Source organism: Ruditapes philippinarum, unplaced genomic scaffold (assembly GCF_026571515.1).
Source record: "Ruditapes philippinarum isolate M1 unplaced genomic scaffold, ASM2657151v2 ctg662_1_1_1_1, whole genome shotgun sequence".
Lineage (NCBI taxonomy): Eukaryota > Metazoa > Mollusca > Bivalvia > Venerida > Veneridae > Ruditapes > Ruditapes philippinarum.
This window is the reverse complement of record NW_026865029.1, coordinates 156,900-228,988: the sequence shown is the minus strand read 5'-3', so window position 1 is coordinate 228,988 and position 72,089 is coordinate 156,900. Positions and strand designations below refer to the sequence as shown.

Genomic DNA, 72,089 nt, shown 5'->3' with positions numbered 1-72,089 from the left:
GTCTTCATATTTTCTTTTGATTCAGTGGATTTTTCTTGTTCCAACCTTGGCGGAGCGGAAATACGCCCCGTTATACTAAACCGCCGTCTGCTGTCACCGGAAGCTCTACGAATGATGATATCATTGCGGCGTTTGGAGTATCTCTCTTTTTTACGTTCCAAAAGTCTACGTTCTGTTTTAAATGATTTCATGAACGATTCCTTTTCCCTATCTAGATAATAACTTTCCTGCTCAAATTTTGTTTTCAGACCTTTATGTTTATTATAAAGGAGCTGTGATTTTGCTGGCGCGACCATAAACTCTATGTTAATAGTGCGATCCTGCCATGACAGATCTTCAGTCCGTAGACAAAACACTGCCGTTGACATGTTTTTTTCTCCTTGATTTTTGACTCCCCAATTATTCAGATATAACCAACCTGAAAGGAGAAAAGAATCATCTTCCTGCATTAAAATCGTTTTAAGTTTTAAACCAAGCAAAAGACATTGTGCATTTACAATATCGGTCAAGAGCATAGAGACACATTTTGTTTCTGGAATAAATGCATATAATATTCTTTAGAAAATGTAAATATATATTTTAAAATGTTGTATTAATGGATTTAAGAGTATGTAAGATGCTGATTACTTGGAAAGAGTAACGCTGGAAGTGAAGTAATTTGTCATAAGGGTAGCAAAATGTAAACAAATGATATTTAGACTTCTTTACAAAACAAAACACATAACTATACGTATTGCCAAATTGCTATAGTATCAAAATATGACTCAATAACATGGCAAAAGAGTACTCTTTTTGAAAATGTAAAAGGACGCAATTTTTCTTTTAAAAATGCCTGATTAATAGTTGTTTCCTATTTTTTATTGGCTTAGTGGGCCAATCAATACGTCTTTAATCGCGTGAATGAATTTAAATACATCGATACTTTCATGTTTCTTTTGAAACATAAAAAAGAGAATAAGTAATTGGTTACTGAACTTATTTTACGATTATGTTAAAGTTATAACGTATAATGCTGTTTTGTCATCAGTACTAAATGACCTTTTATGTTTGTGAAATACAGAAATATATGTTTGTTTCAATAATTTCAAAAATAGGAGACACATCGGACACTAATATAATTTAAAACGTTCGAATTTCAGCCTGCATTTGGTTTACATACAATAGGCAGTGAAACATCTCTCATAACCCCACTCCGTCCCGCGTGCCACCCTGCCACCCACACACACACACACAGAGAAATACTAACAAACTAGGAAGCATGAACGTTCCTGATATTATGATATTCAAAATGATTTGAATTTTAACCATTTTTACGTGGATATTCAACTGTTGTGCTACAAAGCTTGATAAATAAGATAAATAACAACTGCAAACACCATCTTTTTATTTCGAATGAAACACCATTATACAATCTGCAATGAGATATTTAAACATTGAATTATATGTATTTCTTTTTTGTAAGTTGTCTTGATTATGAAATTTAATAAAATCTTACCTTAAATAAAAATGTTATTCGAAATTGGAGGTCGAAAAGGAAGCCTTTCACAGTATTTTAAACTCCATCTCGTTAGCTTTGTTTTTGGTGTAAATGAAAATAATAATCAACGCGTAGAACCGGGTTAACATTAAAATTATTGAACCGGATGATGTTAATCTTGTAGACTTAAATAAAAGATAATCTGCATTATATCTAAAGATTTTTCTTTTGTGTTTTTATAACCTGTACACTTTGTACCAACCAATTGTTTAATGCTATTAATATATTTTCACTAATTTTTAAGTCCGTAGTGACATTTTGTATACACCTATTCATAGTACATTACTATTATACTTATATTGTTCTTTATTAAGTCAAAGAAAGCAAATTGAAAGCATATTTGATCGGCTATTACCACACTTTATACGAAGCAGTTTAAAGTTAATGCGTTTAGATTAAATAATTCCTTTGCTTTCCTTCTTCTGAACAGTAAACCGATTTTTAAATGTTTTTGTATATATTATTATTAAATTTGGTATAATTTTTCATCACTATAAAAGTTGATGATTAAGCCTTTTGTTAGGATTTCTGGCTTAATTCTAAATATAGAAATGCACGTATAATATATGTATTTTAGAGATTAATGACTTGTAAGATCCACGACTTTTTAATTCTAAATATAGAAGTCTACAAAAATTGACTATTCTCTTTAGTAAAATTAACATTTTTTGATTATCTGTTTTAAGTATATTTAAAATACTTTTGTCTGTAACATCACGGCTGTCGGTACGCCTTACTGGTTTTCAAGGATAGCTAAGCAGAAATTGCCTGCTGATTAGCAAGAGACAGGACCGACCACATATCCCACATGATTTGAGCTGCTGCAGAGAAATGATGATTAATTTTATGTTTTATCTTCAAAATGACTTGGATTAAAATATTTATCACATTACACATTGGGCCAGATTAGGTAATAACGTACGTGTCAATAAATATCAAAGAGATGCCATGCTCAAATTTGATCTTTGGAATTTGATTGCTTTATAGCCTCTTTTGGCAAAATAATTTGTCATCTTGATCCATGCTGGTCGCAAACCCATTATGTTGGTTTTGTCGTGACGCGGCTCAAATAGATAACTGCATTTTTATTATTATCAATGATACTCACCCGAAAAAGCCTAACTCAATCCAAACAGCTTTAATTTATCAAGTACAAGATCAGAATATGTATTTTGTTAAGATATACCGTTTTGAAATGAGATATATGATTAAGATGTCCTTCGTAATTGAGTAAACAGTGTATAGCTTAAAACAAAGCATTAGAAAAAAGGTATTCCGATTCCATCGGCTCATGAATTAATTATTCATCAATTGTAACTATAACTGTCTTCCATTCAAGGACATCATGTTTGTATTTACTATTCATGACAACGGTATGTTGTGTTGCCGATTACAATAAAAAAACGCTGATTTTGTTATAATGTTTTATAAGAGGTGAAAAAAGAATTTCGATTTGAAAGAGAAAAATCTTGGGAAAAGGTATGGTTTTCGATATTGTTAAATAACACGCATGCAGTGTTATTGCTTTAGAGCGGTAAAACATAAGATAGTATAAAACTGGTATACTCATTATAAAAGATTCTATTAAATTCTATGCTCAATTTTGATATTAGAAAATATTGATAATTGCTACACAGGCTATTTGTAAATATAGAATAAAACAGTTTTGACTTCATACAAAATTTAAAACTATACACAAGTAGGTGGTCACAATAGGAATATATAGTGTCATTAAAAAAACTGCTTTTATTTTTTTAATTTTTTTATTTTTTTTTTTGAAAAAACAAAACAAAACAACAACAACTTAAATTGACCTGTAATAGGGAAGGCAGCTTACCATGCATAGTTTATTCATTCTTTTATTTATTAAAAAAAACGTTTAAAGTTTTACTATCTTGTTAAGTTTTAACCAAACAGTAAAACTTTAAACGTTTTTTATATAATTATATCAAGTAATAAAGCCAGGCTTTTGTGCGCTACATTATTTTTTGATATTATAACGATTTATTAGAATAAGAAAATATCTTAGTGTTTACAAAAAAAACAGTGCGAATGGGAGCATTTTGCAGGTGTGCGATGAAGAAATATCCTACCATTGTTACTAATATAAATATGAGTTTCACATAGCTCGAGCACAGAGTTAGGGGCGGAGAAGTATCGTATTCAGACGAACATCAAAAAACAACCTATTCATATGTTTATAATCTTAAAGCTTGTTAAATTGTATTATGTACAAACGTAATTAAATATTGAATTAATCTAATAAGTTCAAGTGGAATTAAGACATCAAAATTTAAACATGAAATTATTTTGACTAAATCGTAATACCTCCTTTTTTAATTATATCAAATTCCTTGACTACAAGCTATCACTGTGCAATATCTGTCTGCCTTTATGTTTGCTTTTAAAGGAACTCCAATAAGGTCTAAAGCCCCAGTCACATGAGGGCTTACGACCAGTGAAGACCAGTTCACGATCACCAGTGATCTGGTCGCAGACAATTTTTAAAACGTCTTATGACGGTCATTGGTGATCTTTGACAGTCGCAGGTTATCTTATTTAGGTCCCACGACCAATTTCAGTCGTAGAGAGGTCGCTAGTGATCTTATAGGGTCTTAGGCTGTCGCACGATCGTCGTTCGGAAGTGCGACAATCTAAAGAACAGTCTTTACAAATTGCCACTAGTCACTGATAATCTTGAGTAACCTTGAATTATCGTGCGATGGTCGTAGGACAAGTTGTAGGTGATCGCATGACAGGTGACGGGTAGTCTTAAGCAAAATCCCACACAATCTTGAGACCATCGTAAGTTTGCTTATGACCTGTCGTGCTATTGTCAATGATGACTGGTCTTACGATAGTCGCAGAAGTAAATTTATCTGTGCAAAAATGGTTTTGGTCGCAGACAATCGCTGATGATCGTCAGTTTTACAAGTCGACGGTGGTCGCAATTAATCGTAAGCTCTAGTGTGACTGGGGTTTTAATGCCTAAAACATAAATTGAATTTCTGACTTAGAACAGCTTGGGCACTTAAAACAGAAACATATTCTAAAGATAATCTAATGATAATTTAGAAATATACTCAGAAATAAATAAAGAATTGTATTTTTGTGCTACACTAAGTCTTATCCCCAATTGGTTGAAATGCGTTGTAACGTTTTTCAATTTTGGGTCATTTTTTAACAAGTTGAATACTTATCCTGGAAAACGGTGTGAGCAAATGATCTGAAATTTTGCACACAAGTTATTGGTATAGGTAGACCCTCATCAAATGAAACATAAATCTTGAACAATTACTTCAAGACGCGTCTAATCAAAAAACCTCAGTGGCGTCCCTTTAAGGTCTTTGATATTTTATTAAAAGTAAATAGATCCTTACTTCAGTGAAACACTTCATAACGATACAATACAATTTAATTTAACGAACATAAAACGTGCATGAATTCGTTATGAATGTATGACCTATAAATATTTCGGTGATGATTTGTAAAATGAAACATTTAGTTTGAAAAAAGAAGGGCATGAGAAACATACATTGAAAGGTCAGTAAAGAAAATTAACTGGGGGAAATTCTATGTAAAACTCAAAAGGCTGTAAAAAGGAAATTAAAGAACACCACTTCTTTTTGTTTTTGAAAACAAATATTTTTATCGATTTCTAGCAAAATCCTAAATAGATTTAATTTTACTCTACTAAAATTGTTTATAAGGCTCTATATAAGGAAAGCAAACCGATGAAACTTTTAGACGGGCAATTCTTAAAAAAGTCCAGATCATTTACCTTAATCGTTCAAATCGCTAAAACAGTTGTAAAAAGATTATGAATAAAGTAGGTAACAACTGACTCCATTTTGTCTATGTATGGGTGCTTGCACTTTAAAAGGTGTAAGGGTTTATCACTTTGTAAGGTGTAGGGGCTTATGCACTTAATAAGGTGTTGGGGTTTATGCAGATTATAAGATGTACGGATTTATGCAATTGGTTCATGCACTTTATAAGATAATGAGGTTTATGTACTTTAGTGTAGGGGTTTATGTACTTTATAATGTGTAGGGGTTTATGCACTTTATAAGATGTTGGGGTTTATGTACTTTATAAGGCGTAGGGGTTTATGTACTTTATAAGGTGTAGGGGTTTATATACTTTATAAGGTGTTGGGGTTTATGTACTTTATAAGGTGTTGGGGTTTATGTACGTTATAAGGTGTAGGGGTTTATGTACTTTATAAGGTGTAGGGGTTTATGTACTTTATAAGGTGTTGGGGTTTATGTACTTTATAAGGTGTAGGGGTTTATGTACTTTATAAGGTGTAGGGGTTTATGTACTTTATAAGGTGTAGGGGTTTATGTACTTTATAAGGTGTAGGGGTTTATGTACTTTATAAGGTGTAGGGGTTTATGTACTTTATAAGGTGTTGGGGTTTATGTACTTAATAAGGTGTTGGGGTTTATGCAGATTATAAGATGTACGGGTTTATGCAATTGGTTCATGCACTTTATAAGATAATGAGGTTTATGTACTTTATAACATGTAGGGGTTTATGTACTGTATTAGGTGTAGGGGTTTATGCACTTTATAATGTGCTGGGGTTTATGTACTTTATAAGGTGTAGGGATCAATGTACTTAATAAGGTGTTGGGGTTTATGTACTTTATAAGACGTAGAGGTTAATGCACTTGGTTTGTGCACTTTATAAGGTGATGATATTTATGCACTTAATTATGTGTAGGGGTTTATGCACTTTATAAGATGTTTGGGTTTATGTACTTTATAAGATGTAGGGGTTTATGTACTTTATAAGGTGTAGGGGTTTATGTACTTTATAATGTGTTGGGGTTTATGTACTTTATAAGGTGTAGGGGTTTATGTACTTTATAATGTGTAGGGGTTTATGTACTTTATAAGGTGTTGGGGTTTTTGTACTTTAATAAGGTGTTGGGGTTTATGTACTTTATAAGGTGAAGGGATCAATGTACTTAATAAGGGTTTATGTACTTTAATAGATGTAGAGGTTAATGCACTTGGTTAGTGCACTTTATAAGGTGATGAGATTTATGCACTTAATTATGTATAGAGGTTTATGTACTTTATAAGATGTAAGGGTCAATGCACTTTATAAGGTGAAGGGATTTATGTACTCTATAAGATGAAGGTGTTTATGCACTCGGTTTGTGCACTTTATAATATGTAGGGAATTATGTACTTTATAAGGCGTATGTGTATATGTACTTCATGGGAAGAAGGGTTTTATGCACTTGGTTGATGCACTTTATATGTTGTAGGGGTTTATTTACTTTATAAGATGTACGGGTAAAACACTTAGTTTATGCACTTTATAAGAAGCACGGCTTTATGCATTTTAAAAGAAAATCAATTCAGAATTTAAAATAAAATAGATTAGCTAAGTCGGGGCTTTTTAAAACATAAAAAATAAAAGTTCGCTATTTACTTTTCCCAAGTCACGATGGTTCACCATCCTGTAAGTTCAAGATTGTTAATTATATAAGCGATTTAGCTTCCTATCTTCTTTGGTTAACCTCAAATTGTATCACAAAACATGATTCAGCAAAAACCTGTTTACTTAGGTAAAGCTATTTCGTAGATAATAAACGTTAAAGTACGTAAATCTGTACAGCCAATTGAAAGCGAAAACAGCCCGTCTTGTTCGTTTTATTGCGTACTGCTAGCCACCAAAAATGATGATTAACCTGTCATATTATGGCGGGATACAATTTTAAACTGTTAAAGTTAAAACAGCTTTAAGAATAACTGAACTTTATATTGAAATCATATAAACAAGTTAATACGTGAATGCATTTTGCTTTATGAAATTATTTACATCATTTTACTTTAAAATGACAACATCATTATAGCAGCTTATTTTACGAATGAATAATTTACACGGACTTTTGTGACCTCTTACAAATACATCTTACATAAGTCATATATACATTATGATATAAAATGTATAAATGAAACCAAAAGCCCACCCCCTTCCCGCCCCCCCCCCCCCAAAAAAAAAAGAAACACTCGAATACACTTATAAGGATGGAAAATAAAATGGGGAGGAGGGTATGTATAAAAACAAAACAAACAATAAATGACTGTCACTATTAACATTTATTTCAGGTATATATAAAAAATAACTCCTTCATCATAGTTTATATTTACATACATACGTTAACTGACTTATAATGAGATGAATTGTGGTAATAAATATTCATGAGTGAGGAGATGAATGTAACGATAATTGATAATGAGGCGTAATGAGGCATAATGAAGCGCAATGAGGCGTTTAGAAGCACTCTATCACAGTCAAAATGAAGCAAAAATAACGTTAACATATTTATTGACATGAAGTGAAAATCATACATGTATTTGCTTATTACATCACACTTCTTTAATTGAAATATGTTTTCCCTTGCTTTGTGTCATAACTCCCTGATAATTATTGAAGCCTTTCATTTGACCGTGTGAAAAAATATTGAAAAGAAATTAAACTATTTATTATGTTGATATTCTAAACTAAAGTCGAAAAACAAGTCAAAGTGACATTATGCTCATTTTTTTTTCAATGTCAAGCTGATCAAATAGTTGTATATTCTAAAAGATTGACTATTTTGTTTGTTTGTTTGGATTTTTACGACACGTCAACATATAAGTGACCATATCGTGCCGAATGCTATGATAGGCTTAAAATTACATTGGCTGAACAATAACTGATAATGTCAAATGTTCACGATGAAATATAACACGGACTTGAAATATAAAGAAGTGACCCCTCTCTTTTTTATAAATGCAGTACTGCCAATAATTTCCGAAATATATTAATATTTATTTATCTATAAAAACATACTTTCAATTGTACCTGAACACTCACAATTTACTCTTAGATGGGCATAATGTCACCTTAAGCACCATTTCGGTGATGACTTTTTGATGATGTGAGAATATGACAGAAAGCTCTAGTTACTTTTGTGTTCGTCTATATAATATAGCCATTTACAATAATAGTTATAAAATGGTAGTAATTGAAAAATAAAGATGCTTTGTTATTCATTTTTATGCCATCATTAGGTCTCTCACCGGACAAAAACTATGTAAAAATGTAAAAATAAAGGTCACATCATATCTATGAGCCTAGTGCTTTTCACAATAAGTGTTTAAAGAAGGATATAAATTTGAAATTCTATGACCTGGTGGTTATTTTGAAATCAAAGGCAGTATCATTAAGGACATTGAAACAAAAAAATCAATTCTAGTCAGCGGAACTTTCCGAGCGTTATCTTACGGAAAGTCTGGTTTAAACATTCCTCTTTGTCATTTCTTTTTACACACCCTGACAAGTCGACGATTGTGGTTCTTTATAGATTTTTGTTATTCTCGGTTGTCGGAAAAAATCTATTGCATACTGAAAAATAAAAACATAACATTTTAAAGCAAAGTAAATATTTATAAATGCCATCAATCTTTGTAAGAAAAAAACAGCAGGAGACATGGTATGAGCAATTAACTTTTCATAGTTTTTTCCGTGATATTTTATTTCGTTGAAAAAAAAACAACAATTTAATAATAACATGATATTGTTTGTAAACAACGTTTGTGATGTACGAGGAATTTACTATGGACCTTTAAGTGAGAGAACGGGTATTCAGTGGTTAACGTGTCTGATAGTTAGCACATGGCTGTAAATACTTTATGATAACAAGTACTGCTTAGTCCAGCATGCAGATTCAATTTGAATAATGTAATTTGAAATAGATATATTTCACAACCGAAAATTACAAGTTATTTCGATAGTTCCCTCTTTTTTCACCTTATGTATATACTAAATTAGCTCTATCTTTTTTCACCTTATGTATATACTAAATTAGCTCTATCTTTTTTCACCTTATGTATATACTAAATTAGCTCTATCTTTTTTCACCTTATGTATATACTAAATTAGCTCTATCTTTTTTCACCTTATGTATATACTAAATTAGCTCTATCTTTTTTCACCTTATGTATATACTAAATTAGCTCTATCTTTTTTCACCTTATGTATGTACTTAATTAGCTCTATCTTTTTCACTTTATGGTTATAAAAAGTATTAAATAAATACTTACGGAAATTTCTCTTTTCGGGGATGATGTCCAGCATTGGGCATTTTCCCAGGATTTATCTAAAGTCTGTCTTAGAATGTTTCTCATCTTTCGGTCATCTTTCCAGTTTGTATTTACAAGCGTCCTAAAAACGTCAGTGCCGTTAATCTTGTGTCCGTCAGTACTCGTGAGTTTATCATAATTATTCCAGCTCATACATCCTTCAATTGGTTTTCTTGGGTAATACAGCATATATCCACGGCACAGTTCGTCATACTCCGTCCAACCACCCTGTGAATAAAAGGAGGACAAATGTCAGTTGTGTAGATTTGTTGATACATTGAATGATAAGCATTTGGGCCACGTCACGACAAAACCAACATAATATGTTTGCGACCAGCATGGATTCAGACCAGCCTAGCTGTGCATCCGCGCAGTCTGATCAGGATCCATGCTGTTCGCTATCAGTTTCTCTACTTGTAATAGAGTTGGTAAGCGAACAGCATGGATCCTGATCAGACTGCGCGGAAGCACAGGCTGGTCTGGATCCATGCTGGTCGCAAACCCATTATGTTGGTTTTGTCATTGCGCGGCTCATTTTTTCTTTGTGCGATTTTTACTTCAAATGTAAGATGTGCAAAATGTATTAAACAAATGTATACCTTAAACTAACAAAGAATAAATTAATCATTTTCCGTTTTTAAATTAAAAAATTTGATGTTATACGCGAAAAGAAACACTAGCAGTCTTGATATATATTTGAATGTATTGCACTCTACCTTTAACCCAGGTGAAAATTGTTTTGTTTAAAATGGCCACTAAAGTCTTCTCTTTTTATCGTTTATTTATTTATAGTCTAAGAATTGTTATTTTATCAAAATAACCAGTTAAATCCACAATTAAAAATGATGAATATGAACTAGACATTTAATATAAATGTGTTCATCTCTAAAAAAAAAAACATGTGTATACGAACACTCAAAGGAGATACATTTGTTTTAACGACGCGGTTTGAATGATAATCACTTGCTACATTACCGACACATGCACGATGTTAAATGTTTAAAGTTTAAGACAAAATATCGCATTTATAAAACTAAAAAAAAATAGCGCATTTATAAAACAAAAAAAATAGCACATTTGAGCCGTGTCACGACAAAACCAACATAATGGGTTTGCGACCAGCATGGATCCAGACCAGCCTGCGCATCCGCGCAGTCTGATCAGGATCCATGCTGTTCGCTTACAAACCCTATAACAAGTAGAGAACCTGATAGCGAACAGCATGGATCCTGATCAGACTGCGCGGACGCGCAGGCTGGTCTTGATCCATGCTGGTCGCAAACCCATTATGTTGGTTTTGTCGTGACGCGGCTCATTTATAAAACCACGAAATTAGCATATTTATTAAACCAGGAAAACAGCGCATTAGTAAAACCAGGAAAAAGGGTGTTTATGAAACGAAGGAAATGGCGCATTTGTAAAACCAGAAAAAGGCGCATTTAAAATATAAAACTCAAAGAAATGGCATGTTTATAAAACCAGGAAAATAGCGCATTTATAAAACCTGGAAAATAGCGTATTTATAAAACCAGGAAAATAGCGTATTTATAAAATCAGGAATATAGCGCATTTAAATTTTAAAACCAGAAACAAACGGCATATTTATAAAACCAGGAGAGTACCGCACTTATAAAACAAGGGATTTTGCCCACTAAATCTTATAAAATCAGAAACAATTGCACTTATTAAACCAGGAAAATAGCGCATCTAAAAAACAGGAAAAAGGCGCATCTAAAAAAGCAACAGGAAAGTAGCGTATCTAAAAAATGGTAAATAGTTTATCTTAAAAAACAAATAGGAAAATAGCGCATTTATAAAAGCAGGAATGTAGCGCATTTATAAAAGCAGGAAAGTAGCGCATTTATGAAACAAGGGAAATAGCGCATTAAATCTTATAAAATCTTGAACGAATATAATTTTATTTTCCTTCTTTAGAAAGGGCAAATGTGAGTTTTATAGTGTTTAGATAATGGTTTCAGAGCTTATAAGATGTTTATCAGCTGAAGAAAGTGTAGATGAATGAGATGTCTTTTGTTATGAAAGTAGCAAATGAAAACAAACTAGCAATTATATTATTTGACTTCCATACAAAATACTAAAACATTATACCTATAATAATGCCAAAAAAAAGAGCAAAAGATGGTTCAGTTATTTCGCCAATAAGTAACTTTTCTGAAACTATAACAGGACATAATAAATGATGTTTTAGAAAATAAAGATAAAAAAACATTTCTGAAGCATAATGGGCCTTTAATGTTTACGCCGACTATTGTTTTGATCTATGTTATCCCGCATTATAATTGGTCTAGATAAAACAACCAAACCGATTTATGATTAAAAAATCATGTAAAACGTGAAATGGAAAGAAAAAAAACGCAAACAAACAAACAAAAACTCGAACCATACCGATAATGATCATTAGTATATAAATGTGAAAACCCTGTTACACAAAAAGAAAAAGAAAACGTACGATCATTCCGACGACAAATAGACGTAGTATATGTTCGACAAACATGTATCATGTTATTTTCAGTAATGTGGCTATTCATAAACCAGATTTCAATTTTAAATATGGAAACTAGCACATTTTCTTTTCACAAGACTAACTGCAGCTGTATATAGATATTGAACGATTACTAGAATAAGGTTTAAGTATTTTATGAAGTGTTTTCTTGTTTGTTTGTTTTTTGATAATAAAAATGTCTTACCACTGTTGGTCGTTGCCTCTGTGATGAATCATAGGTACACTCTAACAATAATTCGTCTCTCTAAAATAAAATAAAGCAAGAACATGAATACATTTTGTCATTGCTAGCTTTATAGAACATTTTCTGACATTCCGGTACAAGTGGCATTGGTAATATTCTTTTGACATTCTAGTAAAAGGTTTTACATATTTTCCGACATTCCGGTAAACATTCCAAATGGCATGGTCTATCCGAAAAATGTCCTTCATTACAAAAATATTCGTCTAATATATAAACTGTCTTTTCTATATTATTTCATATCGGTTTTGTCTAATTTAAAAACACGGGAGCTCAAGGTATAGAGCCTTATACCATTTGGAACCATTCGTCGATCATCGGAAAAGGCCGAAATGTTGCGAGTATCATTAGCAGCAAAAGAACAAAGCGTTTAATGTAAAGCTCGATTCAAACTAAAAGTATATTATTTTAATTTTTTGTATTAAACTGCAAATGAATATACTCAACACGTACGCAATTAACTTTTCGTCGTGTACTCAGAAGGCGGAAGCTTTGTTGTTCACTATCATATGACCTATCATACGCTAACCACGGGTTCTCCCGCGCTCGATTTCCTCTATAGCGCGTGAAATGACGTAATTTCATGGCTTTACCCAATGAATGGGAGTGAAACTGAACACCAACCACCGTCATCGGTACAGATTTGGTTGATCGAGATGGTTTCGATTTGATTAATCCAGATTTTTGTCCTCTAGATGATTTAGATTGTTTTGATTTAGATTTTTTTTTATTCCAGCAATTGCCAATTCCCTGAAATACATAAAATGATAATCATTATGAGATCTATATCTTTTATATTCAGTTCAAGCGTCATTCATGGTAATTATTAGCGTAACCTCATTAGTGTCTTTTCATGTCCGTAACCTTTTACTGTAAAAAAGCTTAATTTGAGTTTGCATCTAAAAAGATGTTCAATCATTAATTCTGACTTAAAGTTTTTGTTTTTTCCAGTTCTAAGTTGATTCTAGAATCGGGATAGATGTATATTATCCGTTATAGGTTTTATTTCTAAACAAGTGAAACACAAAGCGAATCAGTACATTATTTGTTATCGCGTCACCTTAATATATGTTCTTAATATTATTTACAATCACATAACAATTATATTATAACATAATGAAAGTTCAGAGCGAATATAACCAAATATGACAATCACTTTTGTAGCAGTCTTAAAATGGTAGGATACTAAGTCATCGCGCACCTGCAAAATGCTCCAAAGCGGAATGTGTCCGAGTGGGAGCAGTTAGGAAATAAAAACTGTATCCCGTTTTCAGGTTAAACTTTTAACTTTTTAAAAATCATATCAAGTACTAAAGCCAATCGTTGGTGCACTACATTTGATACTATAACATTTTTGTTTAGAATAGAAACAAATATTACCATCGAGTCGACGGGATGTTTACTAAAAACTAAACAGTCCGATTGGGAGCATATTGCAGGTGCGCAATGACGTAGTATCCTGCCATTGATTATGGAACACTACGATACAATCTTAAACACTTATACATTAAGTATTTTTAACTAACTCACCCATCCAAGGCATCTCATTGAGCAGTAGGCTTTCTGGACAAAGTTTGGTTCTCCTGGTGGTATAAACTGAAGCCAGTTAGGACTAATGATGTTTCCAAGGGAAAGGAACGCCGCATCATGATCTCTTAACTTTGCTGTGTAAGTTATCCGTATACCAGAGTTGTCAATAAGATCTAAAAAACAAAATATCCAATTATTTATTCTCATATAAATAGTAAATGCATATTTATTTAAGTATTGTTGTTGTTGTTGTTGTTTTAATTAGTTTAACTACATAATGTCTCTTCAACGTTCGTGCCTGTAATAATGAACAAACGGGCACCAGAGGTCTTTCTCCACCAGTAAAGCTGGAAAGTCGCCACATGACCTATACTTAGTCGGTCCGACGTAAATCCAAATCAAACAATCAAATGTCACTTCAATATACTGTATATGATAATTCTTAACTATATTCAGATATGCAACTGATATTGTAAACGGTATAAACATTAACATCTATGTAAGATGTTTTACTTGTAAAAGACTCCTCATTTTCGTAATGCGTGGCCAACACGTAAAAGTTTGCCTCTTCTGCACCCCCAAATGGTATTCCGACGTCTTCCGGAAGATACATGGGCTGTAATTGTTAACCATCATCAATTTTAATATTATTACCAAAAAAAACTACTTTTTTCCATTAAAAACTCAATTCAAATTAAAACCTATATATTGTGTAATTTAAAAATTTTATATTTTCCTCATAGTCTGAAAAAGAAATCCGAAATTGAAAATTACCGAAAGACCAGAGCCACATGGTTTATCAAACAGTTTCAACATTGGTCTATTCTGAACAAAAGGTCCTTCTGATGAAAATGGATAAGAAATTTTTAAAAATGTTATTTTGAAAAGATATACACGGTTTACATCAGAAGATAAAACAAAATGCAGTTTCTTTAAATTATTCCAACTTTCAATAATAAAAATATTATAATGATAACTAGGAATGCATTTCGAACAATAATTTTCAAAATGAAAAATTTAAGATAATTTTATAATTTAGACTAAACGAAATTTAATTAAAATAAAAGCAAAGTTTACGCAATAGAAACATACTTGCTGTGTCATCACTTACCGACTTTCCATGGCCAAAACTTGCCACATGCTCTCTACAAAACGTGATATGGTTTGGTGCGTCCGTGAAACAGTTAAAACTATCACCATGGCTCATCAAATCTGTTACGTTCTTCACGTAACAACGATATAACACCATGTGATGTACATTATGTTCTGTAAGATCCGACAAAACTGGACTAACCTATCATTAAAAAGAACAGTAAATTGTAATATTAATATGTATTGTTCCCTATAAATTCACATGTCATATGTCCGCTTATGTTTAGAAGTAATTGCGTTATATTGTATGAAAAAAAGATGGGGTACACTGTTTTCCTTAAGGTTCTACAAAACTGGAATACCTTAAACAAAAAACTAAGATATTGTATGAAATATATTGTGATTCATAGCGCCCTATCTATGAAAAAATAAGTCCTGTGTTGCTACTTCCTTATAGTAAAACGATACAATATTATACATAATATCCTATAAATTCATATGTCATATGTCTTACATTTAAACTTGTAAAGGTGATTTTTTTTTTTGTATTTTGGAAATAGTAAACATTGTCAAACACACACGATCTATTTGCTATACTTTAAGCAAAGTATGATTTCAGAATAAATAACATTCCGTAAAAGTGCTGGAAAGTTTCATTCAGTATCCATCAATAGAATAAGAATTATTTGAAGACACAATACCCAACCTAGAGGCGCAACCACTACGTCGATAGGGTGAGGGAACGCGGCGGGCGTATGTAAATAAATTAGATCACAATAATAAATTAGTAAAACTTACTTTTATAATATGATGCTTCTTAGTTATGTTAGAAAGATCAAACAATTTGCAGTGAAAATTTGGCATTCCGTCAGCTGGTATTTTGTACTGAAATATATAATGACAAACTAAATACAAACATGCAACAAGGATGAACTACATGAACTACAATTACCAAATCTGTGCACTGTTTAAAGTAATCAATAAAACCACTTGAAAAAGGAAATAAAGAAATCACTATAAATATCAAGAAATATTATTATTAATGATAATACGTTGTTTATGTTAAAACATTTGATAATAGAAAGATATTTTCTCATCAATATCGAAGAAGAAATAAATATTTTGATATCATTTCCGATTTTTGGTTCAAACAATTTGTGTACATGACTTGTGTAAAAAAAATAATTATTGAAAGCAACACTTTGCCATTTGACACATGATATTTTAAAGCAACATAAAATTGATAAACAATATATAAGTTATACAAAACTAGACATAGTGAAACAGACACATACGTTTTCGTTAAGGAAATCCATAGTGTTCACATCAGCAGGATAGAACTTTGGGGGCGAAGATGCCAACAACAAATTGACAGCTTTGCTTCCTCGTTTTGAATGATACATTATTGAATCAATACTAGCGGGGTCCTGGTCACTGTATGCATAAATCAGCTGCATTGTGTCACTCTGAAAATAAAATTCATATTTTCAACATCTACAAATAACAAAATCACATTTACAATGATATCTGCAATAAACAGTAACATAATCCCATGAACAATATGCGTAGACGTTTTACTAAATCTACTACTCACACATTACAAACTAAAGCTCACATAAAAATATTTTTAACTCATTACATTTAAAACTAATAATATAATATCTAAAAGTTATATATAAAGTCTACAATTTACAAAATAACATATAAAACTCAAATGATGGTATCTACAATTTGATAGATAACATATACAACAATCTTACTGTAATTGGTATATCCCCTACAGTATCACACGTGTCCAGTTTGCGATGGAACTCCAGAACGGTCCAACCATCTATGGCATCAGCCGAGTCAAGGAACCAATCTTGCGAGACGTCCGACTCTGGGTGTGTATAACCCACCGTATGGAAATCCTATTTGAAATGCATTAGTTTGATGTAACTATGTATATACATGTATATGTTGCTTATCATAACTAACAGTGTAGAATACTATGAACGCATTCAGGGAAAGGTTTTGAAAGAAAAAGTGATAAAGTTGTTGGAAAGTTTTAGAACTTAATCTATATAATTACGAAGAATTGTTACAACCGGTCAGATTTGCATCAGTAATTTGCTTGAATAAAACACTTTTGCAAAATTAAAATTAAAAAATAAGATTAGCAAAACATAACAGGTGAAACTGACATGATAAATTTGCTTACCTTAAAATATGCCAAATTGTCCTTTCGATTATCTGTAACATATGCAACAAACACATCTGCCGGTACCATTTTACCAGTTTCTGATATTCCAAAACCTACGTAGCCAAGTGTTTGTACTTGAACTTGAAACCAAATTACAGATTCATTGAAACCCCATCTGTAATTGAAAAAAGTATGTTTCAGTTAGGCAGACATTTTTGGTTGGCCTTTAGTCGCACAGCAGAGCTTTATTAAGTGAGGAATACCTCAGTTCGCAGACTAAGCGTTATCATTACAAAAACAGTATTGTCTATTACATGTTTATCAAGTTATGTTTAGAGGGTTTGGATATAGTAGTACATTACGATACCAAAATCAACTGTTCATGACTGAAATCAACTAATAAAATTACTGCCTAGCGAGTGGCCGTAGCTTAGTTGCTGAAGTCTAAAGGAATTGTCATTTTAGATCATGGTACAAACAGAAATATCAGATTATAGTTCATGTAGTTTAGTTTCATTACGTACATATAGTGTTGAAATGCTATTAAAAAATTTTAAGTGTTGAGTTAAAAAATACCACCAAATTTGCATATAAACATTTTGTTAATGTCAATGGCATATTCTAAAATTCAGTTTTGTTTGGACTTTCTGAATAAATCCAAAGACGACTTACCTTAATACATATTTTCCTCCTTCATCAAGGTCCGTTATGAAAGGATACACATTAGTCTCGGCTCTGTTCGGCATTGTTTGTGATAAAACTAAGCGTACTTGACACGTTAATGTACATATTAAACATGCTGTCAACAAACTGAACTTTGGCGTTAACATTTTTAAATAAATTATAAAAGTCCACTATCTTTATTCTTAAAAAATATGGGCACTGTTTGATCTTGCACTTTCTAAACACAATATCAATACACTTTACGTTAAAGAAATCAACTTGTATCTTGTTTTATTCCTTCGTTTATTCACTATAAAATCTGAATTTTGATCACAAGTTAGGTCAGCTAAGTGGCTACAATATTGTGGTTGAATACCAAGTAGATTTGATTTATATAGACAATTGTACATCTATGTATTTAACGACAGTAATTAAAGCGATCCATCATGATCACTGACGCATAGCACGAAACAACATGTAAGAAGGACGTCATTATTTACCAGTATTGGTGTTTATCAAGGGAACGTTCTGTCGTCAATGTTATTTTCATACTTACTGGTTAATAAATTTTAATATTTCTTCAATAATTTTTTGTCGAAAACAGGAAATTCCCAGAGCTTTACCATGTGTCTTGTTTCTATAAATAAAATTGTTTACAAAAGAAAATCAGGACAAATAATTAAAGGTATACTATGCTCAAATTTGATATCTGAAAATATTGAAAATTGCTCCACAGTCTCTTTATCAATATAAAATCAACATGTTTCGACTTCACACAAAGTAGATACGTTATGTTTTAAACTCTACACACTATTGGTCCTCACAATAATTGGCAGGGTTTTTTTTAAAGAAAAGATCAACTTTACTTGACCTGTAATAAGGAATGCAACTTCCCATACATAGTTTTTACATTCTTTAGACATATTCAGTAAGAATTTTATACATTTCAATACGTTTGTGCTATAAAATTATTTTACTCAAAGATGAGCATGGTATATCTTTAATAACGACGGTGATCAAGCATCGCATTAACTATATGCAACATTTCTTATATATATTTCGCAGAACAAACTGTGGAAAAAAGAGTCCAAGCAATTGCAACAAACATTACACATAACATAACATTATTTTAGACTCGATTTGATTACGCCTTTTATATAAAAAATTAAAATTGGTATCTGATTCCAATTTTCCTTTCCTCCTTGCAAGACTCGGCAATGACTAAAGGACTACAATGTATTTGTAATAAAACATTTACAGGAATATGAATACCAATATAATTTTTTTTTCAATAGTTTAGCACTGTACCAGAATCAATCACATCAGTTAAAACTAAAACAAAAATTGCCATTCACGGTTAAAACTACTTGATTTGTTAAATAAACTTGTCTAGTATAATTGTTAGATTATCATAATAAAGATAAAAAATGTTCTTATGCGACTGTATTGAGCCTTGTCAGACTGCACGAAAGTCTCTTTCTTCCATCAGGCAGAAAAAAACAACTATTCTCTTAACGTATTGAAATGTTAATATATATATTTTTTCAATTCAAATCCACTACAGATAAATATATGAAATGTTAAAATATATTTAAATTCAAAGTGATTACAGGTCAATATAAAGCAGACGATATATAAAGTTATGAAATCAAAGTAAATCATTTTACACATATAGCTTAACTTTTCTACCTAGTGCAATAGAAAAGTTAAACCAACCATAATCAACTATTCGCAATTCGTTAGCCTTAATGACAATAATATGCAAATTTTGTAAACCAGTTAACGCTCGTTTGTAACCACCGTAAGGATACGTCATACCTGTCATAAAAACGTACTTCTTTACAAACGTAATTAAAAAAGCGCCAATCGTAAACGTTTAATAAGTTAATGCGTGTATTATGTTAGTAAAACATTAAATATTAATAACATGTTAAATCGAACATGTTTAGAAGTCATACAGTTATAATGATTTTAAAGCATGTACAAATGACAAACAGGAAATCAACAAAAATATTAATTAAAATCAAGTGCATTTTAAACCACTCGGTGATTATTGCCTTTATATGAAAAACAAACATCATGAAAACTATTTTATGAATATAATTATTCAAATATCATTTTAAAATCTTGCCAAAGACACTTCAGTCTTTTACATGAAATAGAATATTTTTGGAATACATTTTGAACATTTTATAATGATATTAAATCGTCCCCGTCGTTTACTTCTGCGTATTTTGTATTGACTTGAGCACTATAATTTGAAATGAATCCAGTAATCCAACAGCTTTTTACAATAAATAAATAAATAAATAAATAAAATAAAAAAAAGAAAAAAAAAGATTTACCATTTGACCAAAAAAAAAATCTGCTGAATTAAACAGCACATATATGAACGACATATATATAATTTCGAATCTTACTAATTTTCAAGAATGCTTAATAACCAATACATTGTAGTTATTGATCGATTTAACTTTTCGATCTTATTCACATATTAATTTATTGCTGTTTATAAAATTTACTGACAGCGTACATAAAGAAGTGACTTCTTGTCTTTTTATATATGATATAAGTTATAAATATTTTGACATGTTATATGGCCCTATAAAAACTGTTATATTATATGGCCCTATATATACTGTTATTTTTAAATATAACCCGAGCCGCTAGAAATAATTATAACGATTTTATAATACAGCGAGCATCTTCTTTGAGAGACAAAAGTGTGATTTCTTGATAAATTTACAGTAGCCGTGTATATAAAACTATATAAACGCCACGATTATCCAATGAAAAGCGACGTTACAAACTTGCAGTATTATAATACATAAAAATGCCATTGACGAAGACTTCATGACTTCTTCCCGCCAAGTGCATGATAGACCTATACAACTGACAAGTGCGTGGTAAAGATATACAGCTGACAAGTGCACAATAAAGCTGTACTGCTGATAAGTGCATGATAAAGCTATACCGCTAACAAGTACATGAAAATGCTTTACAACTGACAAATACATGGTAAAGGTTTACTGCTTACAAGTGCATAATAAAGCTGTACTGCTGATTAGTGTATGATAAATTTATACCTCTGACAAGTGCATGATAAAGCTTTACTACTGACGAGTACATGATAAAGCTGAACAGCTGACAAGTGCATAATAAAGCTATACTGCTGACAAGTGCATAGTAAAGCTTTACTGCTGACATATGCATTGTAAAGCTGCATTGCTGACAAATGCATTATAACTCACTACTGCATCCAAACTTGCCTTATTTTCATTTTTTTTTATTTTGCATTAGAAGCATGACATCAAAAATAATACCTTCCTATTACGACCGACCTTTGCAAAAGCAAATGTACTATCCTATTTAAATCCTTTTTTTATTTCAGTACAAATGCAAATGGTGTATAATTACATAACTTTCGTAACCAATTATTTTATAATGGTACAACCGAATTATGTAAACGTTATCGTATTAGACGTATACATCGGTACCGTCCATGACCAGGTTCAATAAAAATGAGCTTGCAACATTTTCAATTTTGCCCATTTGGACGTTCTTAAAGGTTTCCTTATTCTCTGTAGAAAGACCAACGGAAAGAATAAGAAGAAAATCAGAACAGTTAGTTTACAGCTGTTAATTCAAATGGTTCCAAAAGATGATCTGCATCTTATCAAGAGGAAGATACTGTCTATGTTCAAACATGTACGAGGGGAAATTCGGGTTAATTTCGTACATGTAATAATGTTCCAAGGGGTGATGCATAGAAAAAAATTGTGGAATTATGCAAGGTGGGGTGAAAAAAATATAGCAACAGAGTTTTTGGTCCTGGCAGAGATGATGCTAGTGCTATATTAGAAGCAAATTCTGGAGCAGTACAGTAATTACAGGAATAGTTGAACGTCAGCTGAAATGCGTTGAACATTATGGTCACAAATAAGAACTTTCGTTTAAAGAATATATTAAATAAAAATCTCTTTGTATATCAACGTTGGACTCTTTCTTACAAACACCTACAACTTTTATCATATTACAGTAATGTTACAAGATGAGGATGGACTGAAAGATTCTAGTAAAGCGACTGGGAGAATGCATTAGATGAGTTGGGCACGTACTGTAAAATAGCAATTAAGAATTTTTTGAAAGGATATGATATATTTGTCACTCATCTAGGAAAGGTTTAATATAACCTTTTTTTAACTTTCACTATTATCATTGATTATTAGACGTATTCTAACATGACCGCATTTTTCCCTATTGAACATAGAAGAACCGAAAGTGTGTGTTATTATGCTATAAAGTCACTGTTTGGCGTTCTATATTTAGACATGTGACGTAATCATTATACATGTGACGTTACCACTATAAACAAGTACGGAAACAAATTAGGCCCAATTTAGCTTAATATCAGATACGGCAGCATTTATTTGTTGATGTCGTGTTAGAACTGAAATAATATATTCAAATCGGTGATTTTATTGCTTGATCAAATAACTGTTTGTCGTTCGGATGCGCATAATTATATCACTCGGACTCAGCCCTCGTGATATAACTCCTCGCATCCGCAAACAGTGATTTTATTGAGCAATAAAATCACAGTTTGGCATATATCATTTCTTATATGAAATATTATAAATAAAAGCATAAGATAATTAGATAAGCGACGTTTATTTCTAATTTAGGTTAATTTATTGTTACCTTTAGTTGTTGGTGATGTTTATTATATATAAATTATACTAAAAAAAAATTGAGAAAACCAGAATCTTTAAAGAAAGTCCAAAAATCGCAAAATTGACAATATTGTGGGCTCGCTTTGATTGAGATTGTTCATGGACGGTACTGCCAATTGTGACAATATTATGAAAATCAGTTTTGAATGTAAAGGTCTTTTCTTTATAATCATTTACAAAAAAGCGATTAAGCAATATCTTACTGTATATTTTACGTAGTGACTGTCGGACTTGTTATCCTCGAAAAGAATGTATTTAGTTAAAGGTTTCTCGTTTGTTTAAAATAAAGAAAACACATTTAATTTCTTGGTAATATTTATTCATTAAAAGCATTGTTTTGTGCACTTTTACAATAAAACAGTTTTAATTTTTTCACATCTCTTGCCATAATAAAAAAAAAACAACATTAGAGTTTGGCAACCTAACTTTACAGTGGAGAGTAAATGTTCGTAGAAACTCAGCCAACGTGGGTTTCAAATGCTAAGGAAACCATTTGATGATTATGAATATAATTATTAGGGTACCTATTCATCATTTTACGTTAACACACCATACTTACTTGTTTCTTGTGACTAAACACTTACCTATTTGATAATTGAAATAATCGTAAACTTATCTAATTTATTTGTCAATTATTCAGCATACAGTTACTATAAAGGTAATTGGAAAAATACAATGCAATTAAATTTTAAAAGATACAGTTACGCAACACAAATAATGATATTATAGCAAATACATGTCTCTATTACATCTATGAATAAAAAGGGAAGTAAAAAACAAGGGGACAACTGTCTTGTTATATATTGCAGAATCTGTTGAACTTTAAACTATTTTTGGCGGCTTTAACACCATACTGTAATAAGACCAGATTGTTTTGATAGCTTGTGTATCTATCAGTCACTCAATCGTTCCGGTGGACGTGTGTGTTTCTGCATCTGTTTCTAAAACACTGTCGATATTTTCAGCGAATATATGATCAATAGCTTCAATCGGGCCACTTGACAGAGGTTTAACATAACATTTCGGTCTCTTTTTTCGGGCTTTCTTCTGATTTACCATCTTTTTAATTTGCTTTCCGATGTGTGCTAAAGTTCGTATTAAGTTAGGTACGTCCATGATGCAAATAACAGCTGCAACTCCAGCAATAACAACAACACCGATGTATCCTATGTTATTAAAGGAAAATAAAATAGTAAATTCATACAATAAATGCATATTTGGTTTATGAAGACATCAGAGTTTATTGTACCTGTGAGTGTCAAACTTGTGTGTCAAATCAAGCACATAACACTCGTGTTTACCTAGTTATTGCACTGTACAGGGCGGTGACATTTACTCAATTTTACTATTTTGATAATACTTATTCACATGTTTAAATACACAAAGCAGCAAAAAGGTCGTCCTGTTAGCTCAATAGGTAGAACGTTAAACTATGAATCGGGCGACCCGGGTTCTGTTCCCGAACGGTGCATTCGTTGCGATTTATCGTGAAATCCTTTCGACTGTTATTTGCACCGTAGCCATACACTGGCATGTACAGAAGTTATCAGTTCTTTGCGAAAGTTAAAGCAACTAGTACTCAGTATGGTAAACTGCTTGACAGCTTACCCAGGAACAATGCAGTGGCTGAACTGTGCTCTGGTAAATACAATGTGGCTACCTGTCGTGATCTGGAGGGTAAACTGCGAACACAGAGCAGCCACAGTCTCTAATTTGAGGAAATCCAAAGCCTGCTCATTAGTCACATCCCCACCCCTTTCCAAAATCAACGGATCCTTTTAATCGCAGATGCAGACAAAACAATGCTCGGAAGTACAAACACTGACTTGCTCGTGTTTAAGACACACAGATGAAATATGAATTATTTGCTGATAATATATAGCTTTAACGAAACAGAAAGGGAGCATGTTTCCCTCTTTTTATTCATTCAGATTCTGATCAACACTAGGGAGAAACATAGACTCCTAATAAGTCCAAAACTACTTAAGATAGCTTTCTAATGGGAGAACTTAACACATTATGTCTGGACATATAAAACGTATGATCTCCTGCTCTTCTGTAAACTGTGCTTGATTATTATTAATTATTGATTACTTAAATATTGCTTTTAAAAATGTCTCGCATTCACTGAAACATTTGCTTTCGTCACTCCAAATGAGTTCTATTGTTAACATTCTAAACTGCACAGACACTTCTTTAATGAAATTGATAATAGCAATGCAATAAATGGCAAAAACATACTTATTCAATGACCTAAAATGTTAAAGGCACAACATCTAATGACAATGAATGACAAATATTTTAAAAAGAAGACGAAAACGTTTCACTTTCATCTCTATAGTAATAGAACAATTGTATTTGACATAGTCAGCTGAGCATGTTTGTTGTCAATCTAAAATACTTTGAGACGCTTAATTAAATTTAATTATTACCTACCGAAAGCGACAGATGTAGGACGGTTATCCTCGGCAGACGTCAATTTCCGGATACTAGCGGAAGTGGTATCAGCGTCGATTGTTAAGTTTACCACGAGTTGTTGTGCAATTTCCTCCGTTGTCATGTTACCAAAAGAACCGGAGCTACACGCACAAGGCATTATGTAAATTGGTTGAGGTTTACATTCAGATGACGTAGGATATTCTTTTGCGTTCAAAACGATACCTTGCGGAAGAACTGTTGCGTTCACCTCATCTGAAATGAGTTAGTTTTGAATATATTTCAAACATTCTTTACAATACACACAATTAACAATTGTAGGAGGTCTTTGTTGCGCAATAGCATATTGTTTGGAGCGTCGTTTATTCTTAGAGAAACTTAGAATCATTTTCTGTCGTGTAAAAACGGCAAGAAATGAAATTTAGGAAATGAAATACAGATAAGTTACTCATCGCAGGTTTGTATACTTTTTCATATGTAATATTAATTTTCAGATGTAATGAACAGGATAGGTTATACGGATAGACAAATCGACCAACCATCTAAACAATATTTCCACATAAACCTTGCACCAGCTATTTCTGTATACGGTGTATGGCAGTTACACACATGAAACTTGCACTCTAATGTCGATTGTATAAAAGTCACGCCTCGACAATGAGGCGTATCAAGACATCTCTCATAACAGATTTCCGGATGAAATTGGAGAAACTTAGACGTATTCATCTCAGCAATAACGTCACAAGTGCCTCTGTAACCTTCCAGAACGTATATTTCATACCGAGAACAGTCTGAAAATGTGAATGAGAAATATGGCAGACTGCCAAGAAAAACACAAAATGAAAACTTTTACTAAACGAAACACATATTTGACCGTTAGCTAATCTATAGTTGATGCTAGTTACATCCTCTATGCATATTTAATCATACTGCAATAAACCTTTTTTAATAAAGAAAACAAATCTGAAAACGAAGTTCCATTACTTTTATCATGATTTTATGCCCCCACTTCAAAGAAGAGGGGGTATATTGTTTTGCATTTGTCGGTCCGTCGGTCCGTAGACCAAATGGTTTCCGAGTGATAACTGAAGAGCCCTTTGGCCTAGGAACTTCAAAACTTGGTATGATGATTTGTCATGACCAGCAGATGACCCCTATTGATTTTTGGGTTAAGGGGTCAAAGGTCAAGGTCACATTGACCTTGTAGGTAAAAACGGTTTTGATCAATAACTAAAGAACGCTTAGGCCTAGGAACTTCAAACTTGGTATTGCGATTGGTCATTACCAGCATATGACTCCTATTGATCTTGGAGTCAAGGAGTCAAAGGTCAAGGTCACATTGACCTTGTAGGTTAAAACGGTTTCCGCTTAATAACTAAATAACGCTTAGGCCTAGGACTTTCAAACTTGGTATTGTGATTGGTCATTACCAGCAGATGACCAATATTGATATAGGGGTCAAGGGGTCAAGGACACATTGACCTTGTAGGTAAAAACGGTTTCCGATTAATAACGAAAGAACGCTTAGGCCGAGGAACTTCAAACTTGGTATGATGATTGGTCATGACCAGCATATGACCCCTATTGATCTTAGAGTCAGGGGTCAAAGGTCAAGGTCACATTGACCTTGTAGGTAAAAACGGTTTCAGATCAATAACTAAAGAACGCTTAGGCCTAGGAACATTAAACTTGGTATGATGATTGGACATGACCAGCAGATGACCCCTATTGATTTTTGGGTCAAAGGGTCAAAGGTCAAGGTCACATTGACCTTGTAGGTAAAAACGGTTTCCGATCAATAACTAAAAAACCCTTAGGCCTAGGAACTTCAACCTTGGTATGATGATTGGTCATGACCAGTAGATGACCCCTATTGATTTTTGGGTCAAGGGGTTAGTGTCATATTGACCTTGTACGTAATGGCGGTTTCTGACTAATAACTCAAGAACTCAAGTTGCCTTGGTTGATATTTTTATATTAAACTAAAAAAGCTTTTGGTATACACATTTGAAGGTCTTATGTAACATAAAAACTTGGCTGTCATTAATGAGGCCTACATGATTCATAAAAATTATGCATATATTATTTGGTAAGATTTGTAATAACTTAAATTGCTGCACACAACCTATGGGGTCACAATAATTATTACCTTGTGACTAGTCATGACCAGTAGATACTAGATTACCCTTATTAATTTTTGTTCACTGGGTCAGAAGTCATGCATAATAACCTGATCACATGACTAATTGGCTGCCGATAGGGGGTATACATGTTTTACAAACATATCTTGTTTCTTTTATATTTTCTGTATTATGCTTTATATAGGTTGAATTTGCTATTCCTTTCATTATCAGTTTTCATAAATATTGACATATAGGGATATCGATTATTTCTTGTTTAGGGCACACAAATTCTTTTATCTTGGGACCATAGTGTCGCCCCGTACATTTAGCCAGGGATGTATATTTAAGGGTATTAACGCAAAAAAATAACATCTTGCTTTCTTACGTTACATCGTGCTTTCTAACTTGAACATCTTGGATACTGACTTGTACATCTTGCATTCTTACTTGTACATCTTGCTTTCTGACTTGTACATCTTGCATTCTGACTTGTACATCTTGCATTCTGACTTGTACATGTTGCTTTTTTACATGCACATTATGCTTTCTGCTGTGTGCGTCTTGTTTAATTGTACGTTGATATCGTTATTTCACGATCAATTATTATTCATTTGTTGATCTGGTATATTAATTCATTAACTAAACCTGCAACTGTTTGAATTTGGGTCTATTTACTCAGCTTGAATGACGAATGTCATAATGTAGAATGACGCATAGCCGAAAGTTGAATGCAGCAAGCATAATACGACGCGACATCTGGTGTAATAATATGTGGCACACAAATTATGCTAACGGGTGGCGCTACAGTTATATTCTCGGTAAAGTCCGTATTGCGGTTCGGATTCAGTTTACCAAGTTACGTCCCTTCGTTTTAAAATTTCCATTTCCACTATGGAGGAAATAAGGTAAACATATATACAAAACGATTCAACCAACTTTTGTATTTATTACTAAAACTCTGTGGGTCAAATTATATTTCCAGCTGACAATGACAAGTTGCACATTTCCAAATCAATGATTTTAGAATTATTTTTTATCAACAGAATAATTATGAAGTAGAACAGTTGTTCAAAGTGCTAGGACCATGAAAAAACTTAACAAATGATCAGATAATAAAAAATCAACCACATGACATCAACCGTAGCAAATAAGATTATGGCTTAATTGCAAATGAGGGACATAACTATTGTGATCGATATTTCGGATACTTGTATATTTTCGTTAGTTTCCGTATGGTTCGGTACATGTTTCCGAACTTGCGCCCTCTGTCGTAAAAAAGGGTGTAGTTTTCAACCTGCCTTGTTGTATTGCACACAGTGCGTGCTTCCATGTATTATTTATATATGTATAATCGATTAACATAGGTTTCCTATTTTTGTACACATTAAATGTAGACAGTTTACGATCATTATAATTAAACTGAACTAATTTTAGTCAAATAACGAACGATTCATGCAATTTAAGGCAAAATGTGCATGTCATAATGCAAGATGTGAAAGCACAATGTAACGTAAAAATGCAACATGTAATGTTTGCGCAAATACTCTTCCATAGATGTATATCTCCGATCCTTAAAGAACTTTCAACACGACATTATTGTTGTGCTTGTTGTTTTTTAGTTCGGCAATTTTTAGCTGAGTGATTTCAGTATTCCTCACTTGAATACTGTTTAATCACCCATAGGATATTAGGCCTGCTTTGAAATGTGTCTTATGATAGCTTATCTGCTATATGCAGGCTCCATAGCCTCTGATCCCCTATCAAAATTTAAATTCCATTGTTTTAACGTTAGTTTACACGAATTCTTTCACTTGGGGACAATAATCCGCTTTTCATGGAATGGCAATAATGCGTCATATGAAGGTTCTTTGATAACCACCGTATGAACACATCAATGGATGTTTCTTATTTATTAATTTTTACCATTTCATGTTAAATAATGAATAATGCTTAAGCCAGTGTGATGGGGCATGGACGGTAACTTACACTTTTCATTAACTTCCATGAACAGGCTGAATAAAACCGAGCCTGCAACATTTTCAATTTCGTCGTTTTGTACGTTATTTTCGGATTCTTTGTAATTCGCTAATTTATACAAAAGGATACTATTTATCACAAGAATATCTATCAGCCTGCACTATGGAGGGTGATTTATGCCAAAATTACATCTTGCTTTCTTACGTTACATCGTGCTTTCTAACTTGTACATCGTGCTTTCTAACTTGTACATTATGCATTCTATTATATACATCTTGCAGTCTGACTTTTACATGTTGCAGTCTGACTTTTACATGTTGCTTTCTTAAATGCACATTATGCTTTCTGCTGTGTGCGACTTAATTTTATGTTGATGTCGTTATTTAACGATCAATTATTATTCATTTGTTGATCTGGTATATTAATTCAATAAATTAACCTGCAACTGTTTGAATTTGGGTCTATTTACTCAGCTTGAATGACGAATGTCATAAGGTAGAATGCGCATAGCCGAAAGCCGAATGCAGCAAGCATAATACAACGCGACATCTGGTGTAATAATATGTGACACCCAAATTATGCTAACAGGTGGCGCTACAGTTATATTCTCGGTAAAGTCCGTATTGCGGTTCGGATTCAGTTTACCAAGTTACGTCTCTTTGTTTTAAAATTTCCATTTGCACTCATGGAGAAAATATACAAAACGATTTAACCAATTTTTATATTTATTAATGAAACTCTGTAGGTCAAATTATATTTCCAGCTGACAATGACAAGTTGCACATTTCCAAATCAATGGTTTTAGAATTTTTTTTTTCATCAACAAAATAATTATAAAATAGAACAGTTGTTCAACATTGTTCAAAGTGCTTGGGCCATAAAAAAACTTCTAATTAAAATATTTCATACCCTTGAAAAGTTCTTAAATTTTGACATGGCTTATTTCCAATACCTGTGACCATCCATAACATTTTTAATGTGTTTTTATTAATTAGGACATTTTCTTGCCTATTTTCAAACTAATTTTGTACACACGTTAGATTTTTTCAATTCAACTTGTCCAAAAAAATGTCTTTTTTCACTAAAATGAAATTATTCACTAAGATGCTTTATGAATACGGCCTAGGTTCTTGTTCACAGTGTCAGCTTAAAACTGAAGAAACTGCTGCCAAAATCAGCTGATTCTGAGAAAAAAAAAATAATAAAATGTCAAAACTGTCTAGTCTGTCAGACTAGACAGTTTTGCCTTTTTTTCTTTTGCAGCGGCACGGGCTACCTCTCTTCATTTGAATTTTTATATCACAGGTACCCTCTCATTTTTTAACACATACGTACCCACAAGGCACGACATATGCTTTTATTTGCGTTAATCGTTAAGTTTGTAATATTTACATAAAAGTAAGAAATATTACATACCTATTTAACGATTAACGCAAATAAAAGCATATGTTGTGCCATGAGGGTACGCTGCAAAACCGAAAGTAGGGTGTTTTTATGAATTTTACATTTATTTTTGACAATATACTGGCGTTTGTCCGAAGATGATATGTAAATGAACATATTAAATATGTATAATGCATATATTCAAGCCCACGGTTCATTGCCGCGAGGTGATGGGCGAGGCAAGACATGTCGATTTTTTGTAGCTTATTGTGAAGTTGCAGTACATGAAAAACGAGCACATGACAAATCAGCACATAAATAAAACATTTTAGTGTTCTGTGGTATATATCTTTTGTACGTGTCAAACCCCCTTTCCTTATTACATTGAAATGTTACTGGATTGTTATCCATCGCTGGTTTGTTTTTTAGCAGAGAATGACCTGTGCATGTGTAAAGAGGGTACCGTTTGAGCAGATTTCGCAAAGAGGGTACCGATATAGATATGCACCGTGGTGTAGCTTTATGACGAATGATTTCATAATATTAATTGATGAGTACATAAAAATAAAATGTACAAAAATGGTCCCAAGAAATGGTTATAAAATGAATATTGCATGTTTGGCTGAAGATGCCTTTTTAGTAGTTTTTTTTAATTATAGCGTTCATGATATTGGAAATGTATAGCAGATCTTACTCATTTAAAACAAAAAAGTTTTATACCTTAAGGCAATAGTATTTGCAATACAAACACCACTGAGAATGTAGAAAAAAAAGTTTATTAATATCTTCTATGACAAACAATTCATTTGATTTTATAACCATTTCTTGGGACATTTTTTGTACATTTTGTTTTTATGTACTCATCAATTAATATTATGAAATCATTCGTCCTAAAGCTAAACTCTCACAGATTGACAGACTAGACAGTTTTGCCTTTTTTTCTTTTTTTCTCAGAATCAGCTGATTTTGGCAGCAGTTTATGTGTTAAAAAAATGAGAGGGTACCTGTGATATAAAAATTCAAATGAAGAGAGGTAGCCCGTGCCGCTGCAAAAGAAAAAAAAAGGCAAAACTGTCTAGTCTGACAGACTAGACAGTTTTGACATTTTATTTTATTTTTTTTCGCAGAATCAGCTGATTTTGGCAGCAGTTTCTTCAGTTTTAAGCTGACACTGTGAACAAGAACCTGGGGTCTTATTCATAAAGCATCTTAGTGAATAATTTCAACTTAGTGAAAAAAGACATTTTTTGGACAAGTTGAATTGAAAAAATCTAACGTGTGTACAAAATTAGTTTGAAAATAGGCAAGAAAATGTCCTAATTAATAAAAACACATTAAAAATGTTATGGATGGTCACAGGTATTGGAAATAAGCCATGTCAAAATTTAAGAACTTTTCAAGAGTATGAAATATTTTAATAAGAAGTTTTTTTTATGGCCCAAGCACTTTGAACAATGTTGAACAACTGTTCTATTTTATAATTATTTTGTTGATGAAACAAAAATTCTAAAACCATTGATTTGGAAATGTGCAACTTGTCATTGTCAGCTGGAAATATAATTTGACCTACAGAGTTTTATTAATAAATATAAAAATTGGTTAAATCGTTTTGTATATTTTCTCCATGAGTGCAAACGGAAATTTTAAAACAAAGGGACGTAACTTGGTAAACTGAATCCGAACCGCAATACGGACTTTACCGAGAATATAACTGTAGCGCCACCTGTTAGCATAATTTGGGTGTCACATATTATTACACCAGATGTCGCGTTGTATTATGCTTGCTGCATTCGGCTTTCGGCTATGCGCATTCTACCTTATGACATTCGTCATTCAAGCTGAGTAAATAGACCCAAATACAAACAGTTGCAGGTTAATTTATTGAATTAATATACCAGATCAACAAATGAATAATAATTGATCGTTAAATAACGACATCAACATAAAATTAAGCAAGTCGCACACAGCAGAAAGCATAATGTGCATTTAAGAAAGCAACATGTAAAAGTAAGAATGCAAGATGTATATGTCAGAATGCATAATGTACAAGTTAGAAAGCACGATGTACAAGTTAGAAAGCACGATGTAACGTAAGAAAGCAAGATGTAATTTTGGCATAAATCACCCTCCATACTGCACCATTACATATTTATATCTAGTAAAAATAGCGCAAAAGTAGAGTGTTTGATTTGTAAGTGTAGGGACCCTTGTAAGAATTATTTTTTATTTTTCTTTCTTTTTGTTATAGGCAACTTACTGGTGTTATGAAAGGCTGTAGGAAAACATAATGCTTTACACAGACTCGCTTTTATTTGTTAAAGTAAATTGTACAATCGATATAGAGATGACTGAATCAACAAAAATAGTACAAGATAGAGTATTAATAAACAATTTTTTTTTTTTTTTTTTTACTATTTTTTTTTTTTGGGGGGGGGGGGGGTGGAGGTGGGGAAGGGGTAAACTGTTACAATATTTCAAATGCTGTTAGTTTTTCTATCCTATTTTGGTTTTACTTTCATTAAAAAATAAAGATATTAATTTTTTAAATATAAGTGCACCTCTAAAATGAATAACATTAACTTAAAATAGGGAAATAAACACTTACGTTGGTAAACTATATTAAATAATCATGAAGAAAACAGGAAAATAACAAGGGCAACATTGTCGCAATATACGCCCGCCACAGAAGCTTCTGAGAGAGATGTGGGCATTACAGATATGCATATAGGAGATATGCTCTTGGCAATATCTGGAAAATATCTGATTATATTATCATCTCTAGTGATTTTTGACCCCTATATGTGACCTTGACCACAGGGACCTAAATTTTGCGCGCGACACTCTTTACAGTAGTGATTATTTGTGGTAACTTATATTGAAACCCTCTATGCATGTAGAAGTTGTGCTCCGGACAAGCGTTTTTCAATTACCTCTTAGTGTGACCTTGACCTTTGACCTAGAGATCTGGTTCATGCACGGGACACAGTTTCTTATAGTGGTGAACATTTGTTTGAAGTTTCATTACAATCTCTCTGCATGTGTAGGCGATATGCTTTGGACAAAGTCTCTATATTTTATCATCTTTAGTGAAATTCACAATCATTTTTAGTGGCCTTGACCTTGCATATATTAACCTAAATTACATGTTTTACATCAGTAGAAATGATAATGACCATTTGTGTTTCAATCCTTCAAAAATGATAACTAAATGGTCCCAATACATATTTTCATATTTTTTATCTGAAATTTGACCTTTATGTGTGACCTTGACCTTGGCCGCAGGGACATAATTTTGCGCGCGAAACCAAGCATTTTTCTATGACCTCTAAATGTGACCTTGACCCTTGACCTAGAGGCCTTGTTTATGCGTGCATTGTGGTGAACATTTCTATGAAGTTTCATTAGACTCCCTTCATATCAAGATATGTTTTGGATAAAATCTCTATAATTTATCATCTATAGTGACTTGGCAATCATCTGTAGTGACCTTGACCTTGCATATGTAAATCTAAATTACATGCTTCACACCAGTCATGATAATGACCATTTGTGTGTTCAATACCTCAATAAATGATGATTAAATGGTCCCAATACACATTTTTATATTTTCATCTGAATTTTGATCTCTTAAGTGTGACCTTGACCTTTGACCTAGAGGCCCGATTCATGCAGTATCATTTAAATTGTTCCATGGGTGAAGGAGATATGCTCCGGACAAATATTTGACGCCGCCCGCCTAGCCGCCCGCCAGGGGGTAAACTATAATACGACCCGTTTTTCGAACGGGCGTATAAAAATCATAAAAAAATGTTCGCAACTGCAGATTCGCACTCGACTGCTAAATGCTCTAGTCATTACACTACTCTAGACTACGTGCACATGTACTATCCTATATTAATCATTTTATATATCAATACAAATGCAAAAGATATATACTTACATCCCTTGCATATCCTATTATTTGATAATGGTACAATAGAATAATATAAACGTTATCGTATTCGACATATACATTGGTTAGACAAAAGGTTATATATCTCACTGGAAAACTAGAACTGTGTCCAAAGGACACGGATGCCCCCACTGACAACATATATAAGGTATATAGTGAAAGAATCAACAAAGGGCCATAATTCTGTTAAATTTGGTCGCAGCAAAAATTCCTTCCTTTACTTCCATTTACACATTAAGGTTGTTCATCCCTGGAAGTTTAACTGGGCGGGCTAGCAGTCTAGCGGGATAACAGTGTGAAGTGGGCGGGCTAGCACTCTAGCGGGCTAACAGTGTGAGCTGAGCGGGCTAGAAGTCTATCGAGATAACAGTGTGAAGTGGGCGGGCTAGCAGTCTAGCGAACAGTGTGAAGTGGACGGGCTAGCACTCTAGCGGGCTAACAGTGTGAGCTGAGCGGGCTAGAAGTCTATCGAGATAACAGTGTGAAGTGGGCGGGCTAGCAGTCTAGCGAACAGTGTGAACTGGGCGGGGCTAGCAGTCTAGCGGGTTAACAGTGTGAAGTGGGCGGCTAGCAGTCTAGCGGGCTAACAGTGTGAACTGGGCGGGCTAGCAGTCTAGCGCGCTAACAGTGTGAACTGGGCGGGCTAAACAGTGTAGCGGGCTAGCAGTGTGAACTGAGCGGGCCGGTGGGCCAGCGAGCTAAACTTTAATACTTAATTAAATCCATATTAAAACCTCATGATGCATTTCCTAGCAGTGTGAAGTGGGCGGGTTGACAGTGTAGCGGGCTAGCAGTGTGAACTGAGCGGGATGGCGGGTCAGCGGGCTTAACGTTAATACTTAATTGAATAAACATTAAAACCGTATGATACATTTCCTAGCAGTGTAAGCTCGGCGAGCTATCAGTGTAGCGTGCTAGCAGTCTAGTGGTCTAAATTTTATACTTAATTATTTTAACACTGAAACGTTATGATGCTTTTGCTAGCAGTGTGAACTCGACGGGCTAACAATGCTTGTTTCATATGGTATACACGATCCTTGAGATTTGTCACAAATATGAACATTAAATGTTTTAAAGTCAGTATTGACATTCAAATTATGTATTATATACAGAAAAAACGACAATCTTAACTGAAACAGAAAAAAACACTGCAACATAAGATTTTAGTAGGGCAATCAAATGTAGAATCTCATGTAGTGAAGCAGAAGATGCACCAGAGGTATTACATACATAGCTGTACATTTCGTACAATTGCAGAAGCTTGTCCATAAATATAAGGACATCTAGGAATCTAGCGATTTATTTAGGAGCGGATATGTGGTCTGGTGGTTAATACATATATATAATCCAGGGGTCTTGAGTTCGATCCCCCGCTCCTCCCTAACATTACCAACAGTCTTTCGGATGGGACTTTATAAACCGAGGTCCCGTGTATCGGTGCTTTTCACCGGGTACATAAAATATCCAGTTTATGCTTCTGAAATGGGCCATCTTTTGTGTTTCTTGCACTATCTACACAAATTTAACTACAATGTACGAATGTCAAATTGTGAAAAACCACAAAGCGACGCCATACCGATACCGACAGATGTGGAATACGGACAAAAGCCCCCTCCCCCCCGGACAAAAGCCCCCTCCCCATCTGAAAATGACAAGGTGGACAAAAAACCCCATGAAATGAACACATAGGACAAAATCCCCCATCAAAAATACAGGTAGGACAAAAGCCCCCCCCCCCCCCCCAGTCCATCAAACAATTGTTATTGAGAATCTCGTCAGTTTAAATCCGGAACTTGATGTTTTGAGACAAGTCAAAATCGGTATGTTTAAATTAACAAATAAATGAAATTGTTTTAAAAGACAATTTACTTTATGATTTAAATTTAAAGGTACAAAAGTTCTAATTTGATTTATTGTGTAATTCGTATATAATTCATTGATGATATGAATGTTTTTATGTTTATTATATATTGTACAATACAAATGTTAAAGAATATTTTCAGAGAATCGCTTATCAACGCTTATCAAGGAAATAAAAGTGAAAGGCACATACTTGTTTATATTTATTTGAAGTATAACCCAAGTTCCCGAACACTGGGCTTGTGAAAAAAGATAGTAATCAGGGGTGAATAACCCGAAGCTTTCGTTAAAATCACGCTAACGAAAGCGTTAGCAATCGCGTAACGAACACGTTAGTGATTTTACCGATTGTTTTTGTTGCATAACCATAAAGCATCGTTATGTTATCGCTAATCAGTCGTTAGTAAAATTCATTAACGAAATCGTTGTGTAATCGTTAAGGGTATACACAGCATTTTGGCACCACCTGTTATTAGCTTTTCCTGCATAGATTACATTGCACGTACAAATAATTGTTTTTAAACTGTTTATAATTAGTTTAAAAAAATTTTGTGCAAATGTGCAGCCATATATATCTGTGAACACAGCTGCTTGAAAGAAATAATTGACACTCTGTATGAATCTGTTTGTTTGTTTGTTGTTTGTTTGTTTGTTTGTGTGTGTGTATGTGTGTGCGTGTGTGCGTGCGTGCGTGCGTGCGTGCGTGCGTGTATGTATGTATGCCATACGTTCGCCGTAAAACGAATCTAAAGAAAGCAATTCTAAGTCTTCGGATATACAATACAGAACAGAACATTATTTTATTTTGACATGTACATAGTACATAATCATACTAAATGTGATGATACATTGATAGAAATGCATCAACAATACAATTTCAATACTAATTTTCAATGATTTTTAAAATAAACTTTGAAGATAATGTCACGTTACATTTTAATGGCGTTATATGTAGTACGAGCTTCAGTAATTATACTAGAACGTTATTTCAAATCAACCAAAATTGATATTATAGTGTTGAGGATATACTGTTTTAAACGTAATTAAATATACATTTTTATATAACGGATTTATCATCAGAAAAATCTACAAGTTACATAAAAATGTTAAATGGAATTTGTATGTTCATTAATAAAGACATATATATTCATTAATCAAATTTATCAACACAATACAATACAATACAAAACAATAACGTGTATTTACTTTAAACATTAAACAACGTTTCTAGCAAAAACTATAGACAAGAAGTACTGTTACATGAACATAATTACAACTGAACATTTTGGATTTGTAACAAAAAACAAAAGGAGAGACTAGACATAATTTAATTGCCTCATCTTTAAGATGTAGAATATTTCGGTATGTGTGTGATGAAATAGAGTAGTACACTATCTAAGAGTAAATGTTAAAGTGCAAAGTAAATAAAAATCAATAAAATTTGGATACTTTTTGAGACAAATATACAGTGAATTATCTCCTCGATGAAATGCTATATATATACATATATCTTGATTTGATATTTCTTTGTGATGAAAAATAAATAAAGATTTATAAACAATTTAAGAGAAAATGTTAATCATCTTTCCTTTTAAAGGCAAAGTATACATTTTTTAATAAATGTGAATCATTTTTTAAGAATAAGGTAATAAAATAGTTTCAAACTTTATGATTGTTGGCCAATGGCAATAATATCTTCGCTAATATCTTAATCGATGCTTTTAAAAATGTTGACGCTAAATAGCAACGTGATTATTTTTGTTTTGATTTAAATGATGCAAATGAAGAAATGAACTGCTTTTTCTGTAAAACTTTCTTTACATAACCTTTGTTACACACTGGTGAAAATATTTAATAAATCTTCGTATGTTGCTAGCTTGAAAATTACATGGGAAACAAAGCAAGTTTCGATTAATAAACTCTACTTTTCATGAAAATAGAGGTTAACCATTAATTTAAAATATTTGAAAGATATATAATGTTGTTTTTTTTTAAATATAAACCGCTGAATTTCATATATAACCAAACACGTCAAAATATATCCATATACTGTGTTACACTCTTTCATTGTACATGAATGTCTTTATGCTGAATTCTTTAATTTCACTTTGTATATAGAACTAGTATAACTTCTAAGTCTTTTAAGTATTAAAAAAATGAAACTTGAATGTAATATTATATCTATTTAATTTCATACATGAAAGAATGTGATGTATTGCTAAACATGTAATACAAATAGTGTTAGCTTGTTTTGAGATAAATAAGAAAGAATACTATTACATAAGATAACTAAGGCGATTAACAGGTCACTTTGTATTCTCTATGTCAGTTGATGAAATTAATCAACCTCCTTAGAAGCATTCAAACATATAAGTGTCCAAAGTCTATCAGTTATCTAAATACTCTAGCAGCATGGCGGCCATTGTCTGCGGATTAAAAAAATATCACTTGTATAAAGATATTTGGAATTATTCTTAAAATAATTTACGAAAGAAATGCTCACTTAAGTTTAATGAGTACGGTTACGTTTTATTTTGAAAATGAATGCAGTCATAAAATAATAATAACAATAATAATAAAAATAATAATAATAATTATGAAAGTAATAGTGATAATAATGATAATAATAATGATAAATAAATAAATAAATAATAACTTTACATATTAAGACATTTACAGATTATAACATCATACGGACAGGACTTATTATCAAGAAAATAGGAAGAAAATACGTGATATAAATAATACATACTCATAAAAAGTTTGCTGAAAGAGCTTCAGACGTTGTTTTTCCTTCAACGAAGGTCTAACGTGTACTCCGAGGTAGTCGTTATTTTACGACAGTTTCGTTAGTATTTTTGGTATAACGAACGTTTCGGGTTAGAGGGTAAATTACTAACTAGAGCTTAACCAATGCCTAACGATGATCGTAACTCTAACGAATGCTTCTGGTTACTCACCCAGTCTGGTCTATAAACCTTAGGGGGCTTTTGTTTGATGGAATGGGGGGCTTTTGACTTTCTGTATATTTTATGTGGAGGGGGCTTTTGTCCTATGTGTACATTTAGTGGGAGCTTTTGTTTACCTTGTCATATTTAGATGGGGGGGGGGGGCTTTCGTCCGTGAGGGGGGCTTTTGTCCTACACTCGACATATGTACCATCCAGAGTTTCCTCACTATATGGGGATTTTACGTGGAACTGGCTGGGCTTGAAGTATAACAGTTTTGGTTTCAGTACTTCACAGTACTTCATGGAGCAATTGCTGTGATATTTTATAGATTTATTTTGCGAGTAAACACAAGTCGCTACGTATCGCTCAATACAAATCGTATGCAAAAGTTCTGAAATGATGTAAGACTATTAACACCTCTGGTGTCAATAGATATATTGAATTATAACTCAATCAAAGGTTTAGCCAATGAGACTTCCACTGATATATTAATTTGAAAAATCAGACGAAAAGTTTCAGGACATGCGCAGCGATCAGTAAAAAAATAGCTAATTATAGATTTCTGACAGAAATGTAATGTTTGTTAATATATAGCGAGTAAAGCCAGCCAAACAAATATTACCGATGATTGAACAGAGGGGATTTCACTATACGGGGTGTAAGAAACTCTGACACGTGAGAATTGGAACGAAAACAAATAATCTTTCATTTGAAACAACTAAGTATATTTGCATTTAAAACTTTCTCAAAATCTGGAATACATTTGACCCAGTCTTTTGCGCAATGAAGTCCAGGTACCTGACTTAAAATGACACTCAATACGGCATACAGAAATGTGAGTGGCAGCTTTAAATATCCTAATTTTAAAACTGCATTTAGCAATAGCAGACGTTTGCTGATTTGTTCTAATATTCACCATGGATCCGCTAAAAACTTTAATACACCCCTTTAATTGTAATTTAAACAGGTCATGTCTTTACAATGTGATTACCGGAATGTTTTTCAAAATTTCATATAAAATTTTAGAGCATAACAATAAACAGTTTTATGCTCAGAAAGACCATGCAACCAGTGCATCACACTCAACACCGACAGGTCAATGTAGTACATCCCATCCACCTAACAATGTTACCCAGATGAATATCAACATGTATACAAACACCACTAAATCAAAGACAGAAACACACAACCACACTCATACCAATAAGCACTTCGCCACAATCCAATAAACAGAACACGGAAAAGAAAGACGCAATGACATTATCAATTCGATACCGCCAACGGTGTTTCGGTCCTTTAACTCTTAGACATCTAGATGTTGACGGCCGGCGGCAGCTATTGTTAATGGCCACGTTTCAATGCCGTCAAAAAGAAACAAAGAAAACTGACAAACCGCCCAAAGGCAATCCACATAAACGAACCAGAAAACACCAGAGACATACAAGCATGGGGATAAACGATAAAATATGATAAACAAGATCAACAAGGAAAGGCGGCGTTCAATGAACGCAACCCCCACCCGACCCAGTAACAAGAGCCAGTGACAAGGAGCCCAAGAGGACCCCAAACAAAAAACAGGACAGGGCACAAGGCAGAGCATGGGCAGGCTAACCACTTAAATAAAGTTTTGTGACACATGTTGCAGCAGTGGAAGCATCAGTCTCCTGAGGACACAGTCTAGTTTTAAATATTTTTTTGGAATTAATGAGTGTGAACCATCTTTCGTTCTTTCGTTTAAACTTTATTGAATATAAATAAGAATTTAAATAGTTTTCATGAAACGACATCATAATTTAAGCCATTGTATCGTTATACGTTTTACTGTGTAAATTTGAGTTTTATTATTCAACTACAAATTTCGTTAGCACTTAATCCGGATATTGTCATTTTTGTTTCCAATTTTTTAGTTTCTAAACTGTAATGATAATGTGATTTTGAAATATTCATCCTGTTCAGCACCTGTGTGACTCTGTTAACATCTTTTTTAACAACTTTCTGCATAATTTGATTAGACAATTTAACTGTATAACATAACGTTTTACTTTTAAAAACTTATTTTTTTAACCTTATTGTTTCAGTATTATCTGTAAATGATAAATATCATCATTTTCCTATAGGTGGAAGATATTTGATTTTGTAGCACATATGCATGTTTTATAGCTTTTAACCTTTATGGGCAAGTAATTTCTTATTTTAATTAATGTCTATTCGAGGGTCATATCCATCAATGAATGACAGTTGTCTAATGCTAGTGATATCAGAATAAGGGATATCTTTGCTTCTAATAAATACATTTAGTTTGTGTGCCTCATATTTTCTAACCATGCATACAATATTTTCATTCAAGGAATATTAATCAATATGCATGGCAAATTTGATCAAGTTATTTTGATTGACTATATTATTGATTTTTTGTTTTAATTATGTTGTTTTTTTCTCGAAAATCTAAAAAACATTTTAAGGCCCACACCTAAGAACAACAAAGAAATACCACAGCATTAAACGCTAAATTACTGTCTGTAACATATAAATGGACAATGTGAAATATGTTTGGTCGGACTTTCAAAGAGAAAATTGATTCAACAATTGTCATTCATTTTTATATTTTTGAAAATTATCTAACGTCTATCATGTATTGAGTTTTATGTTTGTTCATTCGTTGAACTAATGTTTTATGCACATCCACGATACATAAACTGTGTTGGCTTGTGAATATTTTTATGTTGCATGTTGACAGTAAGAATGCATAAGCTCGTGAAAAATTTCGAAATTTTCAAAAGTTTTAGGAGCCACAAATACTGTTCCTTAACATTACTTATTATTTTTTGAAAAGTTACTTTTGTATAATATTCGAGACCGTTATAAGTATAGGTTATTGCTTATTTTTTGAATTTTACGGAACTTATTGCGAGCCACGCGATATATTCATGCACTTGATCACGAACGCATTCTCCTCTTGTATTTTCTTGTCAACGCCCGTATTGAAAAATGAAAATCAAAATTTTGATCATAGGGAAGCAACTGTTGCCGCCGGCGCAGAAGTGTTTTATTAATAAAAACACGACAAAACTCTTATGCTTGATATTTTATTTTTAACCCTTAAAGGGCTGATTTTTCAGGATTTTGCGACAAATAAGGACGCATATCAATAGGCGCCAACAAGAGCCGGTTGATCAGGGTCCACAATGTTCGGTGCCTGGACACTAGAATCATTCCAAGTGGTTGGGCAGCGAACAGTGTAGATTCTTGGCAGACGGCGCGAATGCGAGCCGACTGATGTGGATCTACGATGTTCGCAAAGGCTGAGTATACTCGGTCAAAGCACTTGTAGTTTGTTTCCAATAGGCGCCAATAAGAGCCGGTTGATCAGGGTCCACAATGTCCGGTGCCTGGACACTAGAATCATTCCAAGTGGTTGGGCAGCGAACAGTGTAGATTCTTGGCAGACGGCGCGAATGCGAGCCGACTGATGTGGATCTACGATGTTCGCAAAGGCTGAGTATACTCGGTCAAAGCACTTGTAGTTTGTTTCAGTCTGCCGGGATTAGTACTCTAAGTTTCAAAATGTCAAGATTTAACAGATGATGCCAGTTCTATAATCATCCCTGGTTAATTGAGACAATGGTTTTAAGTTACATACGAAGATTTGAAAGGAGTGACCCCAGAAAAACCTTGGCACCTTGACTGATAGTCCAGTATATTAACCAGTTAACCACAGGTTGGCTCGAGTACAAAGGTTTTGGTTTTAATCCTTTTGTAAATCCACACTGTTCACATTGCTAGCCCGCTACACTGTCAGCCCGCCCACTTCACACTGCTAGGAAATGTATCATGAGGTTTTAATGTGGATTCAATTAAAATGACATTATGCCCATCCAAGTGTATACAGTGAGTGAATGGTTGAATATCAAAATAAGTTTTCATTTTGCCATAATTCCTTTTAAGTTAGTAATTAAGTTCACATGAACAATAAATAATGCACAGATTCAAACGAAATTTCTTAAAATATCTATTAGAATTTACCTGTAACGCTTTGTTTATAAAAAAGAGTGGGACAGTCCTTTTGAATTTTAGGCAGATTTATAATTTTATCCTAAATATATTCCAATATCAACTGTTGATCAAACACCATTTTGACAATCAGTCTTTTGAAATATAAAGTCAATTCAGGTCAACTTGACTATAAAAATATGAGCATAATATCACTTTAAGTATAAAAGTTTATCCCGCTGGACCGCCATCCCGCTCAGTTCACACTGCTAGCCCGCTACACTATTAGCCCGCCCACGTCACACTGCTAGGAAATGTATCATGAGGTTTTAATGTTTATTCAATTAAGTATCAAAGTTTATCCCGCTGGCCCGCCAAACCGCTCAGTTCACACTGCTAGCCCGCTACACTGTCAACCCGCCCACTTCACACTGCTAGGAAATGTATCATGAGGTTTTAATATTGATTCAATTAAGTATTAAAGTTTATCCCGCTGGACCGCCAACCCGCTCAGTTCACACTGCTAGCCCGATACACTTTTAGCCCGCCCACTTCACACTGCCAGGTTATGTATCATAACGTTGTCATGTTGATTCAATTAAGTATAAAAGTTTAGCCCGCTGGTCCGCCATCCCGCTCAGTTCACACTGCTACCCTGTTAGCCCGCCCAATTCACACTGCTAGGAAATGTATCATATCGTTTTAATGTCAAATCAGTTAAGATTAAGAGTTTAGCCCGCTGGCCCGCCAGCCCGCCCAGTTCATACTGCTATACCGCTAGACTGCCAGCCCGCTCAGTTCACACTGTGAACCCGCTAGAATGCTAGCCCGCCCAGTTTACACTGTTAGTCCGCTAGACTGCTAGCCCGCCCACTTCACACTGTTAGCCCGCTAGACTTCTAGCCTACTCAGTTCACACTGTTAGCCCGCTGGTCTGCTAGCCCGCCTCGTTCACACTGTTATCCCGCTAGACTGCTAACCCGCCCAGTTTACACTGCCAGCCCGCCACACCCCTAGCCCGTTACCCCGCGTACTTCACGGCCATATAGATTTAACCACAAACATCGGCATATGCTCCTTTGTTACCATTCATCTTGTGGTGAAATTCGTATTGTATTCACTAATCTGATAATCATTCCCTGCGGTCTGGAGACCGCAGGGTATTGGTACGCGTTTTACTTTTGAGGCATGGAGGAGCACGTGACCTGTTTTCGGTACATGGAGGAGCATGTGATCTGTAAGCCGTACATGATTGGTTAATTGACCTTTTCAAAAACCTGGCTAAATACCGTTTTGCCGGTACGTTACGGATAATCATCTAGGGTACGTTACGGATAATCCTCTAGGGAATAAGAATTACACCTAATTAAGAACAAAAAACTATTACGTGATATTTTTAATTTTCTATAATTATAATACCGTTTAAGGTTGAAAAACTTGAATGATGTGTTTGAAAATTATCAATGTTTCTTTAATATGTATCTCAAAATGTTACAAACAATAAATTGTTTATACTGAAAATCTACAAAATTAAAATATTCGTAGTGGCATCTGCCATAATAAATAGAGATGTTTTCTGCGAAAACTTGTGTGTTTGCTTTTTATTTTTTTGCTCGGAATTATTCATAAAATGGTAGGCCTATTTAATCATTTTCTTAAAAAGAAATAATTGTTTTATGTTCGACCTTCTCCGGTCATTAACGGTCACCAGTTTCCAAAGACCTTCTTCTATATTGATCGATTATTGTCAACTATATTCCTGATACAAACGTTTATTTATCCACCCACCCAAACAATGTTGAAGATAATTAAATGAAATATCTTTATATCATCAAAAATGTTCCCCGCAGGAAACCATTTTACTTGTAATTTCAATGGTCAGGGATCTATGCATTACTCAAGACAGTGTTTAAGTGAAATTTAGTAATACGTAAGCGACTGATGAAACAAGGATTGGGCTAATTATTGACAAAGCGAAACATTCAAATCCTTGTTTCATCAGTCGCTAACGTAATGTTACGTCTTGAGTAATGCATGCATAGATCCCTGACCATTGCAATTATAATTATCAGATTAGTGATTACAATACGAATTTCACCACAAGATGAATGTTAACAAAGGAGCATATGTCAATGTTTGTGGTTAAATCTATTGTTAATCAAATGAATGATCTATCAATACTAAGCCAATTGTGATATTTTCAGTGAATGAGTGTATAAAGTTGTGTTTCATAAGGTTTCTTTGTTAAATAATTCGTGTGGAATTATTATAACTACTTGATCACAATATATTACCGTTATTGCACGACCCCTTGTTATATATCGACCCATACTGCCCTTTGACATATCCGCACTCGAACAACTGGCATTCCATACTATTGCTGTCATAAACATATCCTTTGCAGTTTGTCTCGGACTCACATAACGACTTGCAGCTTGCGTCAGAAGTTGTCACGTTGTAGAAATGTGACGGGCACATCGATGTGTCTTCTCGGCAATTAAAACACGTTTGCGTTGTCGGTGAAAGGCACTCTGCAATAAGTTTAATTTCAAATTTGTGTATACTTTTACAATGTTTACATGCTTCTGATTAAAACATGGAATTTTACTTAGCTGAATGGCGAAAGGTGAAGTGATAAATACCAGAAGATGGACGAGAAAACAGAAACAGTAAAAAATATAGACTTCGTTTTTTCAGGTCGGACAGTGTGGAAAATATACCGGTGTCGAAATTATTTAAAGCTTAACAAACCCTTATAAGAAAATATTGCGTTACAAGCTGGTGTGAGCATTGTTTCATCCTAAAGTACAATATATTAAAAAAATGAATTGTTTAATTTTTAGCTTTTCGCTATTGCCTTGTTGGCAACATGAAGGGATAATAAAATTGTTGTCATGTCCGTGAAGGAATATCTTTGTTGTCATGGTTGTAAACGGATTAATTTGTTGTCATGTGTGTGGAAGAGAAACAAAAGGGCGTATATGGATATTATTGCCATGATCATGAAGCGATATCCTTGTTGTCATGATAATGAAGGGCAAACCTTGTTGACATATTCATGTAGGGATATCCTTGTTGTCATGGTCACGAAGGGATGTCCTTGTTGACATAGTCATATAGGGATATCCTTGTTGTCATTATTATGTAGGGATATCTTTCTTGTCATTATCATATAGGAATATCCTTCTTTTCATTATCATGTAGGGATATCCTCGTTGTCGTTATCATGTAAGAATATCCTTGTTGTCATTGTCACGAAGGGAAAGTTTTGTTGTCATGGTCGCAAAGGAATATCCTTTTTTCGTGATAATTAAGAGATATCCTTGTTTTCATTATCATTTAGGGATATCCTTGTTGTCATGATCACAAAGGAATATCCTTTTCTTCGTGAAAAGAAAGGGATATCCTTGTTTTCATTATCATGTAGGGATATCCTTGTTGTCATGGTCACAAAAAATATCCTTTTCTTCGTGAAAATAAAGGGATATCCTGGTTGTCGATATCATGTAGGGATATCCTTGTTGTCATGGTCACAAAGGAATATCCTTTTCTTCGTGAAAATAAAGGAATACTTTTGTTGTCGATATCATGTAGGGATATCCTTGTTGTCATCGTCATGAAGGGAAAGTTTTGTTGTGAAAGTCGTAAAGGGATATTCTTGTTATCATGGTTGTGAACTGATACTTTATTCATACATAGCAGACTGGCGTTTCCGTGAGTTTTAACCATGCCGACATTTCATCTGGCATGGGGGGGGGGTGCCAGATGAGTCGAGTGCCAAACAACTACGTCATTTAAGCGCACTTTATGAATAAACCGTGTTAAAATGACGTCGTATTAGAAGGGAAATATGTGCTTAGGATGACGTCATTTCGCCGTTGTTATTTAAGTTGTAAGTTCATATGCTGTTGTAAGAAAATAGTTATGGATGAAATGACTTTAACTTCCATGAACATATATCATATTGAGGTAAACCATTTTAAATATGAAATAATATGGCAGAATATGCAAGAACAAATATCTGACATATGTTTGCGGTTCGGATCGGAATATCCGTCCCGAGGGGACCCGCCCATTGGGCGGTAACGAGGCTTGCCGATATTATTATTCTTGCATATCAGACTGGTATTTTACCCATGCCGAAAAATTCATCTTGCATGGGGGTATCCGATGAGTCGTGTGCTATACTATAGCATGTTTAAGATGATTACTTTTGCCTTTATAAATGAAGTTGTCGAAGCTGTTTGAAGAAAATAGTTACGGTTGTAATGACATAAATTTCTATGGAAAATTGTTTTATTAATGTAAAGCACTTAAACTATGAAGGAATACTGTAGAATATGCAAGAAAAAAATCTTGAAAGCCTTGTTACCACCCAATGGGCAGGTCCCCTGGTGTCGATATTCCAATCTGAACAGCAACATATGACAGATACTATTATAACAATTTCAGAACATAATTTCAGTGTCTGATTGTTTTCTATCGATTTGTAACATTCTTTTTCAAATCAAATTCAAATTCATTAAATAGACCATGCATGTATACAAAGAAATGTTTTATATGTCAAATAACAGCGCTATCATGAACTTTTATTAGAGATTATCAACAAAAAAACCTGAGGCACATTTTTTCACAATAAGCCAGTGATTGGTGATCTCCCCTGTGACGTCTGCGCATGCGTGGTAAGAACATCTCTTTTGAGTTTGGTTATATAACATTGAACGGCAACCAGTAATATCTAGACATCTAATAAGACAATACATCAAGTTGTGAACGCTCTCATCGTATCCGAATGCTTCGCAGTTAGGTATATCGCCAATTGATACAAACAGCTCGAAATTGAGACAGTCTGTAACGACACATATTTCTTAATTTGAAGTAGAACTCTCAGAATTATTGACAAGTATACAGTTATTTCATATGTGATTTGGGAACAGTCAAACTGTTGGCCCGAGGTGGAGGGGGTAGTGTTTTGAACTGTTGCCCAAGGCCGTAGGCCGAGGGCAACAGTTCAAAACACTATCCCCGACACCGAGGGACAACTGTTTGACTGTTCCCAAATCACGCATGAAATAACTGTTTTATTACCTGATCAACTACTGTTTTAACAGTATTTGCAGAAGAAAATAGAATTTCAGAAAACAGTAAATAATAACAAATTACATTTATATAAGGTATCAGGTAATAATACAACATATTGTGACAATGCTATTAATAACTTTACTGAGAAAGTTCTCAACTATTTAATAATGCTGCTGATAGCTGTCACTTGATTATTGATGTGAAAAATACTGTACAAAAAGTACTAAAAGACATAAGAAATCACGTCGGAAAGAGTGGTTTGATGATGATTGTAAAGCAGCAAGAAAAACATACTTGTCAGATAAGAATTATTATAGAAGAAATAAGACTGATACTAACTTCCAATCAATGGTGTCTAGTGGAAAATAAATCTTATAAAAAGATGATAAACAAGAAAATTAGTCTTATCAATATAATATTAATAAACGGATACTTGGGTTAAAGTCGTCAGACCCAATAGCTTTTCGGAGTTTATTAAATAGATACTGCACTGATATCAGGGATACTGTAAATAATATTTCAAAAGAAGTCTTTTTTGAACATTTTGTTATATTAAGTGAACCTGATTTAGATATTGACAATTTAGATGATTTAGATCTTGAGAACATAAATTGTAATAATAGTTTCTTAAATGCAGAAATAACTATTAAGGAAATTTAAAGAGTTGTAAAAAAGTTTAAAAATAATAAAAGTCCTTCAGTGTTTGATAATATATTTAATGAATATCTAAAAAATGTAAATAATGAATCTGTTTTAAATGTTATTTATTTAATGTTGTTTTGGATTCAAGTATTTTTCCTGAACTTTGGAGTCAGGCTATTATTAATCCTGAAAATTGGACTCAGGGTATTATTAATCCTATATATAAAGATAAGGGTGATAAATCTGATCCCAACAATTAGAGAGGGATTACCATATTAAGTTGTTTGGCAAATTATTTACCAATATACTAAATAATAGACTGAATGAGTATTTGGAATCTCAAAATTTATTTAACGAAGAACAAGCTGGGTCCAGATCACTATATGGTACCACTGATCATATGTTTTTCTTAAAGATGTTAATTGATTATTATTTAAGTTGTAATAAAAGGTTTTACTGTGCATTTATTGACTATATGAAGTCATTTGATTCTGTTAATCGATTTCATTTATGACACAACTTTTTCTCACATTATATTGATGGTAAGTGTGAAGGTGAAAATTTTTCACCAATTTTGTTTTCTATCTTTTTGAACGATTTGTCAGAATTTGTATATAATGAATACACAATACTTGTCAATATATCTAACGCAACTCGTGAATGTCTTAGTGACAATGTCATAGACGTTTGTGTTAAATTGTTTCTTTTGTTATATGCTGATGATACAGTACTTTTAGCAGAATGCAAATCTGATCTGCAAAATGCCTTAAATGCTATGAGTGATTACTGTAATATATGGAATCTTGTTGTAAATGAAGCTAAGACTTAAATAGTGGTTTTTAGTAAGTCAAAACCTAAGGATGATTTTAACTTTATGTACAATAGTAAAAAGCTTGATTTAGTAGACAATTTTACTTACATGGAGTACTTTTAATTATAATTGTAAATTTTTGAAATAAAAAAAAAATCTTGTTGATAATGCTAGAAGAGCAATAGTTTCTGTGATCCAAAAGTCCCGGAAATTATGTCTTCCAATTTCTATTTAACTCTATGGTTGTACCTATCCTTCTTTATGGAATTGAAGTTTGGGTATTCGAAGAAGTTCAAATTCTAAAGAAATTTCAGTTGTATTTTAAGTTTATTTTGAATTTAAAATATTCTACACCTAATTGTACGGTTTATGATGAGTTAGGCATATTTCCATTAGTCTTACAAGTGAAATCAAGAGTTTTGTGTTTCTGAAGAAAAATTATTAATGCTAAGGAAAATAAGATATGTAAACTTTCCAGTACCGTCCATGAACAGGCTCAATCAAACCGAGCCTGCAACATATCAATTTTGCCGTGTTGGGCTTTCTTTGGGGATTCTGTATTTATCTATATTCTTTATAAAACAATGTTAATACCTGCACTCAAGTTAAAGCACTATGCACGTACGAATTTTTGGATAACCCCTCGTATGATTTAACTTTGACACATTCTCAACAGAAAGGTCCCCAAACTATGAGGACAATCTTATACAATCGTATATACTTCATAACAAATTGGCATTTATCCACGTGGTATTTTAGAATGTGTCAGGTATACTAGTTTTTAGTTTCAAAGAAGCATAAGCTGAGAAATCAAAGTTCAACATTTATTTCGAACTAATACCTGGATTTGCAGTTTTTCTCATAAGCGTCGATCCTTTCCCGATAGCAACTGGATAATCACACTGAAACTGTTTACATTCTTCGGTTACAGGATTATAATACACATTGTTACAGTCATCGCACGTGGTGTTACAGTTGGTGCTTATTTTCTGACTTGTTTGTACTGACAACGCTGCGGAACAGCTACTAATACAATTCTTACAAGTTTGTACGTATGGCTTTAATGGATTCAATTCTGAAAGAAATATAAGTGTAATAATCAGTTTCCAAAAGTTTGATATAAAATTTTAACATAAAAAGTCCATGGCTTTACGTTTCCCAAAAACAAATTGTGAAGAAAAAAAGTAAAATTTAATATGTGTATTTATCATACAGGTCTGTGTTTATGACTTAATTTGGATTTAACTATACAAAAACAATATTGTATTTAGACAGACTAATGGGATGAACCAGGTTTGTTTTTTATTTGGAAAGCCCTAGTTGAATTTATATCTTAAACAAAGTCATTAGAGTCAAACAGTTTCAGAATAGCTCTATAGTTTATTTCACTTAGTTTGCCTGAATTTTTTTTTAAATGCAAACAATGTTTTTTTGCTTCTTATTTTTCTAGCGAAGATTTTGGTTATTCATTGTATGAAAAAAGGGGACGTGTATATTGTACCTTCGTTTGTCATGCATTCTCTCTTAACAAATGTGTACGATGCGTTCCCATATCTTTCTATGCAGTTATGGTAGAAACATTTTAGCTGCGAATCATCGTGACTGACAGCTCGACAGTCAGGCATGTCTAGACATCTATCAATGCAGTAATCCAATGTTACACCACCTTCATCATAATCTATGACTGGACATGTGCCATGATATCCAACCAGTGTAGACATTTAAATTGGCATTTCTGTTGAAAGTAGAAAAAAACAAATTTACAAAATTACAGAATACTTTACTAATCGCAATGTATTCAGTCTTTAAAAGGAATGCAAGTAATGAGATCAAAATGACAGTATCAATTACAGTGTATACGTTTATCTTGTTCTTTCAAAATGGTGTTGTTGCTTCTTATCAGCTTGAGATAAAAACGAAAGAAGTGTTTAGTTTATTTCTATACTTAATCAACTTAATCATTGATTCGATTCCTCATTTTCAAGAACGATTGCCCTAACTTTTAAAATGTATTACCGGTACTCGGCGATCTCCGTAACACCCTAAAAGTAATTTTATTTGCATGTTGTTTCACCAACGTACAATCAAATAGTTCACATTGTCCGTTTAAACCGTTGTATACGGCAATGCCTTCTATTGAAGAACTTTCAAACTGCGTCTTACAATTTTGCCATGTCGGTACAGTAACTAAACTATGTCGCACTGATTGGCATAAATTACTCTTAGAACAGCCTAAGCATATCTGTATTGTAGTTCGTGGAGATTCTACAAGACAAAAACAACAATATTACTGGCAGAATAATGATATATGTATTTTTTGTGTCATACAAAAAGAATAACACATTTACTACACGGTATTGAAATATTAAAAGTAAGACACTTGAAAGACGGACAAAACCCTATAAAATTAAGGTGTGAGGTTTTGTCAACTCTATTCAATTTTGAGGTGTGGGGTTTTGACGTGTGGGGTTTTGTCCTGTATTCAAGACACTTATTCATTATCTATATTCAATCAATAATTTACTTGTGATAATTGCAGTACAATTGTGAAGGAAAGTAATAAAAAAATTGATACGTTCGTGCATACAAAAAATAAAAAAAAGCTATTTATTGTTTAAATCGCCATTTATTTCAAAACATTGTTTTGTCAAGATAAAAAGTAAAAATATGTACTTTTTACTTATCAGTCGATTTTATAAACAAGACAACACATTATGGTATAATTATGACACCAAGGAAAGTGGAATACAGACATGATATTATTGTTTTTGAGAAGTTTACTATCAACAATACATTTCTGTATTGCTAAATTAAGACACAGGTATTGCAAATGCAAGACAAGATTGATAGTAAACAGTTATGAATTAGAGCCCATTATCTTTATAACTTATTAACTAACGATGCCTTCTAAAAATGCGTTTGGGCAGTTTACCTTAATATGAGCAATTCAAAATTCAGAGTGGCCGAAAACATAAGTCTAAATATTTTAAATATTTACACAAGTAGTAAACCAGTTGCACAGCATTTTTCAAGAATATATGTTAAACGTTAAAGAAACATATAGCTTGTATGCATTACTCCTAAAATATGACTGATAACAATTTACCCCCCCCCCCCCAAGCTCCTAACAGCTCATCTGAAATACATTTGCTTGTCAATACGGGCAATATTCATGACTTCATGAATATGCATGATACTTAAGAATTTGCTCGATTCTTTACACTTCGTGCAATGAATGACAGTTTTAAACAAAAGAAAAGCTAAGCCTCTGGTTAAGAAACCCGGGTATCAGTTCTACGAGAAATATTATGAATTGGAATTCAAAAACAAAAAAACAAACAAGAGCCGGTTGAACCGGGTGATGCTCCCCGAATAGGTTTTGGACACAGGAAAGTATACCTCTTGTAGTGTCAGAGTTATGTCACAGACTAAGTTCAAAGTATAAAAACAACCCAAATGTTGTGCACGACACATTGTCTCAATATGGTGATCATTTCTGTGAAAAAGTTGTAAAATCAGACTTCAAATAAGGAAGTTATGGGCTAGACACAATTTTGCTGCAAGGTCATGCTGTGACCTTGACCTTCAAGGTAGCACCCCAAATGTTGCATGTGACACGTCGATTCAATATGGTGATCATCCCTGTGAAATAGTTGTTAAATCCGACTTCAAGGAACGAAGTTACTGGCCGAACGCAATTTTGCTGCAAGGTCATGCTGTGACCTTGACCTTCAAGATAGCAACCCAAATGTTGCGCGCAACACATCATCTCAATATTGTGATCATTCCTGTAAAATATTTTTAAAATCTGACTTCAAATAACAAAGTTATGGGCCGGACAAGATTTTGCTGCAAGGTCATGCTGTGACCTTGACCTTCAAAGTAGCGACCCAAATGTTGGGGGCGACACGTTGTCTTAATATGATGATCATTTTTGTGAAATAGTTTTAAAATCCGACTTCAAATAACAAAGTTATGGGCTGGACATGATTTTGCTGCAAGGTCATGCTGTGACCTTGACCTTCAAAGTAGCGACCCAAATGTTGCGTGCGGCACGAAGTCTTATTATGGTGATCATTTCTGTGAAATAGTTTTAAAATCCGACTTCAAATAAAGAAGTTATGGACCGGACACGATTTTGATGAAAGGTCATGCTGTGACCTTGACCTTCAAGGTAGCGTCCCAAATGATGCGCGCGACACGTCGTCTCAATATGGTGATCATTTCTGTGAAATAGTTTTAAAATCCTACTTCAAATAAAGAAGTTATGGACCGGACACGATTTTGATGCAAGGTCATGCTGTGACCTTGACCTTCAAGGTAGCGACCCAAATGTTGCACGCGACACGTCGTCTCAATATGGTGATCATTTCTGTGAAATAGTTTTAAAATCCGACTTCAAATAACTAAGTTATGGGCCGGACACGAATTGGGACGTACGGACGGACGGAAGGACGGACTGACGGACTGACGGACGGACGGACAACCCGACGACTATATGCTCCCCCGAAATTTTTCGGGGAGCATAAAAACTCGTTTGGTGGCAACTGTCAATGATTAAAAACCTGCATTTTGAGAGTAGCAAATACTTTTAAAGTAAAATCTCGAAAAGCCTTGTGCAAATGCCTGAGGTATGATCAAATAGTTCTCGGTCATATACATCTAGCCACTACACTGACATTTACACACGATACGTCGATACCGATATCTTATTGAATATTACTGACCGAGTTACACGCAGTTTTACACAGATTAAGTAACATAAAACACACTTTGATCAGCAGATGGTGTGTCATTAAGTACCTTTGAAAGAAATGGATGTGTTCAAAGGAGATCCATGAAGACTTCAAATTTTACTGGTGTTTATGGCATGTTAAAGGTTTCCCCTAGATAGGTCCCAAGACAGTTGACTGACGACTAGAAGCGGGTCAGGATTGACATTTTTTGACTCGCTACGAGGATGAACCTGATTTTATCTACCGGATCGTAACTCAGGATGAAACATGGGTCCATCACTTCGATCCAGAATAAAAAAAGCATAGCATGCAGTGAAAGCACCCTGGCTCATCCCTTCCGAAGAAATTCAAGAGGGTGCCATCAGCAGGGAAGATACTCAATACTCGTGTCCATGCTTCTGTTATGAACAAACTTTTGAGACTTGACTCAAATGAAGTGCTGTGAAACACATTCGAGGATTAACAGAGAATTAACAAAGGTTTTCCATACCTTCAAAACAATATGACTGTATTATTAAATCATTTCATCGGGGCCATAAAGTGAATATAAACCCTAACCCCTTATTACCACGTACCAGTGTCAATACATCGTTTCCAAATGAAGGTCAGGCCCGGTGCTGCTGTACGATTTGTACAATTATGATAATCGCATCTTCCCGTAGTTGAATTGAAAGTAGTTCCTCTACAGCCGGGTAAGTCTAAACATTTTTCTATGCAATAATATAACGTAAAACCACCATCTTCACTGTGTATGACGTCACAAGACCCAACGTAATCATCCAATTGAAATATTTCAAATTTTTGGCAGTCTAAAACATAAATCTGTGTACAAATATTTATAATTGCTATTTATCATTTAGCTCTTCCCTATAAAGTCTGTATTAGATTTATTAAAGCATCTCAAATTCATGTTGCGAAGACAAGTAAGAAAATATTAGTATACTTTCCAGGTAATCTTAATCAAAACGCAAAATGGCTTTGTTTGTCGATAAAAAGTGAATACACGTGTGCACATGCGTTCCTGTGTAAGAGAGAACGTGCGCGAGCATGCGAGGATGTTAGTAGGTACGCAAGTATTTTTATTTAATTATAATTGAATAACTGTAACCTTGCAGTACATACCAGTATTACATGAATCTCTGTAAACTATCTGCCCGATCGCCTGCTGTACCTGTGAGCATTGGTATCTGCTGCAAAGTCTGTTTATCCGTTTGTAGTGAACAATTACACTTTCAACGTCTTCAAAATGAATTATAAACAGATTGAGACATATAAAAGAATTAGTTAAATTCACATAATGTGTCCGCTTGCTTAAATAAACGAATTAGTAAGTCAAGAGACGCTGGTTCAATCCTCGGGTGAATGAAATTTCACTCGGACTTATGGTCATTTTATCTCTCGTTTAGAAATGATGTGGGATAAGCCGGGCACTGGCAAATAAGTTGGTAATTACTGTGGTAAAGAACCTGGAAAGCCGGCTAAGTGGATTGACCGCCGAAATTTGATCAAAATATGTTTCAATTGTAGTCAGAAAAACAGACAAACAAACAAATCATTTAATACTGGCGTAAAGGATTTATGTATAGTTTCATATTAATTTAAGTATTGAAAAGAAATTTCATTTCAAAATTTTTGTCGTTATTCATTGCCAATGGTATAAACATTTTAATGTAAAATAGTGTTTTGAATAGCTCGGTTCAATATCTTTTGTGTTAACAATTTAAGTTTTATCGTCATACGTACTTTGGTTTGTTTCACAACTGATATAGGATTAAATAAAACATTTACTACATTCCTCCATTCTATAATATTTTTGGCTAACTTAACCAATAATGTACTAATAAATACCTACCAGACACTTTCATGTTCATGCAATCAGTAGCGAGATTTTGTGTATTTGTGTTTAGATACGGCAGAGGGCAATTTGGTCCGAAGGAACATCCAAAGCACGTTTGAATGATCTTCGTGGAATCGTCACAAACTGTATGTTTGATTAAGATTATAAGCATATATGAATCTTAATTACATAGCATATATTATCAAATATTTTTAAAACAAGAACAAAAACATATCATAACGTTTACGCACATTATATTAGACATAAATGCCTACATAGTCCATTTATAACATATAAATAATATCAAAACAAGACCAAGATTAATAAAACGATCAACATATGTGTGAATGTATACACACAATATATATAGTTCACGCAGATGCGTTATACGAAAACGTGATATTTTCAAACCGTTTCACTTTCCCCTAACATTTATGTCATTGTGTTACTTTCTTTTCTAGTTTTGAATTTGAAATGTGCATTGATAGCCAGTCTACGTCGGTTCTAAAATTGAATGTAAAAATAATGCAAAAACATCATTGAGAAGTCGCGGATGAATATATTAGTATGTCTTTTACTTGTTCTTTGGTCCTTTTACTTTCACCACTAGCGCTTAGTTAAACATATCAACATATTGATATTTAATACAACAAAGTAATGCAACTATGACTTTTTCAAAAGATAGCGCAATAAATTTATTTTCATAGATATATACTCTGATCAAAGTTGATATTAATGCTACACAGTCTTTTAAAATAAATATGTCTTGACTTCACACAAAGTAGATGTTATATTTTAAATCATACACACTGTAAGCGAACACACTATGAATATATGCCCGCCTACTAAACAGTGGCTCTTTTACATTTTGGTTATCTGTTTAAATGAGAGCCATCGACACCCGTTATAGAGCTATTGACCAAAACAAAGCAGAAAGAGGTAAACATAGTTTGAAAAAAAACATCGTTTTTTTTTAAAAATATGCTTGATTTTCAAAAATCGAAGAATGCTTTGCCACGTAGAACATTTACCTCAACAGTTTGCATGCAATTTCGACACGAAATACCCTAAAATGAAATTGCTATAACTTTTACCAAATATTAACTTGTTTGTTTTTGGTTACGTTGAGCCACATCTTTAGTGATTTCTTTACCATAAAGTAAATGTCTCCCCAATTTATCGTGCATGGAACATGATCCTAACCTACCCTTTGGCTCAACACAAAAACATATTTCAAAGAGCTTGGTTAAAAATAAAATATTTATATTTGTTCAATTGTGATAGAGTTATCGACACGGAGCTGGCGCCATCGGCAATGTGAAAGAGCTCTCTCAAATGTGATAGTGTCAATACTAACATATAATTAGTGTCGATATTGTGGAATTTTTCCGATTTATATTCATGGACTGGCTAAAGAATCTCCAAATTGAATTGAGTGTTTTTTTTATGTACGTATGTATTCTAGGGATAATGAGGCTCCTTCCGCTCTTTTCTGTCATGTCACCATTCATGTTCTTAAATGTTATTATCAACCAAAAGGTGACCTATACATTTTGAATTCAGTTATTCATTGAATGATACGAAATATGTATGCAAGTCGGGTTTTTTTGATGATACTATTTTGATGCACAGATGCCATTGCGACCATTATATGCATCATGGAGAAAAAGGTTTTGCGGCCAAAATAAATGATCATATATTTCGGACGAGCTTCACTGACTGATAAGGTTATGCATCCGTATGTATGGCCGAAATGCACGATAATTCTATCCAGTTTTTCACAGTCGAAATGGGATGAAAGTTTAACCAAAAAAAGATGATCCTTTTTTAATGTTTTATAATACTAATAATGAGAATACCCAAAACCGGTGAAATATAAAATACATTATAGCACATAGTAAGATTCAGCAAATAATATAAAAAAAATAATGTTCTTTTTTAATGTTTTCATAAGTGTAGAATGTTAGAAAAAAATCGTCTCTTTTATCAAGATTAATTGATTACCTTTTGAAACTTGGTCCTTGGGTGTGCAATCTTTTATTGGATTTTGCCGGTGTCGTGTGCCGAAGATTCATTTTGATTTAAATGTTCATTGTTTTGACATTACATTTCAAATAGTGTTGCTTTGGCAAAGTTTACTTTGTGCTAAAAGCCACAGTTAAAACATTTCAGCAATGTAAGTCTTTATCGACACTAATTATATGTTTGTATTGGCTCCATCACATTTGCGAGAGTCTTTCATATTGCCGATGGCGCCAGTACCGTGTCAATGGCTGAATCACATTTAAATAAATGAAAATATTTCATTTTTAATCAATCTGTTTGAAATATTTTTCGGCCGAAGGCCGTCTGATCACACCTTGACTTCCGCTAAAATTAACAGTAAAGAAATGAATATAGGCAGAATTTTCATTGGTCATTTTAACACTAAAAGCCTGTTCGATTGATACTTTAGAAGAGTTTCCGTTATAGGTAGAGGTCTGTTCGATTGCGCGATGGCAAGAAGTGTTAAAAAACGATATCAGTCAGAATTGATATAAAAACAGAATAGTGATATTTTCTAGATGTTTATAAAAGCTTTTCAATAAATATATGAAATTAAATATGACATATCGCCTTTTTGATACTTTTGCGTTCGATTTGGTCCCTCTTCTGAGCTGTTCTAGTAATCATATTCTCTTCTCGAACCGGGCATAAGACGATTGAAACGAACTTTCGTCTAATTTACAGTTGCAAAATTCTCCGTGGTATCTACTAAATCTTTGTTTTATTATAAAGTCCTATTCAAATCAAATTCCATTTTGATTAAAATCAAATAATGTAAGTAATATTGTTTAAATCTAAGATGACAATTAATGGGGAAAAACATTGCGGGTAAAAATGAATTGAAATAAAACTATTCAGGACGAATAAAATGTTCTGTTTGCCGGTTAGCATGGTTAGTAGTAGCTTTTCCTATGCAACTAACAAGTTTGACTTCGGCTGAGTATCTTTTCAAAGATACTTCTTGTTAGTGTTGATCCAAAGTTGAGGTAGACACAACATTGTGGGTCACCACTACGTTTATGGTAGATGTGTCTCCACGCGAAAGAAAACGAACGAGTTGATAAGGGTAAACGTTATAGCAACGTCATTTTGGCGTTTTTCGTATCGAAATTGCATCCAAAATGATGAGTAAATATTGTTCGTGGCATAGCATTCTCCAATATTTGAAAAACAAGCATGTTCTTATAAATCGGATATTTTTAGAAACTGTGTTTACCTTTTTCAGCTTTGTTCTGGTCGATGGCTCTACAACGGAAATTGCGAAGCCGATCACCAAAATGGGGAAAGAGCCACTGTTTAGTAGGCGTGATATAGTGTCATTAAAAACCCGACAGTGTTTTTGTTTTTTTAAGAAAGGGTCAAATTTACTTGACACGTAATAAGGAACGCACATTCGCATACAATGTTTGCACGTTCTTTTATTTAAATAAGACGTTTATAGATTTCAATAAATTTCGGCAATAAATATTTTTAGTCAATGATGAGCAGAGTGTATCTTGAAATAATCTTAGATAATAAATGTGAACTGATGTCATCCAAATTTACAAAAGACAACAATGTATATCTAAAACGTACTACTTACCAGAATAATTCAAACAGCGTCTTGCAAGAAAGTTAAAACCTTCGGCAGCCACGTAAGTGGAACAATTATGGAATGTACAACTGTTGTAAATGCATGAAGTATTTGACGTTAGATGAGTTTGAAAATGACTTATTGTATAACAAAACAACATACCATTATTAAAATATATAAAATATTCAAACTTATTATATTCTTAACAAGACATAGTGTAAAATATGGTGGCATATTTCTGCCACCAGATAACCATATAACTAACTAGTTAATTACGAGGTTAACTAGTTACGTAACTAGTTAACCTCTTAATTAACTAGTTAGTTATCAGGTTAACTAGTTACGTAACTAGTTAATCTCTTAATTAACTAGTTAGTTATCAGGTTAACTAGTTACGTAACTAGTTAACCTCTTAATCAACTAGTTAGTTATCAGGTTAACTAGTTACGTAACTAGTTAACCTCTTAATTAACTAGTTAGTTATCAGGTTATCTGGTGGCAGAAATATGCCACCATAGTAAAAGCTTACAATTTATAAATTATGTATATATATATTATTCTATCAAATACCTGTATGAATTGAACACTAGAGTATGTACTATCACATCATATACAAAAACAGTTTAGTCGATATAATAAGTATTTGCTTTTTAAGTTTTTTTCTCATTTTCTTCATTTTTATTAGTACTTTATTCATTAACTATAGAACAATGGAACATTTTATATCATAGAAAGAGATTATGGTAAAATTCAAAATGTATTGTTAGTAAAACTGTTTATATCCAGATACTATAAATGCTCGAACAATAACATACAAGGATATATAATTATGACGTATTTGAAAAAAATAAAGTACATACAGTCACTTACCTCTTTATATTTTTGTCAAAGGTGACACCTCTGCAAGTCGCCATATCAAGACATTTGCTCAGACAAAACTCTGATGTCACGATGCCAAAGAGGGCAGACAATGGAGAACATATTCCACGATGCCCAGGTAATGTTAGAATTTCAAATTTTGGACAATCTATTACATAATATATTATGTGATTTATTGATATTTTTATTTAAAGTTGATTAAATTCAGAATGTGTACAAAATTTAATCGATTTAAAATGCATGTCATAACATGTATACAAGTTTTTATCCTCCGTTTGGTCAAAAGAAAAAAGCCTTTAAGAGAAATATATTGTCAAACAAAAAATATCTTATATGTCAATGCAATTTATGTTATATCAAGTACAATTGAGTTTTCACTGCTGTCCTTCATTATACTTCTAAAAATTAAGTGTCAGTTTGTTACGTAAGTACGATTAGTATAAAAATAAATGTGGTTCAAAAACACCATAACAGCAAGCCGTATAAATCTAAATAACAAATATACTTTTATAAATTAAATCTATAGAAAATGAATAAATTGAAACTGTATAGATATTTAAAGCAAAAACATGCACTATTGGCATGTGTTTGCAAAATGATATGGCTTACTATACTTTTAATCGCATATCTGGCAAAGAATGGGGTATGTTTGCATATAATGAATGAAACATAAGTTGCTGACTGAAGAGGTCATACATTCGCAAACTTTAAAACATGAATTCTCTTCTGGAGATTGTGCTTTTGATTAGATAATCAAACCATTTGTTGATTAGCTAGTATAACCACATTTTTGTACACTTCACAGTGAAATATTTATATAAACCACTAACCTCTTATTATTTATATGTGTAATCAGGAAGATAATTGCTCATTAACGCGAAAGGTATAATTGTCATATATAGTCAAATAAAACGTGTTTTGATTAAATTTTGTTTTACCTTGAGTACACGAAGCTCTGTATACTGTATCGCCGATTGCCTGTGACACGTATGGACACTGAATATACATGTACTTGGAACCGCTGCTTGTGTACCTTCAAATGAACATATAATTTTTGTAATTATTATAAAAAATGCAGTGGTAAAGAGTTGTATAAATGTTAATGCAGCCATACTGTTGTTCATTGTTCATTGTTAGGACATTGCAACATAGATTCACGCATTACAAGAAATGGAGCAATAAGCAACAAATGATACACCCTCTATCTAATGAAAACAAAACACGATTCAATCACTTAACTTCAATATCAGTTACCATGTAAACATCATCAAGTAACTTGTCAAATTTGTATCTATCATATCTCAACTTTATGTTATGATGTTGTTATACATATAAAATCAATAGAATCTACATCTACCATATTTGTTCAATATTGCTGTTTACTCCCACAACTGCAGTATTTATTGAGAGAGGTTTCTTTTGTGCGATTTGGTTAAAATGCGTCTGGCATAATATCCCAGCTTTACAGTTGACACATGATTGTGTGTGTTGTCGTATACATGCTGGTTGTTCTGAAACAATGTTTTAATAAGTATAGATAGTTATTGTTGAAATGAAATGTTGCCACTTTATAGAGACGATATCCAAACATGTTTGAATCCTCAGACATACAAATTATAGGATAATATTTGAATATTTTGTCTACAATTAAAACAATAAGTTAATATTTCAATATTAACTCTACAACTTATAACGTTAAAACCAGTTAAGTACATGCAGATAAGTGCTTTAATTAATGTAATCACTATATATAAAGCTATTAATAAAAGTTATAACAGACATGAAGATACAATCACCATTAAAATTAGTTAAAACAAAAGTTCCGGTATCTAATACAAAACAAAGTCATTTCATTCTTAGATCCATTTAACAATAAAGTTTATTAAATCTAATATGAACATAATTTCGTTTTACAATGAGTGTTGAGTAAATTAGATTTCATTTCAAAATGTAAACTGAAAAGACGTCTTCGTATAATGTTAACATAAATGCAGCAAAAACAATATGAATATTGTTCATGTGAAGCATTTGAATAAGATACCTTTAAATGTTATGATCAGATAAGGAATACAATGAATGCTAAATGAAACATGTCAGCATATATTATACATAAAGTTCCAGTTTATCATTCTTACCATCAAAGCATAATCGTTCTATCAATGTTTTTCCAGAGTCAGCCACTAAGTCTGTTCCATGGTCATTGATTGAACATGGGTTTGTGAAATATTCACACTTGGAGTTAGTTGCATCAAAGGATGTTGCTTTAAATACATACAGTTACTTTGATAATCATAATAATAACAATACTTGTGTTAATGTTACAGAGGACAAGGGATTATATGCGATTTATGATCAACTTTAGCACAACGGCTTTTACATTTTTTTAAGTAGAATGTGTGATATATTCGCGAATTTACAAAATTTTATCAGACCTTAAAATTTGTTAGTTCATAATTTCAAAAACAGTGAGTGAAATATGTTTTTTTTTCTTACTTCCCTCCTCTGAATGTCAAACACAAATTTTTATATGATCTTTAATTAACAATAATAACTTCAAAATTTAAGAAGAAAAATATATCTCCATTTTTTACGTTTGAACAATATCTATATCAACATGATGGGATATTTACTGCTACTTGATGGGATTTTTACTGCTACATGATGGAATATTTACTGCTACATGATGGGCTTTTAGCGCTACTTGATGGGATATTTACCCCTACATGATGGGATATCTACCTCTACATGATGGGTAATTTACCTCTACATGATGGGATTTTTACCGCTACTTGATTGGATATTTACCACTACATGATGGAATATTTACTGCTACATGATGGGATGTTAACAGCTACATGATGGGATTTTTACCGCTACATGATGGGATATTTACCTTTACATGACAGGATATTTACCTTTACATGACAGGATATTTACCTCTACATGATGAGATATTTACCTCTACATGACAGGATATTAACCGCTACATGATGAGATATTTACCTCTACATGATAGAACATCAAGACACTGTTGAAGACAGAATTCATAACTGGTTGAACTGCTATCTGGTGCACATTTCACGCAATTTGCTGTGAAGCCCGTATGTACATATATTTCAAAATCAGGACAATCTGTTTGATGTATACATTTATATAAAAGTCATTATACTTTGTGTATGTAATGCTGTTGTAATAAAAGAAAATGGTGTAAAACTTCATTATCTTTTCCCTACAAGTTAAAGCACAACACTCCAAGATGGTTAAGTAAACAAATAGATAATAAAATAAATAAACAAATTAATTAATTAATTATGGAAAAAATCGACACGTCTAGCTATGTTTTTGTTTATCTATTGCATTAAAAACGAAGTAGCCATATAAATAGAAAAGATCATTGACATAGTCTCATGTCACAATGTTCAATGGTAGGGGACAATTTTGGGATCCGGTACGCCCAGGATCGTATACAAAATAAGTTAATGTATGGGCTGGTATAGCTCTAACAAAAATGTCAGCTTAATTCTATTACAAATATGATCTCATTAATTATTTATATTTCTTATTGTCACGAATTGCAACATATAAAATAACAAAGTTTATTCTTTTCCCTATATGTTTAATACTTTCTAGATTCCAACATTGCCTCTTACCGCAACGTGATACTAGAAATAACCACCCTGATGACAGAAATTCGTGCTTTATTTAACGAATGTATATCCCGAGGGTGGAAAGCGTCTTTTTTCGAAACAAAAATGTCAAACACGCACTTTTAATAATTTTATGTATTTGAAGAGATATTTAAAGATATCAATTAGTAGAACAGTATAGCTGTTTGTTATGAATAGGAAACATGCTGCTTTAACAGGTGTTCGGAATCAATAAAATGCTTACGTATAGTTTTTATTAATTAAAAATGCATATTGCGACAAGCCAAACAATAAATGAAAAAACTATCTAGTTATCATTTGACACTGAAGGAATTGTATCAATATTTGTATTTCACGTTATTTTGTATACAATAACAGTAACGCTTATCAATATCTTTTAATTATGACGTATATGTTTGTTCTGTATTAATTGCAAAAGTTACAAAAATGTAGTTCAAAAAGAATATTTACAGGTTACCTGTATTGTTTGATCTTTGATACGTTTTCCCCCCTATTTTCTGAATTATTGAACTGCATAAAATATAAAATGCAAATGCCTGATCCATGATAGTTGCTACTTGACAGTAAAGTTAAAATTATCGCCACTTTTTCCCCAAACTTCAAGTATGGAAGCATTGCGTAGAAGAAAGTCCACCGGGGATTTAAACCAATACCAATTTGAAGCTACGTCGACCCTAATACTGCGACTCCAGAAATTAAAACTGAAATTTGTATTTGACCTTAATATTTCAATAAATTAGTATCAAATCATAAATAGTAATGCCAGTATGAAGATCATTCTAAATCTTAGCAGTCTCAGTAAAAACATGAACCCATGTGTTTTAACGCCTTTTAAAATAGTTGTGTAAGTCTTTAGCTAAAGGTATATATTTTCTACGTGAACGTTTGACATGGTTGAGATGCATGTACACGGTATTTATGTGTTTGTAAAAGTAACAAAAACCCATAGTGATTTAAAACAGAAACAAAAGGATTTGTACGATTTTATACAGACAGTTTGCACGGAAATACTGCGCTTGGATTAAATTCCCATTTTAAACAAAGCTATTGAAGTTCAAGAGTATTGTTGAGTCGATTATAAAGACAATGGAGCCCTCCGGTCTAATATCAAACGCAGTGTATTCTCATCTATAAGAGGTTTTTTGTTCATCTAGATGTAATATGGTAATTGAAACTGCTAAACCTGTCAAGCAACGCATGGTTACTCGTTACCGCATAAATTAATATCAAATCACTTCTTTAGTGGTCATGGAATTGCTGCACATGTTTTTAGAACCTGAACATTTTCAGACAAAATGTCAGAGAAAATCAATCATTCCCAAACATATTTACATTTGGATAGGAAAAGCGTTGGTGTTCCTCAGTTTTGGTCAAAAGACAGGATCATTGTAAAACCAAATATTTTCTTCTCTTTTGAAATAGTCAGCTAAGTCACATTTTGACCTTGTTCCAACGTCCTTTTGACAAACCTTGTTTACACTTTCCTCACATTAGGGGACATTTTACACAATTGTATTAAATTGACTTAAATCTGGAACTTGGCCTTATGTTCATTTAATTAATAATATGTAACTTATTGTCAATCTAATAACTACATGAAACTTTTCATTTGAACTTTGATACACACGCTAAGATTAATTTTCGATCATTTAACACCTTGCATTTTCCATAACAAAATGAGTAGATTACCAGTTGAAAATGGAATTACTGTCAAAACATACACAAATTTCTCGACATTAATTGTGTATTTCCTTGATATTTTCAAGGATCTTCCGTGGCCGAGACGTTAATGTCGTTTATTTCATATCATTTGCCGCTATCCGTTTATACTAGAAATTATGCATGGCATGTAACCTGGGGATTTTCCTCTACCAGTAATGCTGGAAGATCGCCATATTACATGTACTGTGTTGGTGCAAAAAAATAATATAATATTTGCTTTAAAGACTTACTAAAAACAAATATATGTCCTAAAACTGCAGATAGTTTTGTTTTTAGTGACAGCATTTCAAACGTTTGTATTACGTTGGTCATACTGAAAGCAAAAGATAAATATAATAAATAATATAAAAAAGGCGAGTTCACCACACCCACCATGTTGTAAATATATAAATACGAAGATTCCCTATTAGAATGATTAGCTTTTTAATTAGTTTACGTATTAAAGAAAACCTTAGAGGCAATTTCAAAATATATTTGTCAAAAATCTTGACAAAAAGGGGATTCCATCGAATTTAATGAAAACAAAGCAAATAGTGCCAGTTGGAGACTTGGTTTGATCGAGACAGATCATGAGAATTAATGTAATAGACAACATCTGTCACGCCCCCTAGCACAAGCTTAAACTTTATTTAATGTCACTGATTCAAAAGCTTATTTCAAGCTTCAAAATGTGGAATTGCTAAGATGTTTAAAAATGCCATCCGAGTGAAAGAATTTTATATTTTTTTTTATTTAAAATTTTAAAAGTTTTCACCCTTTTAAAGTACAACATGCCCACTTTCCTCGCAAATGATCAGATTTCAAATTGCATGCTTTGCATGTCTAAAAGATGTTGACACTATTCGCTAAATATCTAAAATAATGCTAAACTATTCAACATTTGAGGGAAAATTTTAAAATATGTTACATGTATGACTGAATAGCAAACCATGCAAACTATCATCTGACAGCAAGGACGTGCCTGTTGAATTTGTTGTCTGATGGGCTTACTGAATTAATAAATTAATTAATTAATCAATTAATTAATTAAAGATTGATTGATATACTGTAATCGTGTTGAATATTTTATTTTTCTAACCGTAAGGTTAAAAGAACAAAAAAAGTTTCAAATTAAAAAAAAATAACCCTCACCAAAACATGTAAATAAAACAGCGGATAAACAAATTTTTGATCACAAACAAAAAAGGGAAATTTTAATTCCAAAAGCAAAAAAAAAAAGAAAAACGGAATTAATTCAGTATCCAATATAAAAGAAAATTTTGCATTGTAAAACATTAACATGAAAGTTTCAGTTACCTTTCTCATCAGAAAGTCCAACTCATATTGATTTTGATAGTTTTGTTAAATGCCCTAGATACTTAATTAGTTCAGTGAATCCCTTACACGCAGATTGGCTGTTCTCACAACTAGTGTTTTTGATATTGTCCCATGCTGGTTAGACAAATAAAAAGTATTTGCCGATAAAAAAGGTGACGCTACTGGATAATTAGATTGTCAGTAGTAACAGTAACCCATGACATGTTAGTTTGATCAAAACTTGGATTATGTAAGCTCATTACTTACAATATTATTACATTACACAATATATGGAACAGGTCGATAAGATAAAAATATTCGTGAAATTTTTTTAAAACAATTATATCATCATGAAGCTTAAATGTGATTGTCCAACTTTTCTAGATCTTCCGCCAACAGCAAAGCATTTTAAATGAGAAACAACAATACTGAACAATAATTTCAATTCTCTTGAGTCATATTTCAACTGCTTATTGGTTACAATGTTATTAGTAATAGAAAGAGCACCGAAACACGAGGTTATCTGATTGTACGAGGGGGCGTAGCCCCCGAGTATTAATCAGATTACCGAGTGTTTTGGTGTTCTTTCTCTTTTGTATCATAGTCAAACATAAAAACACGTTCCTTGTTGTCACAATATGAAACCCCTGCAAAAATGAACCAATGAACGAACATCTGAATATGATATTTCTGTTGCTTTCCCTTTTCTCTGGCCGTCAACCATATGTAAACCCCAGCAAAAATGAGCCAATCAATGGGCATGCTCTGGAGTGCGGGTAACTAATACCCGCAACTGCCAGTTAACGCACTGTGCATGTTATATGTATACGATTTAACCCTGACACATTTTCAACAAGAAAGGTCTCCAAAACTATGATACAAAGTGTGTTTATTGCTACTTATGCAAATGACTACTTTGGTATAAAAACAACCTTATGTTTTAATGTTTTCAGGATCGTCAAGTCTTTACAATTGTTTTGCACAAAAGTACATGCTTGCACCAAAATTATTCTTTAACAGTTATATTGTAAATGCAAAACGTCTATTTAACAATTTTAGTAATAGAAAGAGCACCGAAACACGAGGCTATCTGATTTGTACGAGGGGGCGGAGCCCCCGAGTATAAATCAGATTGCCGAGTGTTTTGGTGTTCTTTCTCTTTTGTATCATAGTCAAACATAAAAACACGTTCCCTGTTGTCACAATTTTAAACCCGGGAAAAATGAACCAATGAACGAACATCTGAATATGATATTTCTGTTGCTTTCCCTTTCTCTGCCGTCACAATATGTAAACCCCAGCAAAAATGAGCCAATCAATGGGCATGCTCTGGAGTGCGGGTAACTAATACCCGCACTCCAGTTAACGCACTGTGCATGTATATGTATACGATTTAACCCTGACACATTTTCAACAGAAAGGTCTCCAAACTATGATACAAAGTGTGTTTATTGCTACTTATGCAAATGACTACTTTGGTATAAAACAACCTTATGTTTTAATGTTTTCAGGATCGTCAAGTCTTTACAATTGTTTTGCACAAAAGTACATGCTTGCACCAAAATTATTCTTTAACAGTATATTGTAAATGCAAAACGTCTATTTAACAATTTTAGTAATAGAAAGAGCACCGAAACACGAGGCTATCTGATTTGTACGAGGGGGCGGAGCCCCCGAGTATAAATCAGATTGCCGAGTGTTTTGGTGTTCTTTCTCTTTTGTATCATAGTCAAACATAAAAACACGTTCCCTGTTGTCACAATTTTAAACCCCGGGAAAAAGTAACCAATGATCGAGCATCTGAATATGATATTTCTGCCGCTTTCTCTTTCTCTGCCGTCACAATATGTAAACCCCAGCAAAAATGAGCCAATCAACGGGCATGATCTGGAGTGCGGGTGACTGATACCTGCACTCCAGTTACCGCACTGTGCATGTATATGTATACGATTTAACTCTGACACTTTTTCAACAGAAAGGTCCCCAAACTATGATACAAGCAACCATAATTAAACTGTATTCACCAGGATGGTTAGGAAATACCCATTTACTTAGTATATATAATTATTATGATGCGCTCTATATTTCTAATATTTACGCTACTATTAAACATAATAATCCCCTGTAAATTTGCTTTTGTATTGAAAGTGCAACATTGCAAAACAAAATTGTGTCGTTAACATTTCATATTTCATTTGTAAAAAGCTATATATCTGCTGAAAAAATGAGGTTTGAATTTTAAAACAAGACTTGTAGACGGCTGAAACGCTTCGCAAAATAATAGCAGAATAATATTTTGTTCGGAACATTATATTCTGTTTACGCACAATATTCGTGTGTTGTGAATGTCTGATGTTACAACTCTTTTGAGAATCAGCCATTAAATTACGGAAACAATAAAATTTTACTGTTGATAAATTTTATAAAAATATTTGATAAGATGTAGCTTTATACCATATAGAAAATAAACAAAAATCATAAGTTACAAATGACACAACTAATTATAATTCATATACTTTTATGAAATTTCTAAAAAAAGACATTATCAATTATTATTTTCTAATAATTGGTAATATTTTATTTTCAATGAAATTATATTTTCACAAAATACCTGAAATGTATGTACTCAAATACTTTTTGTCAATTTTCAGCTGAAATTCAAATTCTTTACAAATAATATTAACATTACTGCAACCTGGGGTTACACTAACACTTAACATATATCCTTTGGCATTGAAAATTAAAAGAATTACGCAGCAAAACAAAAAAAAATAGATTCTCAAACTGTTACTTTCTAGTAATTTCTTTGCAAATATTGAGGTTTATTAATTTGATCAATTTTTATGTTGATATTGAGTTTATGTCACGCTAATAACAAATAATTAAGAACTTCACTTGTTCTCTTTTCTTTTATGAAGGACATTTGATCAATTATTGCATTTGCAAAGCCAAAGTTAATCTAAAGAAATTGAATTAAATATGTTCTCATTTAATTATCTTAGTCTGAAAAGGTGCCAATTTATCTAAATTAAATTGTGAGAAGAAAATCGTCAAATGAAACAGGATCAATATTTTTAAAAGCAAAACTTCTTGAAAACAAAACTCAAAACTGCTTGAAAAACGACTGCAATGTAACACATTCAACCCAAGAAATTTCATAAATGATTAATGAAATCAATGATATACAAAATGAATAAACGAGTGAAAACTGGCTGATAAAATGATTTGATTATCAGGCTATTAATGTTATGGTTTTATTTTTATTCAGCGAAATAGCTCAGTATCATTATATAAATAACACATGGGTTTGTGGGTAACAGTAAAAATATCATCCCGAGGAAAATACGGTTACCCGAGGCGTAGCCGAGGGTAACAGTATTTTTACGAGAGATGATAGTTTTACTGTTACTCAAAAACCCATGTGTAATTTATTTTATTACCCCGAACAAAAATACTGTGATGATCTGAAATTGTCAACTAAATCTAACTGTAACAAAAATAAACTAAGAGTAACAATAACTAAACTGTTCTTACCTTTTAAGTTTTAGGAGTACTTTAGGCCTGCCTACTTGAGAAGTATTTTTTTTTCTTTTATTCTTTAAGCAAGTGATGATATCTACAAGTCATAAACATACAATAAGCTAGGTTTTATCTAGAAAACAAAACACTATCCCATTTACACGGTTATGATCTGTGAAATCTGATCCTTCTGTTTCCAGAATATTCTTCGCATGGTTTTTGACAAAATAACGATAATATCCTATGTCTGTCCACCATAATATCTGTAACGTTTCACTGATTAAAATTGTTAAATAATCCTTTAATGCGTGCTTTAATCGTCTGAATGTTCCAGTTTGACACATAATTATGCAATTACTTCCGTTGAAAACTGATGTTTACTTTTTGACTATTCAACAAAAAGATATGTTATACACGGACAGCACACCAGGTTTATGGGTGTCATAGTTACTCCAGAGAAGAAATTGATGTCTTATCGGGGTTTAACGTCGAAAATCAGAATGAATCGAGAAAAAAATTGCGGCCATTTTATTTCATTTTATTTAGAAAATAGACCACGTGACCGGATTTTATACTGTTAAAAATACTGTTACCTATGTAACAGTACAAAATTCTTAGTCACGTGGTACACTTGCATCAACAGTAAAAATAACTCCCAGAGGCCTATGGGAAATTAACATTATGAAACAAGTGAGGGGTAATAATTTTCTATAGCTCCTGTTAACATATCTATAGCTCCTTATATACGTTGCCCTTGATCAAAATATGTATTTACAAAGGTCAGAATATGTATTTACAAATGATTGTCAATTTGTTGTTTTTTTTGTTGTTGTTGTTTCTTTTTTTTTTTGCTTTTTTTTGCTACTACATTCAATTGCACATTGCAAGTACACATATTCTTTGTCGTTTTAAAGATATCAAGTTATGCATATAATTAAAGGAATTCAGGATTCTAT

General features: G+C 32.9%; 4 protein-coding genes and 1 long non-coding RNA gene across 5 annotated transcripts in view; all 5 read right to left on the bottom strand.

Annotated features, from left to right (window-relative positions):
• LOC132727630 (uncharacterized) overlaps positions 1-1,773 on the bottom strand; it is a 4,700-nt gene extending 2,927 nt beyond the window's left edge. Inside the window, exons 1-2 of the mRNA XM_060713203.1 lie at positions 1,496-1,773; positions 1-418 (exon numbers count right to left, since the gene is read on the bottom strand). The exon at positions 1-418 is cut by the window's left edge and continues 2,927 nt beyond it. Of these exons, the coding sequence (XP_060569186.1) occupies positions 1-368 (368 nt within the window). The 5' untranslated portion in view covers positions 369-418; positions 1,496-1,773. The remainder of the gene's footprint in view (positions 419-1,495) is intronic.
• Positions 1,774-7,869: 6,096 nt separating this feature from the next.
• On the bottom strand, positions 7,870-18,303 carry LOC132727611 (DBH-like monooxygenase protein 1). Its single transcript, XM_060713169.1, has 12 exons — positions 17,927-18,303; positions 17,273-17,429; positions 16,833-16,982; positions 16,368-16,538; positions 15,871-15,957; positions 15,092-15,274; positions 14,494-14,596; positions 13,981-14,153; positions 12,904-13,200; positions 12,394-12,453; positions 9,647-9,913; positions 7,870-8,948 (listed from the first exon to the last, which is right to left on the bottom strand). Exons 1-12 carry the CDS (start codon positions 18,082-18,084, stop codon positions 8,868-8,870), a joined length of 1,887 nt encoding a protein of 628 aa, XP_060569152.1. The 5' UTR covers positions 18,085-18,303; the 3' UTR covers positions 7,870-8,867.
• Positions 18,304-22,901: 4,598 nt separating this feature from the next.
• Positions 22,902-51,578, bottom strand: LOC132727620 (uncharacterized). Its single transcript, XM_060713192.1, has 7 exons — positions 51,359-51,578; positions 50,699-50,932; positions 47,938-48,171; positions 45,617-45,853; positions 25,626-25,877; positions 25,087-25,341; positions 22,902-23,816 (listed from the first exon to the last, which is right to left on the bottom strand). Exons 1-7 carry the CDS (start codon positions 51,576-51,578, stop codon positions 23,548-23,550), a joined length of 1,701 nt encoding a protein of 566 aa, XP_060569175.1. The 3' UTR covers positions 22,902-23,547.
• Positions 51,579-51,879: 301 nt separating this feature from the next.
• Positions 51,880-55,833, bottom strand: LOC132727610 (uncharacterized). The gene is made up of 3 exons (XR_009625379.1): positions 55,716-55,833; positions 55,169-55,402; positions 51,880-52,122 (listed from the first exon to the last, which is right to left on the bottom strand). It is a non-coding gene; the product is annotated as an uncharacterized LOC132727610 (long non-coding RNA).
• Positions 55,834-60,603: 4,770 nt separating this feature from the next.
• Positions 60,604-65,155, bottom strand: LOC132727618 (uncharacterized). Its single transcript, XM_060713191.1, has 7 exons — positions 65,054-65,155; positions 63,932-64,060; positions 63,064-63,189; positions 62,286-62,439; positions 61,867-61,961; positions 60,920-61,076; positions 60,604-60,619 (listed from the first exon to the last, which is right to left on the bottom strand). Exons 1-7 carry the CDS (start codon positions 65,139-65,141, stop codon positions 60,604-60,606), a joined length of 765 nt encoding a protein of 254 aa, XP_060569174.1. The 5' UTR covers positions 65,142-65,155.
• Between the last annotated feature and the right edge of the window lie 6,934 nt (positions 65,156-72,089).

Excerpts from the sequence above, each read along its gene's own strand:
- LOC132727620 (XM_060713192.1), bottom strand. The coding sequence starts at position 51,578 with ATGTCTACACTGGTTGGATATCATGGCACATGTCCAGTCATAGATTAT. Across the intron at positions 50,933-51,358 it reads AGAATGCATGACAAACGAAG|AATTGAATCCATTAAAGCCA; the intron begins GTACAATATACA and ends TATTTCTTTCAG. Across the intron at positions 25,878-45,616 it reads CAAGGGGTCGTGCAATAACG|ACTGTTCTCGGTATGAAATA; the intron begins GTAATATATTGT and ends TCACATTTTCAG.
- LOC132727618 (XM_060713191.1), bottom strand. The coding sequence starts at position 65,141 with ATGGATCAGGCATTTGCATTTTATATTTTATGCAGTTCAATAATTCAG. Across the intron at positions 64,061-65,053 it reads TCAAAGATCAAACAATACAG|ATTGTCCTGATTTTGAAATA; the intron begins GTAACCTGTAAA and ends TACATCAAACAG. Across the intron at positions 61,962-62,285 it reads AGCAATATTGAACAAATATG|GTACACAAGCAGCGGTTCCA; the intron begins GTAGATGTAGAT and ends GTTCATTTGAAG.
- LOC132727611 (XM_060713169.1), bottom strand. The coding sequence starts at position 18,084 with ATGTTAACGCCAAAGTTCAGTTTGTTGACAGCATGTTTAATATGTACA. Across the intron at positions 17,430-17,926 it reads GGAGGAAAATATGTATTAAG|ATGGGGTTTCAATGAATCTG; the intron begins GTAAGTCGTCTT and ends TTTCAATTACAG. Across the intron at positions 16,539-16,832 it reads TAGGGGATATACCAATTACA|AGTGACACAATGCAGCTGAT; the intron begins GTAAGATTGTTG and ends TTTTATTTTCAG.